We start from the raw sequence: 70,272 nt of genomic DNA on the forward strand, positions 1-70,272 counted from the left end.
TACACCAGCAATAGGGTATTTAACTGGGAAACAACAAGATTCTTAGTGTCAAATAAGTGTGCAGCAAGTAACTGCATTTCATCTGATCTGATATCTATCCTCCCTAGCCCACCTCCCCTGCCAGCCAGACTCTTCTTAGCCTAGTGGCTTCCTTATGCTTTCTTTAATAGGAGGAGCATATGTTTTTTATTGTCTTTAGTCTAGCATTAATAGAGGTAATTTGAAGTATTTCTGTTGCTATTTCAGACCTCTTTTTTGCCTTTTAAAACTTGAAGCAACTTTGAAAACAGTAGAGAAAACTAAAAATTTTGAGCTGCTTATAAACATGTCTGCTCCTTTCCTCAGTTTCCACATAATTGCTCATTGTCCTTAAATATTGCCTTTTAAACTTCATCACTATCTGTAAAAAAAATCCCCAAAGTCTGAAACAGGTCTGAGGTACTTTTTTCTTATTTTTCCTTTTCTGGGAAAGCTGAGGTTCTTGTAACCTTCATCTGTCATCTGGGCATCCTGCCTCTGGCCAAGATGGCAGGACAAATACCATTTACGCAGTTCTAGCAAGATCTGCTAGCAAAGGTGACAGAGAAGTGCAGTGCTTCTCTTGCTGCCTTGAATTCACCTCTTTGCATCACGGCCCGGTGATCCAGGCACTGCTGCCGAGGAGGAATCTCGCTCTTGCCAGTTCTGGTACCGATCTTCTGTAGAATTTTGATCTACATTGATCTACAGAAATAGGATCTGACATAAACTGTCTTCAGGCAACGTCTGTAAGCATAGTGGGCTGTGAAGTCAAGAGACGAGGGGAGATGCAGCCTGCTCAAGGTGGGAGCTGGGGTGTGACTTGCGTTCTGGTCCGGTTCTTACTGAGAGGACTCCCTTGGAGTGCAATTTGCTGAAATTTTCATCCTACTCACTGAAGACTACTGTGTGTACCATTCCAAGAGGTTTCTTGCTTTTAAACTCTTGTTTTGGAATTCACGTGTAAGCATAGAAGTTATTTTTCTTTTGGAGCAAATATCATGCTGTTATCCGTGCTGTGAGGTGAAATGATCAGAATTTTACTTGAGCAGTACTGCTTCAAATCTGAAGAAATGAGAAGTCAGAAATGAGTCTTCTTCACCTTGGAGATTCCAGCACCCCAGTTCTTAAAGGAGAAATCAAGATTCTAAATTTTTAATGCTTCATTTTAAGCAAATCTGCAGATTGATGTTAGAGGCGTTATTTCTGTTACTAGGATATGTTTTACAATAAAAGCATTTTTAGTTAACTTGAACTCATTTGAGAAGTAAGGAATGTTGATTGTTTGGTCTTTCTGGCAGCAGGACTTGAGTTTATATTTTTACCTGGTGTTTCAAAAGAGCCCTCTGAAAAGGTTTGGGGGGGGAGTAGGATTCTTCACTGAAAAATACATCAGTGATTGAGATTTAGCTGTGGGACTGTGCATGGACTCTGCTAAATGTGGCTAATGTTTTTCATACATGTAAAATTACTTAAGTTTATTTATTTGACAGATAGAGTGTGTAAGCCTCAGCTTTAGCCAGCATCTAAATACTTTGACAGCTTAATATTGTGAAGGCTAGTCTTGTAGGCTGTAACAGCTTGATTTGGCTTTCAGTCAGTGACAACCTGGAAAAGCAACTGCCTTAGCTGGGTAGGAAGCAATTCCCTTCCCTCCTTATTCATTGAAGATTACTTAGCAGGGACAAGTACTGTATGTACAGTACAGGGGATGTACTGAATTAGGATTTGCTAGTCATCCAGGGTTTTTTTAATTCTGTCATTCTTCTGCTCCTTAAAGTTGACTTTCCCATTTCCCCTTGCAATCAGGTATACCATTTAATGGCCTGTTCTTTAAACTCATAAGTTGGAGCAGAAATCCTAAATAACTACTAAAGGTTCTTATCACAAAGTAATTTCAGTATCAGTCTGGAATTCAGGATAACTGTTTGTGTGGGCATGCTCACATTCCTTAGGGTACTTGGAATGATGTTGGGTGAACTTTATACTCAACCTCATTAGTTTGGTTTGGTTTTTTTTTAATGCTCTGGAACAGTGACATTAAGAACTGTGGAACTTTTTTTTTTTGTTTTAAAGAGTAAATAGAAAGTGGAGAAGCTGTACAGCATTATGCTAAAGGATCTTGTTGTAACCTTCTGAGATTCAGGTGATGTGTGTCTCTGGTAAAGGTCTCTGAATGGTAGTGTTCAGTGGAGCCTGACTTGCAGTCAAAGGGAATGGTAGAAATCTCTACCCTGTTAGAGGCACCTGTTTATGTTACCATGTGTTAACCAGAAAAAGCAGAGAAATACACAGAAACTTCTTCTGACAGACCAGTGATGTTCTGAATAATGTGTAATTTATACATATGTGTTTTATAGGTAACTAAAACTTCTTTGGGGCCTATGATGCCAGTTCCTTCTGTTTCCATTTTATTCTTCAGCTCCCAGTGCAAAGAACAGTTCATTGTGTGTTCGAGGTGACTTTCTTCTGCAGTGTATTCCCAGTAATTAGAGGGTGCATATTTAAAAAGCATTTAGATCGATGAAACTGTGTGTCATTATGGTACAACATCACAAGACATGTTATTCTTGAATGTTTCAATTGTTTAAAGCTAAGACTTACTATTTTCAACACTTCTTTCCTTCAGAAATCTGCATGTGAAAATACTAATTTCTGCCTTAAGTTTTTTGAAGCATTATTTCATATACAAATTTTATACTTCACAGTCAAATACTGAAATTAAATGTGCAGCAAAATTTCTGGTCCTAGAGAGTAACGTATGTCATTAGGGGGCAGGGGAGAGATTATTAAAAAAAAAAAAAAAAGAAAAAAAAGAAATTAGGCAACCTAGAATCCCCATCTAATATCCCAGTATTTGAGTATCAGACTAGTTTTTCTCCTTTCTTTGATTACAGAAAAAAAAAAAAATTAATTCTCTTTTTTTAGCAGCTACAGATAGTATACTGGACCTTTTCAGTGAATTTGCCAAGGCTTACTAGCTCCTTGAGGTCACCTGTCCTTCTGAGAAAAGTGCTACATTTGCTAGCATAAATCTAGTCTGGACAAGTATGCTTCCTTCCTTTTTTCTCCTCTAGTACTTGTGTGGAAGATTGACTGTGCAGTCTCTGAGAGTATGTTGTGGTGCATTTTGTCTTGCAAGTAGTGCCTGTGAATGTAATAGTATCAGTACAGACTCTGATGCAAGGTGCTCTTCTTTGTCTTCATTTTGGTAAGGCAAGGGGATTTTCTTTATGGAAGCGTTCCAGGTCTTCATATGAAACCTGGTTTAAAAAAATAAGTAAATAATAATTCCTTATTAAACCCCCCATCTTGATTTTCAAAGAAATCTGTGGTACCTCTTTTAGGAGCAGCTCCCCATATTATCTCCTTCCTTTCCACTCTCATCTGCTCACTTCAGGGTGGTGAAGCTAGTACATGTGAAAGACAGCACTGCAGTAAAGCAACCCAGGTCCTCTGAAAGTACATGCTTCTTGTAATGAGAGCTGAAGAACTTTTTTGATAATATTTTTTGGGTTATTTTTGTTTTGTGAACAGACTGTCCAAAGTAAGATTAGTGATGAAGTAAGTGTTCATATGTTAGCAGGTGCAGTTCTAGAAAGAGGCTCTAGTCTGAGTCACACACCCCATTTTAGATAAAGCTTTCAGGGTGCTTCTCTGTCTTGCAGGGGAGGAGAATGTAATTTAGGGTCAGGCTGTCAACTGTGGCTTGGAATATATCTTTTCTGCAGGATCTGTTTGAGCCTGGGGTCCAGTTGTCCCAGGTTTAGGCAAACCATTTGCATCAGATATGTGAGTAGTTAAAGGAGCTGTGTGATGCAAAGGAGTGAAGTGTGGGGCAGCTGAGTCCCTGGAGAAGATGGGAGATTTCTGTGGCCTCCTCACAGTGTCAGCCTGCTGTTTTGGATGCAGGCAGGAGTAAAGCAGGAAATGCTCTGGCCTGCAACTGTGACTGTCACACCTTAGTGTTCCAATTTGTATTCCTTGAGATGAGAGCTTGCATGAGCACCGTTTCTAGTCCATGATGTTTAGGACACTGTGGTATGGACAGGTGTTCTCTTCAGATTGTTCACTTCTCTCCTTTGGTTCAGTGTGCCCCCATGTCTGTCAGCTCTTGCCCCAACAGGCACTGCAGTTGCTGTGAATCTCAGACAGTGTGGGCGGTGCACAGACTTTGCATAGGAGGAAGATTAATTTCTTATTGGAGATGCATAAGAATGAGTGATACAAATTTGGTATTCTAGCAATGTGGTTGAATGTGCAGAAAGGACACTGTGAGAATCCTCACTTTTTACCATGTGTTTGTCAGGTCCTAGTGCTGTTTTTCTGCATGTATTTAGATCTAATAAAATACTCGTGCGTTTCTCTGGGTCACAAAGTCCATTTGGCAGGCACTTTGTGGTGTTCCTTGTGCAAAACATATCTTTGTCTTGAAGAAAGATTGCTTCAAATAGGGTTTCCCACAGTCTCACAGAATGTGGGATTTTTCCATATGAGCAAGTACTCTGCAGAATTGTATTTCAGTTTTGAACCTGTTTACTGACATTTCACTTGGTAATGACAGTGTAATAGTACAGTAATAGGCAGTGGTGTGTATTAATAATAATAGTAATAGACAGTGGTGTCTGCAGCAGTGTATGCAGTCTTGGTATATCATAGTCTGCATGGTCTGCTGTGAGATTTTGTGGGTTTTATTGTCACATGGAGGTGAAAAAGCAGAATAAATTGTTTTGGAGAGCTGTTTTTCAGACTGCTGCTATTTCATTTTTCACTGTATTATTATGTGACATTTAAGTTAGTAGAATACAGTATTTACCTTCTGAAATCCCTTGTATGGATCATAAATCATAATGCGTAGGAAAGCAAGTTAGAAAATTGCATGTTTTTCCCTAAATAATTTTAATTTTTGTCAATATTGTGAATATAATTGACAGTGGTTGCAAAGGAGCTGAATTAGGACTGTGTCAGTAGTCATATATCAAAATTATGATCAAGTAAGCCCAGCTGGAAAGCCAGCATGGTGATCAACTCAATATTGTACAAGTTTGTTTGAAGAGTGTGGTTTTGGGTTTTTGAAGTTGATTTTTTCCCCTCTTTTTTTCATGTTTTCTTGGGGGGATCAGAATTTGTTTGTATGTGCATTCAGGTCAAAGTTAGTACCAACAAATTTTAAACTGTTTTTTTAAATGTTTCTCATGCATATGGTTCTTGAATTTACAATTTAAGTAGTAAAGCAGCTTATTGTTATGGGGAGGAAGAAAAAATTATTTAAGTGACTCTTGACTTTTTCCGAAATACACAATCTGGCAAGCAGAGTACCACAGTTGCAGTATATTCATACTAAGAATGTACTTCTTTGGTCTTGGATTTGTACTTATCAGGTCCAGTCATGAATAACAAGATGCCTGTTGTTATATAATATCTTGGTGCTATTTAGTATTTTTTGTCTGGTATCACTCTGATACTAAGTGGAAACCTTTAACAGAAGGGGAACTGAAAAATGTCCCTGTGAAGTCAGTGACTCAAAGCTGGTGACTCTGAAGGGTTACTCACTCCAGATAACTCCTTGCAGTCACTCGGGATCGAAAGAGTTTATTTTTATTAACACGTCACATTTTTTGTAGTTGAAAGGATTTATTTTATTGTTATTTTATTTTATTGTTGTTTATTTTATTGTTAAGGGTTTACAGTGTATAAATAGGAAGTATAGTTTTTAGTGGTCTGTACAGATTTCTCATTCAGGTAGTTTGTCCGACCTGCATACATGGATTTCTGCTGTTCTGTGCAGACTGGAAAATAGGTTTTGCATTTGCCCCTCAGTGTAAAAAGATGTTAATCCTCTGAACCTTAGCTGAAACCTCACAGACTTGAGAATTACACAAATTACTCTATTCAAATTCCAATTGTGTTTTTATATGGCTACTAATTCTCTTTTTCCTCAGTTAAATTTCTACTGTGATGTGATTATCTGCTTAAAACAATAAATGTGTATGTTTCTTTTTCCGTTTAGGTACGATGAGTGGATAAAGGCAGACAAGATAGTGAGACCAGCTGATAAAAATGTACCAAAAATTAAGCATCGAAAGAAAATAAAGGTAGTTTTTCTCCCTTTTCTCTCTTGTTGCTCCCAGTGTTGGTTTGATACATAGTTAAGTAATCCCTGCCTCCCTTCCTGACCTTTTGATTGGCCTGCAAATGCTTATCAGGTAAAGCAGCTTCGTAGCCTTTTAAACATTAACTCTTTTCATCATGGGTTTGGCTTTTCTCTTTGAGGTGAGGAGGGGAAGCTTCTCTTTCCTTCTTTCCTGAATTTTTAATTAAGTGTATGTAGTCATTTACAGAAATCAAATGAGAAGGATACAGATTATTGTCTGTGTTGGGAACCAGCTTGAGGGGGGTGAAATTTGAGATCTCTTGATTCTGCAGTGCAAATCTGTGGACTAGTCCATGTGCATAGGACTCTGTAATTTTATTGCCAAGATTTTTTTCAAAATTAATTCTTCCACAACTGATATTTAGGCTTAGATGATGACATATTTCTTGAACAGTGGGCTGCAAGGGAGCTTTTCCTTCTGCCACTGCTGAGCCTGGCATCCTGCAGTGCCACTTCTCGCACACTGGGTGTATTTGTTTTCCCATTTGTTTTAGTGTTGGCAAAGTCCCCGTCTTGAATAGAAAGGTCTTGTTATAGAGCGTAGCAAGTTTGTAGTCCTTAAAGCAAAGAGGAGAGTTTTCCTCTACAGAGTGAATGTTTAAGATAACTGTAAGCATTGTTTAATTGTAATCCATTATAAGATATGTGCTCCAATGAGAAGAGTTTTTGTATCTTTTTTTCACCTAGAATAAAACTGACAGAGAGAAGGAAGAGAAGTATTCTCCTAAACCTTGTAAACTGCGACGTTTGTCAAAACCCCCCTTTCACACCAGCACATCACCAGAGACTGGGTCCAAACTTGACAGCACTGAAGCCAAAAATACTGAACAAGCTTCAGTTAAATCAATAGAAATTACTTCTATCATTAATGGGCTACAAGGTATTGTACTTTAAAGCTTTTTCTAATTCTGTAAATGGCATTTAAACAATGTAGAATAACTGATGCAACCAAATGCTTGAGTCTGTCTGGCTAATTATAACAGAAATAACGTTGGACAAAAGCAGTGTTGGCAGTTTCTGTGAATTCACTGTGTTAATGGTCATTACATTTTGTGTTGCCATCCTTTTTTTTTTTTTTTGTTGCTGTTTGATATAGAGCAAAGCATATTTGCTTCCTATCTAATCTGTTAATTTGTAAAGTTTTAATTTTTGGTTTACTTAAGCTATTGGACCCGTTATTCATATCTGCACGTCTGTTGCTAGCACTGTGTTCCTCTGCCCACACATTTACAGCAGCATTTTAATACCTACTCGCTTCTCTTCATTCTTAGTTTACAGCATGCTTCCAGAGAAGGAAATCATACATGGTATAGGTAGTTTGGGTAACCACAAACTTTTGTGGAAGCTGTGTGAATTTAATAATCATTCCAACTTATTTGACACTGGCCACTGGGTTCCAAAACTGTTGGCAGAATAACAGTCAATATAATCTATAGTGCTTCTTTTCCTTAGGAAATGAGAAACAAAAAAAAAAAAAAAAAACCCAAACAATTAGCAATGACACTATTATTAGTATGATAATTAATCTTTAATTAACTTTACAAATCAAGGAATTACATATATCTATATATTTGAGCCAATTCCTGTTTCTCCTTGAATCTGTATCTTTTCACACTGAATGAGATTGCTGTTGATTCCTTTGGGATTATATATCTTTGTTCTTCTCTTGGTTTCTTTGTTGCTGACCCTGAATTTTCTTGCAGTTGTCCTACATTCTTCTTGTCCGTTTGTTTCCCTAAGTGTTTTTCTTTATTGCTTTCACTTCCTTTTTTCCAGGCTGGTCATCAGATTGGTTCATTGGTTTGTTAGACAGTATCCAATATGTGTGGTGTTATTCTGTCCTTGAGACTCTGGATTTTCCAGGGAAAAGGTGTCTGTGTTAGGAGCTTTGGAAAAAAGGCAGATAATGGTAGTATTTGTCACCCATAAGAAGTATGTAAAGGCATCTTTCAGTTACTGGTTTGGGTGCAGAAGTTAGTTTTTTATGGATTAACGCATGCTATGCTTTCTCTACCTGTTCAGAAATTCCTGGAGATGTACTGTATAACAGAGAATCTTCCTAGTTTCTAATCTAGACTTTTGAACTCTTCAGGAGGTACCATTTAAGAGCATTAAGACTGCTAGAGATCCCTGTAGCATGTCTTCATAGCTGTACAGTTTTCTTTAGTTTTTTTTTTTTTGGTTTTTGTTTTTCAATAATTCTTTGTAATCAGAATCAAGACAAACTTTTCTTGTTTTGTTTTTGTTTTGTTTGGATTTACTTTTAATTAGCTTCTGAAAGTTCTGATGATAGTGAGCAAGAAGATGACCAAAGTGCCCCGAATGCTCATGCTGATGGCAAGGAGGAATCTCAGCCCGACGCTGTAAGCCAAGATAAAAATGAACTCCGTCTAAAAGACCAGAGCGGTTCATCCCTCCCAGAAGAAACTAAAGCTCTTACAGATGCAGTGGTGCCCAAGTCTGTATCCAAGTCTCCTGAAAGATTGCGGAAAGAGATGGAAGAGTTATCTGAAGATAGTGACTCTGATGGAGAAGACGAAGCCACAAAGAAGAGAAAGGATGGAAAGAAGGAGATCGTGGATAAAACAGCAAAACCACAAGTGAAGCGTGGTAAACGAAGACACTGTGTTGCAGAGGAGTCCTTAAAGACCGTGTCACCTAATAGAAAGGATGAAAAGTCCAAAAACAAAGACTCCCTTAGTTTAGAAAACAGCAGTAACAGCTCCTCGGATGAAGATGAGGAAGACAAATCTAAACTGAAAATCACTCCAACGAAAAAGTACAATGGACTAGAGGAGAAAAGGAAATCTTTACGGACAAGTACTTTCTACTCCGGATTTTCTGAAGTGGGAGAGAAAAGAATAAAGCTTCTAAATAATTCTGATGAAAGACTTCAGAACACCAGAGCAAAGGATCGAAAAGATGTGTGGTCAAGTATCCAAGGCCAGTGGCCGAAGAAAACGCTGAAAGAGCTGTTCTCAGACTCTGATACTGAGGCTGCTGCTTCTCCTCCACACGCTGCTCCTGAGGATGCTGCGGCAGAGGAGCAGCTTCAGACTCTTGCAGAAGAAGGCATTTCTTTGCCTAACTGTGACCTTGAAAAATCTTTGCCAGCAAGTGTGGATGTAAAACCTGTTGAGGAAAAACCGACTGAAGTGGGTGAGAAGAAAGTTGAATTTCCAAGCAGTGGCAGCAATTCAGTGCTAAATACGCCTCCTACAACTCCTGAGTCACCTTCCTCTGTAACTGTGACAGAGTCCAGTAGACATCAGTCCAGTGTCACTGTCTCTGAGACACTGCCACCAAATCAAGAAGAGATACGAAGCATCAAAAGTGAAACAGATAGCACAATAGAGGTGGACAGTGTGGCAGGGGAGCTGCAAGACCTCCAGTCTGAGGGAAACATTTCTCCAACAGGTTTTGATGCCAGCGTCAGCTCCAGCAGTAGTAATCAACCAGAGCCAGAGCATGCTGAAAAAGGTAAAGGAAAGGGTAAACAGAGCTGTCTCCAACCACCTAGCCAGCTCTTACTTCTAACATTGCTGATGTGTTTTCATTCTGTTTTGATTATGGTGCAGGGAAATTAGTTGTTGCAGGAAGTAGTAGCCTGCTGTCCATTTCAGATATGTGGAAATGGCATAATCATCTCGTGAGTAAAATGTCATCTGCCAGCAAGTTTATTGGCTTTTCGTTTGAAATTGTGGTGGTTTCACTGAGGGACAAAGGATAAAAGAATGAAGTTTATACTGGATATGGTAAAAAAAGCCCAAAGCAAACTGTAATAGCTTGTGTAAGGAACATTTATTGTAGCAAGATGGAAGCATTTCCAGCACTGTCCTTAGAAGCAGGAGATGCTTTTCTTGCATAACATTTGATTCTCTGTAAGTTTTTTGTTTTGGGGGGAGAAAGCCCTCTTGCTGCTAGGGTGCTTAGGCAGTCATTTCTAATTTGTATTTTTCTAGAACATTAACTTCATAAGATTCAAGTCAAGCTGATAAAAGCATTGACCTTTTCAGCTATGTTTCACTTTCATATGTGATTTTTTTGGATTGAAGTTCCTTTCCTGAAGCCAGGAGAGAGTGGGGGATAATAAACACTTGTGCACATGATGTCGCTGTACTGCTGCCTGCTTTTTAACTTCTGGCAAGGCAATATCCAAAAGCTTTTTTCTGAAAGTCACTGGCTGTTTTGCAGTTAATCAAAAGTACAGCTACTTTCACTGTGTTGTAGTGGCTAAAAATTATGAACACAAAGGAAGAAAATACATTTTGTATACAAACCTGAGACAGAAGTGGGTTTCTTAGCTCAGTGGATTTTGGCTAGCAATTAGCTATTTTTTTTCAAAATGTCCTTAAAGTTGTGTTACCTTCAGTGTCCTGTTGAAAATGATCTTCTGCAAGTATGCAACAAAATGTGTTTCCTTAAAGGAGAGAGTTTGGAAGAGGTCAGTGTGTACCTCTTGATAACTACACCTCTATTGCTTTGCTAATTAAAGCTGTGTAGGTTTGCTGTGTAAGTTGCTTGGGGTTTTTTATGTTGCCACTTGAAAGAAGTTTTACACGATTGTAAAAGAGCATTTTTACACGCATTGGACTTTAAGTTCTTCTCTGATTTTGTCAACATGTTGCCTGTTTCAGAAAATTAGGTTCTTTAATTTAAATTGTTTTATTCAAGGGGTCATTTTTAGTCTATAAGTCACATGGTTGTGCAACAACATTTGAAGAAGTTCTAAAACACTCTCTTTTAGCAGGTGTACTAAAATCCTTCCATGTTCCTTTTCAACTTTTTCCCCTTGTAGTCACAAATGTCAGTAGTATTTTTCACTTGTTTGCCTTTCTCTTCTTGTTGTTTTTTGTTTTTTGGTTTTGTTTTTTTTTTAACATTATCTATGATTTTTTAACAACTTTAGTCAGTGTAATTGCTGATCATGGATTATGGCTTTGTTTTTTTTTCTCACAGCTTACAAGTACAGCAAACTTTTAAAAACATTTTTTATTTCCAGTAGGTCTTGATAACTTTTTCAATAAATGTATTCTTATTTAATTTACAGTATTAAAAAATAGTAAACCCATGTAGTTCAAGAGAAATTCTAGTGATGCATATGGGAAAGTAATTTGCAATCATTATACAAGTGCACTCTGTGCAAAGAAACTTCGTCTGCCTTCCATTGTCTTTCACCTCCTCTTGTCAATATAAGTAGAAAGCTGAGCTGCATTAAGGATAGGCAGGAACTGTTACATTGTTGTCTTCAAACTTAAGCTTTGAAGTGTTTTGGGGGAGGAGTGCAAGCATTTCTTTAATTTCGATTTCTTCTTTTTTTTTTTTTTTTCTTTTCCCAATTATAGTCTGTACAGGCCAAAAAAGACTTAAAGATGCTCAGGGAGGAGGCAGCTCCTCAAAAAAGCAGAAAAGAAGCCACAAAACATCCGTGACCAGCAAAAAGAAGAGTAAAACTAGTAAGTACAGCTTAGTGTGAAATAAAAGTAGCGTGTCATTTTTTCATCTGATTGTAGGAGGTGAATAAAAATAATGTTAATAAAAAATGCAGTAGGACAAAATGTTCTCATCAGGGAATTCTTACTACTGTTTAAATTAAGAAATTGCTCTACCTAAACACCAGAGTGTTTTCAAATGTCTTGTATTATTTCTGGGCCTATTTCTAAGAGCTCCTTAATATTTTGTAATTCAGGAAAACCAAGAAGAATGAGTATTTCACACATGGCAGAATTGGGACAGGTATCTCTGTATCATGACAGCTGCCTGCTTTAGAGGGGAGACTGGGACCTGAAGGAAACTATGCTCTGTATTTTCTTCAAGATGAGTTTTTGGAGGTTAATATCTCTACCCTGTAGCAAATATGAGAATAATTCCAGAAGATTATAGATTCTTGTTTTCTTCCTGTGCTGTCTGTTACATCTACAGTAAATAATGCAGCTTTTGCAGTTTTTTGTAGTTGCAGAAGCTAATTGGTATAGAAACCACAGTACTGGGTTTGGGAAGCCTAATAAAAGCAGAGGTGTGTTAGGGTCGTATGCACAGGTGTTTGGGAGACAGCACAATCAATTACTGATTCATTTCACTGTTAGTAAAAAAATAGCAGGAAGCAGCTAGGGACTGAAGCCTGGAGGATAACTGTAAAAAATGGATTTAAAGCAAGGATAAAAAGCATATGCCATGCCTTTTTTTCCTCTCTCTCCCCCAGCTTCCCTCCCCTCTTTCTATTAACAGCTTTACTAAAAGTCTGTACTTGCTAGTCTGGTATTTGCTTTCACCCCACCTGTCTTTCATGTTCATTGATCTCCTCTTTATATTTTCTCATCCCTTTTAATTCCATTTCACTGGTCTCTTCCTTTCATAATCCTTATTCCTACCCTCACCCCAAAAATTAAAGTAACAAAACAAACTGAATTTGCAGAACAAATACACCATTTTTAGCCTTGCCTTTATTCCTTGGATTTGGTGAATTTACCCCTTTTTCTCAACCTATGTCTTCATCAGGTTGTGAAACTTTAAAGCAATTACCACACAGTCCTTGGTGTGTGCTCTTTTTGTTAGACTTCAGGCACTACTGGATGTAATAAGGAAAATGAATAGATAAAATGTGATTCAGCTGAAAGCAAAAGAAAAAAAAGCTTTTGGCAAAATTCCACTGTGTCTGTTAACCTGCTTTTGTGGCAGCTTCAGCTCTTGCCTTTGCATTAAACCAATAGCAACAAGCAGCTGGCCAAGCTCTTTCACACTACATGTCTTGGGTATTCAGTTTCTCCTGTGTAGATCACCAGACCATAGAGGCCAAAAGGTTCAGGGCTTACTTTGTCATCACCTGGGGCAGTACAACTGAGGCATACATTTTTCTTAATAAATACAAATTCAATATGTTTTTAAAAACAGCTCTTAACAATTGAGGTTCTGCAGATTTCCTAGGCATTTTATTCCACTGCTTTGCTAGCCTTGTGTTAAATTACAGTTGCTTGTGCCTGCTTTCACCTCAGTTTTATTTTAGTAATGCTAAAAAACTTCAGCCTTTCAATCATTACTCATAAATCTTGTCTTTTAGATAGGTTATTTTGTTACTCTCCTTTGAGTGACTTGATTAAAAACCTGTGTTCAGTTCAGCCTGTTACTTTAAAGTTTTTTCAGCATAAGGTGAAGTTCTTCTGTTTTGAGTCAGCAAAATATCTTTTTCCAAAATTAAAAAATTGTATTATCATGTCTGAGAAATGTAGAGTATGTCACAGATGTTCATATTATTGATAGTGATTTTAGTAGAGGAAAATTAAAATAAAGGTGACATAAGGCTAAGAAAAGACTGTGTTTGCTCTGATTTCTGCTATACATGTCCTAAAAATATAGTCAAAAGTCTGTCTGTTAGCTCTAAAATGGGATAGAGGTTTATATATTGAATACTGCATTAGAAGTTGATGTCAGAAAGAGATAAACAGGAGACAGACCATTACAGTCAATCTTGTGAACTCTTAGAAAAAGTACAGCCCCATGAGCAGGCAGATGTGATTTATTTTGTCCCCATTATATACCTGCTTTATGCTTCAGTGATGCAAAGGGCATCAAGCCAAGCTGCTACACCAGAATGGATTCTGTTGTTTTAAAGTAAAGGATTTGGGTCAAATAAATTCCCATGTATGAAAATCGGCACAGAGGTTGCTGCTGACAGGCTTTAGTTAGGGCTGTGTTTCGTAACAGTGTCTTCTTTTTTCTTCAGCAAACAGCAGCGACAGTGATGAACTATCTGCTGGTGAAAGTGTGTCCAAGTCCCAGGCAGCAAAGTCGGTTTCTACTGGTATGAAATCTCACCAAACCAAATCACTCACAAGAACACAGTCTCCAGGAAAATGTGGTAAAAATGGAGAGAAGGAATCTGATCTCAAAGAACAGAATAATCGTTTGCCCAAAGTTTACAAGTGGAGTTTTCAAATGTGTAAGTATTTTCTTGAAAACACACCTAGTGTCATCTTGTGGCATAGTGCAAAAAGGCTTTTTGAATGTTCTGTATTTTGGCTTTCTTGTTTCCATCGTTTGCTGAAGGTTATGATAAATCCTCATTTAAAAAAAAAAAAAAAAAAAGTTTTTTCTTTTTTTTACAATTGCAGCAAAGGGAACTCCCTATGTCACACTCTTCCAGGACTGTTTTTAGATCTGGCTCCTGAGCTACCTTGCTGTTCTTGTTGTGCTGTGCATACCTGTCACTCTGGCATGAATATTATCTGCTCTGTGTGCTTCTTCTGTTGATAATTCCTTTATGTTTTACTCCTGATTCTCTAGTTCTTGTTCAGACACTTAGGTGATTGATTTGTAATTTTTTCCCCATCCATTTTGCATTATTGAACCAGCACGTTTGCTGTTTCTAGGATTAAGAACTTCCACTCTGTTTGTTTCAGTCAAGCTACTGGTCTAGCTAGGGGTGAGCAGTGTGGAAAGGATCCTGCCTAACCCTATCTGAAAAACTGTCTGCCTGCCTGTCTGAAAAACAGATCAATGGTTTATTAATTCTCTCATATTAGTGTAATTTACCAATTGAATCTGACTTTGCTGTTTTGGGTTTATTTTTGTTTATTTCCTCCCCCAACCCTGAATGTCTGTAGCATTAGTCTACTTTTAAATGTATTTTTCCCGGTAGTCCTTCACAGTCAGGTTACATTCTGGTGCTCTTAAAAAGTATGCAATGTAAATGGTCTTCATTGTCACTTACTGCCCTGCTGAGATTCATTGAACACTTTCCTGGTGCAACACATATGAAGGGCTTCTGTTGCTTCCTTTTTTTGTACCTTGGCTACACTCCACATGCTAAAGTTGCTTGGCAGGAGTTGGTCTGTGGAGTGCTCTTTGGCACATGTCCTGCTGTAGCTGAGTCAGACACTTGAGTTTTCCTCATTTTCCCATAGCCTAATACAGTTGTGACTTTTGGTCCTTTGGTGCTGCACTCATTACAGGTTGATGTGTAAGTGCATTTTGCACCTCACAATAGTTTAAATGATTCTTAAATGCTTTTGAATGGAGTGTCTCCTGTGTGGCTTCCCTGAACTGAACCAAGAGTTTCTCCTGCCTGTGCTGCCCACTGCTGCGTGCCATGTTGTGTGCTGTGTGCACTGCTGTGGAGAGCTCCCAGCTGGAAACAGCCAGAGGGGCAGCTCCTGTGCTGGCCATGTCCAGCACGGTCGTCCTGTATGGTTTTTCCTTATGGCACATGTGCCAGGGACTGCACCAGAGCCACCCCACAGCTGTGCACGTCCCTGTTATAACTTGCTTGTTTTGTACCAAGACAAGTCAGGCCAGGCTGACCTTCCTGGTGTCTGGGGCCAAACAGAACTCCAGAAGTTCTGAAAGCAACAGGCTCAAAGCTAGTTTTGGCCCTGATGCTTTCATCTGTTGTCTTAATGTTTTTTTATCCTTTTCCTCCTAATGGGGAAGGGAATGCATCTTTTTTCCTCTCCCAGCTCCTTAAAAAGTCCCCAGAAAGCATATGGTGGTATCTTGTAAAGAATAATAAAAAGTGAACAAATTTGGGGTGATAAACAGCAGCTGCTGCTGCTGTTGTTTCTTAGCTTTGCTGTCTGCTAGCTCAAAGCACATCGCTAAGATTGGAGTACCTTCCACTTCACTGACATCCAGAAGTGTTTGGAAATGCTTCAATACAATAATTAACAGAGATTGTTTAACTTGCAGCTGACTTGGAAAATCTGACTAGTGCCGAGCGCATAACAGTTCTCCAAGAAAAATTGCAAGAAATCAGGAAACATTACCTGTCCTTGAAATCTGAGGTGGCTTCCATTGACCGAAGAAGAAAGCGCTTAAAGAAAAAAGAGCGGGAAAGTAAGTGCTGGAAACGAAACTCTGCTTTTAGAGGGCTTACTTGCATATTCTATTAAGGTACTGGGTAATTTGCTGGGAGATGTGTGTCATTAGGAGTGTGGTTTTGTTTGGGTTTTGGGAGATGCTGTGTCAGGTATTTTATGACCATTAGAAGGATTAGATACCCAGTGACTGTGGAGAGGGAAGAGCATTACCAGGGTGTGCAATCTGTTTAATGCTCTTGAGGCATAACTACTTCATACAGGAAAAAATATACAGAAAATAAACTCTTCTAAGCAATGAACAAAGAGTATTAAAAACTTCTAATTTTTCTTCAAGTTACAGATAAATTTACTGTAGTGTTGCTTGTGGACCTAGTTAGTTATAACCCTTGGGATAAGGGTTTTTCTTCCATGACTTTAAGGGAGACCAGTTAAATTGAGTGTTTACTACACAAACCAGGCAGTAGAGACTGGTTTCTTTTCCATTGCAAGGCATTGGTTGCTGGAGTCAGTATGTACCAGTGCTTGCTGCTGAACAGGAAAACATGTTTATTGCTTGATTTATGAGTCTCTATAACATGTGTTTTCCTTTTCCTGTGCAGGTGCTGCTACTACATCATCTTCCTCCTCATCACCTTCCTCTAGTTCCATTACAGCTGCAGTTATGTTAACGTTAGCAGAACCATCTATGTCAAGTTCTTCACAGAATGGAATGTCAGTTGAGTGCAGGTGACAGCAGGACTTGCCAAAGCACTTTGCACTTAATGGCTGCTGAGGGCCACTCCTTTTTTTTTTCCTTTTTTTTTTTTTTTTATACTGCACAGTGGCACAAAATTCAGACAAGCACTATTTTGTATTTAAAGTTGTTTCTTGACAAGCTAACTTTGCACTTAAGTGCACTTTTATGAAGAAAAAGTACAACAAACTGCTTTTCCTCAAGCAATAATTGTTTCCAACTTGTCTGGGAATTGTAAGTCTAGTGACTCGAAGGCCTTCCACTGTGGCAAATGGAGGCTGTTCACTGCCTGTAGAGACAGGACAATAAGTACATAGTTGTTGGGGTGATCTAAATCAATGTGGTAAGGCTTACTGTATTCCCTGGTATTTTGTTAAAGCTGGAACATTTGATATTTTTCCATTTATTTATGACAAATATTGAAAATATTTTCATTTGTACAAGCTAATTGTTTTTTAACTGCTAAGTCACCTTATAGTGGCTTTAATTGTATACGTCAAGCACATCTATTCAAAACCTGCAGTTAGTAGGATGTCTGACATCAGTCCTGATAACCAAATATGAGGATTCCTTTTAAAAGAAAAAAAAAAAAAAGACTGACTAATGTTTACAGGTTTGAATTAGGCTTAAGTAGGTTACTCTGGGTTTTAAGAACCCGTTAATTGGAATGAAACTACTGTACTTTGCCATTTTTCTATAAAACAGTATTTTTTTTTAATTTTGATAAAATACATTATGAAAAAGAAAGAAAATGGCTAACAAACTGTATTAAATCTTAATGTATAAAGATTGTATTCAGCCAGTTTAAAGTGTATATTTATTCATAATGGATTATAACAGGTATATTTTTGTGTTTTCTTGTAAATGTTTCTTTTCCCCTTAAAGCAACAAATATTTCATTTGTAATGCTTATTTTATTACGAGCTTCTAGGAGAGGACTTCAAGAGGGAGTAAGGTGTGAGGTTATAATTTGTGGTTGCTGATACCAACACTGCCACAAAAGGGTAGTTGTTTTTAAAATAACTAGCTAGCCGAGTGGTAGATGTTTAATTTTTTAAATGCCTTGTACAAATTCCAAAACCAACTTCAAAATGTTTTCACTTGTATTGATTTTATGTTGAATGGATCCCAAGCTCTCTCCTGTTAATTCTATACCTTTGTAAGACATTTGTATATTGCGGAAGTGTTCATTCAAGCTATTTAATACCTGGCACTGTTAATACACAGTACTTTATTGTACAGATTGTTTTACTGTTTTAATTGTAGTTCTGTGTACTTCTTTTGCCTGGGGAAATAGGGGCTGGCATGTTTTTCTTTGTTTTCTGGCAATACAACATGTAAGAATTTGAAGCATTTTGTTTGTAGATGCTAGAGTGTCAGAATCCTTTTCATTTGACTTTTCTAAGAAAAGCATTTTCAGTCTTCGTAGTGTGCGCTTAAGGTTATAACTGATTTTATTGAAAATGGTTTCAAAGTATTCAGAATTGTACAGGACTGTAAAAATTTGTTGACAGACATTGAAGGAAAAGCTTATAGAAAAAAAGCTATAAAATATATATTAGGTTCTGCAGAAAATGGAGAGTTATGTAATATATTGTACAAATGTAAGCAAAGGCCTCTGAAATAAAATGCCATAGTTTGTGAATCCCTGATTTTGTTTCTAACAGTTTAATTAAGCAACTGTAGTGTGTTCATGAAAATTACATCAAGCTGCAGAATCAGTTTAGCAAATGATCTTTGGTGTCCTGTAATGGACATAGAAAGGTAAGATAGAGCACATGCATTTGCCTAATTTTCTTCTTAGTGATTAATTCAAATCCATCCTCTTTTTCAGCAGAAGGTGAAAGCATGGCCCATCATTAAGGCAGAGCCAGTTGAAACAAACTACCGGCTGTTACAAAATACTGTTACACCTGCAAAGTGACAGATTACTATTGAGACTGACAGTAACAACCCATGATAAATAAGCTTTGGAAACATTGACTGTGTTAAAAATTATGATGATCCAAGACTACAGGGGTGATTTTAATATTTCCAGTAAAGCTACTAAGAGGATATTTTCATCTGTTTAGTAGAATCAGAGTCATGGTAGTTCAGTTCTGCTTTTCAATTTCAGTAGGCATAAGGGGAATGGATGTAACTGGCAACTACACCTCAGCAAGCAAGATTCAAATTCAGCTCTTCATTCACTACTAGTTCTTGATCAGGTCTCAGTTTTAGTGCCAGCATATTTGCTTTGATGTGATAGTTACTGACTCTATGATCTAGGGGATTTGTTTTCCTTTTTGCAACAGGGATCATTGGTCAGCTCCCTGCTCCCAAGTTAAGTTTTTGCATAAATAGGATTTTTGATTTTCTGTGATACAGAGATTATTTAATTTTCATAATAGATCTGATGCAGTTCAGTGGCTACTCGGACATTTGTCTGAATGTGTTACATTGCACCTCTGCTGTGAAGTTTGTCTGTAAATGGTGCTCTCCAAATTCATGGAACCACTTGTCTCCCAGTAAGTAACAAAGGAAGATACCTGGCAAACTGTTAGCCAGGCAGTTTTATGCCATGTTCCAGTAGGTCACATCTGAGCTGCTTTTCAGAGTACATACTGTACACAGCTTTACACGTGGGTGCATTCCCTGCCTGGCACGTGCACTCTGCTTGCAGCTGAGGCAGTCTGCCGCTAGCAGTGCTTGCTGGGCTGTGCCTGGACTCCTGAGCGCCTGCTTGGACCACGATCCCAAAGGCAAAGCAAGGCAGACACCCCCTGCTGTGTTCTCTGCACCTTGCTGAGAGACAGACTCAGGCCTGTGTTTCCCACAATTAATCGTGTTGGGAATGGCTGAGGTCAGCATATGGTGAGGGAAAACATGCCTTATTTGAAGGCTCTGCAGTGCTCCCACCTCCCCTTATTTGCAGTCTGCACTGATTCCTGTCCATACTTATGACTGGGTAGTTCTCATCACACTGAAGTTTTCCTATTGGCACAGGGATTGAACTCTCTTCTCAGGCAGAGTTCCTGGAGGCTGTATGCCTCTTGCTGAGTTTCAGTGGCCACGAGTCTCTGAAAGGCACTGGATGATGGTTGAACCTGTTCTACCCCTCCTGTGTCACTAGAGTGCTGCCCTTCTGAGTGAAGGCAGACTGGAAAAGCCACTACAAGTCATGTAGCAGCCACCTGCCCCTTTTCAAGGATTTGTGTATTCTTTTGGGCTGACCCCATCCATGAGGGTCACTGCCTTTCTTGGCATCCAGCAGGCAAGGCAGGGATGATACCTGGTGCATTTGTCAACACCAAGACTTCTATTCAACAGCTGGGTTGCTCTCGGGTTTTCTCTGGTTGAGATGATCCCAAGGTATGTTGAAAGTCTCTTTTTCCCAACCCAGCCATCGAAGAAAGAGTAGAGAAGTCTTCGGCTCACATTCTCAAGGTTGTTTATTATATTTTATCTAAAACATTTTCTGTCCAGCCTGCCGAGGTCTGTTCAGCAGGTCAGCTCAAGGCACACTCTCCGCGTCTTGGGCTGGTGCTATCTTTTATACTAAAAACTACGTCTACTATGTTTACAATAATGTTCCAATACCTATGACCTATCTTAGACAGTGGCTTTCTATTCTAAACAAATCTGTGAATGCCAACATCATCCTGAATATGGATGCCAGGAAGAAAGAAGGAGGACAGGGCACACCCAAATCCCTCCATCTTAGAACACCTGACCCCCATGTACAGAATTCCAAACCCCCCTGTACAAGGTTCAAAACCCCCCTGTACAGTGCTCAAAATTTTTTCCCATCACCCTGTGATTACTACTACTACGCTATCTAAATTTTTGTGACTTTTAATTCTTCATACAAAGGTGGTAACTTGTTCCATGGGTCAAATTCAAAGCCACAGGGGTCTTTGGCTACATGCCAGGGTCTCCAACCCCCCTGCCAGGGCTTCAAAGCCCCCTGGCTGGGGCTTGGATCATTCAGGACCGTCAGGGGGATGTCCTGGGTTCGGACAGGTTGCTTGTTTAGCCTTTAGTTGGATGCTGGTGCCAACAGAGCTGCTTACAGTGGCAGCTCAAGAAGTGCATCAAACATGTAAGGAGACAGCCAAAGGGCTGTCAGCTTTGCTTCAGCTCCCCTTGGAACTGAGGGTGGTGGGAAATCAGTGACACAGCCTCTCCTCACTGAATCAATTAGCTTGGAAAAGACCTCTGAGATATCAAGTCCAATCTATGACCCACCATGTCAACTAGACCATGGTACTAAGGACCATGTCCAGTCTTTCCTTAAAGCCAGGCATGGTGACTCCACCACCCCCCTGGCAATCCGTTCCAATATCTAATCATCCTTTCTGTGAACAAATTCCTCCTCGTGTTCAACCTCAATCTCCCCTGGCACAGCTTCAGACCGTGTCCATCTGGTCCTGATGGATGTTTCCAGGGTGTCACTGCGCCCACGCGTGGCACGGTCCCGCCGTGGCCGGGAGCAGCTCCAGCCCGCGGCTGCGGGGGGCGGAGGAGGGAGCGGGGGCGGTGCCGGGAACACCCTCGGGAACACCTCCGGGAACACCTCCCGGGAACACCTCCCGGCCCGCGCATCGGAAGTGACGCGCTGAGCCGGTTCCCGCCGCTCTCGGTGCCCGCCATGCGGGGCCGCCGGGGCGGCGCGGGGCCGCGGCAGCGAGCGGCGGCCGAGGGGCAGCAGGAGGAGCAGCAGGAGGAGCAGCAGGAGGAGCAGCAGGAGCACTACGTGGTGGGGCAGGTGTCGGGCAGCCTCGCCGCGCCCGCTGCGCCCACCGCGCCCCTCGCTCGCCTCTTCCGCGCCGCGTCCCCGCCGGTGCTGGTGGCTGTGCCGCGGGTGAGCGAGCGAGCGCCGGGGCAGCGCTCCCGGCTGGCCGCGGCTGTGGGAGCCCAGCAGCGCCGCTGCCCGCGGCGGTGGGCTTCGGGCAGTGGCGCTCCAAATAGTTGTAGTATGCGAAGTAACTTCAGGGCGTTCCTGGAATTGTGTCCTTCAAGTCTGTTTCTCTTACCATTTGTTTAAAGGGAAAGAAGAAAAGGAAGCGTGCAGAAGAAGGGGAGAAAGCGTCAGAAGACCAGAGCTTATCCAACGTACAAGAACCTGCGGTAAAAGCAAAGAAGGCCAGAAAAAAGGAACATTCAGAGGCAGAGAAAAAACTGTCACAGAGGTGAGTGACACAATTTTATAGTAAAATTAAAGCATCTACATTAATTGCAACATGAGTTCGATGAAACAACGAAGTTCTCGTCTACTACTCGTCTTCAACTGGGTGTTTAAGATTATTTTTAAGATTGTGCAAATTTTCTGTAGTGTTCCCCTGAAGGAGGAAGTAGTGCAGGTTCTTGAAACACTAAGTCTATGAAGTGCAAATGCCCTGCTAGTGAGCCATCAGGTCCAGCGGCTGGAGATGAAGACACATGGATCTAGTTCTCTCTGGCTCGGGGAGATGCTTTCTAGCTGTCCTTGGCTTTATCCAGCCGAGGGGGTTTCAGCAGGAGCGAGGTGCCAGGCACAGAGCTGTCTGTGTCCTACTGCTCCTCTGCAGTGACACAGAACCTCTCTGTGACTCTGTCTGGTCACTTGAAGTGAGGTGCTTCAGAGCAGGCTGGAAGCTGCTTGCTCTGCCATGCACTTTGGATAATAAACTGAACTTCATTGTAGCACAAGGCTACTTTGGATAATAAACTGAACTTCATTGTAGCACAAGGCTAGCGCCTCGTCCTGTCCCTGGGCCCATGGAACCTGTTTGCTGTGTTTGTGTCTGTATCCTTCCGAGGCTCCTTCAGATCTGCTCGTTGTTCATGCTCTTACAGCAGGTTTGGATAGAGACTTGTTAGTGCATGGCAGTATTCCAGAGGTTTGTTCTGAGTCTCCTGCATACTGAGAAGGATTAAATCTGTTCTAAGTTCCAACATAACTCAAAGATGATTTTTTCCCTTCAATTTTAGAGGCTATCAAATGGTTTAATTGTGAAGTATTTCTATATTACTACTGGTAAATAGTGAATGCGATATCCTGGGGACAGCAAATCGTTTTTCATGTTACTGAATAGTCAGATACATTTTTTAATGCAGAATAAACAAAATAATGTTTGAAATTTTACAGTTGAACATGATGATTTCAAATGTAAGTTAAAGTATCTTAGAGGCTTCAGTTCTTTGACCCCAAATGCCCTGGCTTTTTTCCATGAATTGTAACCTGCCTGTTTATTTCTGGTCAGAGAGAACGCTTTGGAGCAGGCAGATGAAGAAGAGGATCAAAAATTGTTTCAAAACAAAGTGAAGCAAAAGAAAAAGGCTTCTCAAGCCATCAGCAAAAGTGTTGTTAATTCAGCTACGGGTGCTGCTGCAATACAGCAAAAGAGAAAAAGGGTGGCTGATAAAGCAGCAGACAGAAGAACGGTGTTTGTTGGAAACTTGCCTGTCAGCTGCACTGTTCAGGTACGTGGGTGGGTTCTGTCTGCTAGAGGAATGAAAGGAGTTGCATCAGTCCTCAGCTTGAGGTGATGTTTCCAGCTGGGAAGTCACACACACTTGTGATTGGAACTGCTTTTGGGAACGTAGGAAATGGTTCTTGTTCTCAGAAATCATTAGAGACAATCTCTGGTTTCCTGGAGTTCCTGCAGCAGTGGATGCAGCGACTCTTTCATGAGTAGAATTGGTCAGTTCCTTGTCAATGAAAAAATGACTGAATAATGAGAACTGCATTTACAAAGTTACTCTGCTTCTAATTTTGTGTGCAAAGAGTGCTTCAGATTGTTACATAAAACATGTTAAATTTATACTCTCTTTCATAAGAGGCACAACTTCAGTTTTCGCAGTCTGTAGAAGAAGCTGCTGCCACAAAAACCACTGAAATAGTTACAAATTACTTTCATTTTGTTAGTAGCCTGTTAAGGGACCTCCTATAAGTAAAAGGAAAACAGTGTAAGAACAGTATTACTTATAAATACTAAAAAATAATTCTCATTATCAGGTTGAAAAGTGTACTGAGTGTTTGCAATATCATCTGTTTAGGTACTGACATCTCTTTTTAAGAAGTATGGACAAATCCAGTCCATTCGCTTCCGGTCTCTGGTATGTTTTTCCCTTTAATGTTGTATAACAAAATTATTTGTTAATGTTGAAGGGCAGTAGTATTTGTAAGTCGTGTACCTTCATTAGTTCAGACGTGGTTTGGGGTATGTGGGTTTTGCTATTAAAAGAAGCTTGGAGATGTGACCCAGGGAGCACCACAGGTGCATTTGTCCTGAAGCAGCAGCTGATCCAGGATCAGAGCTTTATGATCTCTGAAAGTGGAATGCCTTTGTTATTGCTGGTTTGGCTGAGGTATTGCTCATCTGTTTTTAAATCATAGTAGCAAAGACACATTATTGTAAATCAGGGTACTCACTAAAATATTTGACAATAACTCTCTTGGAACTCAAGAAACATCTCAGACAAAGTCAAGGCAAGCTCTTTAACGCTGAGGGGTTTTTAGGCCATCTCTAGGTCCAGCCACTTCTGTCATTTGCTCACTGTACTGGCTATGTTGCTTTGAATGTGAATTCATTCTGCTTGAATTCATCTTTGTCTCACGGAGAAAACTCTTTGTGATAAGTTAACACTAGGCCCACCTAACTCAAGCTCTTTTTATCTTTAAGATTCCAGCAGAAGATACTGTATCCAAAAAGGTAGCAGCAATCAAGTAGGTTCCCCTTGTGAATTTTGTGTATTTTTCAAGGCCTAAACAATGTTTAAGTGTTGGTCATTAAAAGTTTGTCTGTATAAGGTCTTTTTCATGTATTTTGTGTTTCATTGTCTTTTGTCATTACCTTTGTGTGTATTAAGTTTTCTCAACAAGTAATAAAGAATTATGTGCCATGTATATTTTAATTTGTTACTTGAGGTTGCATTTCTTATATTTTAGGAAGGAGGGAGATGCTAAAAGTCTTTAATTTCTTTGGATGTGTTTATGAGCTGAGGAAGGTTGCTCAGGGTGCATATATGGGCTGAACAAGATGTACAGTGGGACGCCCTTGCATGTACAGGGACCCTGACCTGCAAGGGAAATGAAGTTGTTGGTGTGCACAGAACAAGCAGAGGCAGGAATGTGTTCAGCAGGAAGTGCCTGTGCACTGCGCAGCATTGAAGCAGTAACGGGTCCTTTTCCTGTTCCAGGCATAAGGTGCACCCGAATGCAAAGTCTGTCAACGCTTACGTGGTCTTTAAGGAAGAATGTGATGCCCAGAAGGCTCTGAAGGAGTAAGTCTCAGTTTTGTTCCTCGTACCCTGTTGAAGAGGTAGTTCACGTAGATTTATAGCTAAATTTAAACAACCTCCCCTCTTTTGCTTGAATCAGAATCAAGTGTTGTTCAAACTTAAAAGTAACTTTGCTTTTGGAATATGCTATGCAGTGACACTGGCAATTAAGTAATGCTTATTTCACTTTTAAAACCTTTCATTTTTGACCGCAAAAGGAATGGAACAGAAATTGCTAGTGGATTTCACATCAGAGTTGACACTGCATCTAAGACCAGTTCGGTAAGTAAAGTGTGTGGCTAGAAATTCCCATTTCTGGTTTGGTTTTGGGGGTTTTATTGTTTTTGTTTGGTTAGTTTGGTTTTTCTTTAACAACTAACTTACTGTCCTGTCTCTTGTTTCCTTTAGCATGACAACAAACGATCTGTATTCCTGGGAAATCTTTCATATGGTAAGTCTGAAATGGATTGTTATGCATCATTAATTTGCATTTTTGTAATGGTTGACATTAGGCTTTTTATTTCTTGGTATTAGGTGGATAAATACCTTTCACTGGAGGTAATTTTTATTTGTTAATTGTAACAACTAAAGAGGTTGTAAGTTTCTGTCCAGTTCTGCACCTTGATTGTTTCCTTTATTGTAGGTAGCACTGCAAGTACTTTTAGTTCTTGTTGTTGCTTCACATTTTTTGAATAAATATCACTAAGTTGCATAGGCCATGGCTCTCTAAACTGTTCAAGGATTACCAATTCCTATTGGTGAACCAATTCCAAGTGATGGACAGTGATGGCTTCTCCTTTTGATGCTTTCTGTGAACTACAGGCTGAGTGACTCTGTCCAGGCAGGGCTAAAAGTGGGATTTGATGATACCTGTGGGCCAGTTTCAACTCAGAATATTCTGTGATTTGCTGTGCTCTGAAATTACTTCAGCAGCTTGGGCCTTTCTCAGCACGTCTAGGTCCCACTGCTGTAGTTAAACCTGTACTGTTGAGTTCATCCCCTCCCCTCAGCAGAGAGATGTTTATGTCTACGTCAGGGCATTCCATGAAGTGTACCTATACAAAAAAAGAAAATAATCCGCACTTTTGCGATGGCACAGCACATTTGTCTGCCTAGGCATGGGATGGAGAAAGGCTCATACACCCAGCCATTATCAGAATCATTGCGTAGCAGCTGTGGTTGGAAACTGTGAATCCCTTCTCCCCCATTCAGCTAAAATTCATGGCTCAGTCAATGAACAGTTGAAGAACTGCCAGCTCAAGCTCATTATCATCAGCATTAATTCTTAGAAAGAAATTCTGGCATAAGGAGGAGCTACAAAAATGTATAGCAGAATTCTTAATTTCTACTGTGTTCCAAGCATAAGTGAAATAATTTGAAGAATGTATTTCAGTTTTCGCCTTAGTAGTTCTTTGTGATTTCTGTCATACTCTTCAGAGCTGGAGAAGCATTAACTGTCAGAGCAAATAGCCCTTCATAAAGTCTGCGTTGTCAGCTTGATGGGATTTTTCCAACCACTGATATTTGCCTGCCTATCCTTCTTCCGTATTGTTTGTGTCCTTGAATGGGTGAATGTGAAATAACTGGATGTGGGCCAGGCTTTCAAAGCCGTGTGTCTCCCTGAAGAGGCATCTGTTCCCTTGTGTTGCCCGCAGACATCCGCGATGACGCCGTGCGGGAGCACTTCCATGACTGCGGAGACGTGGTGGGAGTGCGAGTGGTGAGAGACAGGACGACGGGCCTGGGGAAGGGCTTCGGCTACGTCCTCTTCGAGGTGAGCCCTTGAGCTACGTGCTCCAGCACACGGGGAGCCCTTCCAAACCTGCACTGGGGTCTGCCCTTAGAGCATTCTTATTTTCAGTTCAGGAATTTCTTGAGGTTTGTGTGTATGTAGGCAGTGAAGTGGCAGCGTTGTTGTGTAAGGTGGAAGCAGCTGGGAAGACCGGTTCTGTGGAAGCAGATACAAAACAAAATATTTTCGGTGTTGTACACACTGGGGTGAAAGAAGTGACTTTACCTTAAAGACTTAAAGAGGGACAGATGAGTTAGTTTGGTATAACTTCAGTGTTCTCCCATTTCCTGTGTGTCAAATTGTGAGTGGAATTCTTTCCTGCAGCTGGTTTGCGTACTGGCTCTCCACTTCTGATTCAGTGCACCTTCCTTTCTCATGCCGGTCTCCAGCCTCATTTTCCCTCAGTTCATTTCCTGCAGCCCAGTGCCTTTTTTCCCAATTTTACCTTGTCTCTCTGTGCCTCAGACTTCTGTGTCCCATTGTAAGTGGTTTCATAGCCTGATCCAAGTGTCTGTGCCTCAGCGTGGGCTGTGTGGGGTGCTGGTGTTCCTGAGCAGAGATCTTGTGTCATTCCCTAAACAGAGCGGTTTGAGCGCTCTGCATTGTAAAATCCTGCTCTGCCAGTTTTAAAAAACAGGTAACTGTCTTCGTTTGAAAGCACTCAGCTGGAAGCAGTGCTGCTCCTAAAGTGGTTGTCTGGTTTTGTAGAACACGGATGCTGTACATCTTGCTCTGAAACTCAACAACTCCGTTCTGATGGGAAGAAAGATACGAGTGCAGCGCGTAACGGACAAGAAGAAAGAACAGAAAAGTCCAGACCAGTCTCGTGCTCCCAAGGACAGAGCTGATAAGAAGAAGAAAAAAGAAAAGAGCTGCTCTAATGATTCTTTTGTTGGTGAAAAAGCAAACCCGTTAAAGAAGAGCACAAAACCAAAAAGACTAAAAACTACTCCTAGGAGTAAATCTGGGAAAAACAAACAGTCCTTTGATAAAAAACAGTCCAGTAAAAATGCTGATTAGTGTTATGAAGATGGATATATATGAGTGTTTTTTATATGTGAGAGTGTCATAAATTTTGTTTGCTAATACAGCTGTTGTCCTTTGTGGTGTTTGCTCTGGGGCATTTGGCTTCTCCTAGAAGGCAGCAGGAGGTGCTGCATGATTTTATCCCTGTGTTCCAGGAATCTGTCTCCTGCTGAGGTCTTGCTGCAGAGGCTAACTGTGAATTCTTTTTTCTGGAGTTGCGTAGGATTACCCACAATGGCTATAGAAAAACATGACTCACATTCAGACTGGGTCTGTGATGAAATACAAATCATTACCTTGATTCGGGTGGCTTTTTTGATGTGCAGAGAAGGGCAATGGAGCTGGTGAAGGGTCTGGGAGCACAGGTCTTATGAGGAGCGGCTGGGGGAGCTGGGGATTCCAGCCTGGAGAAAAGGAGCTCCGGGATGGCTCTATCGCTCTGCGGCCACCTGGAAGGAGGCTGTAGCCAGGTAGGGGCTGGTCTCTTCTCCCAGGCAGCAAGGGACAGGATGACACAGGATGTAGCCTCAAGCTGTTCCAGGGGAGGTTTAGGTTGGATTTCAGGAGAAATTTCTTCACAGCGAGGGTGATCGGACATCGGGATGGGCTGTCCAGGGTGGTGGAGTCACCATCCCTGCAGGTGTTTAAGGGAAGCCCGGACGTGGCGCTGAGTGCCCGGTCTAGTTGACCTGGTGGTGTTGGATCAGAGCTGGCCGCGGTGCTCCGGGGCTCGTTCCCGGGATCCCGTTTCCCGCTCCCGGCCCCTCCCGGCGCTTGGCGCCAAACGCCGGCGCTGCGGCCACGCCCCTCCGCCCGCGCATGCGCCCGGCCTCGGCGCAGGCACTGCGGTAGGCGCCCCGTGCCGCCGCCGGCTGATGACGTGAGCGGAAGCGAGGAGGGGTCCTTTCCCTGTGCCCGCTCGCCCCAAGGTGCCTGCGGAGCTCGGCGCGGGCCGCGCGGCGGGAGCGGCGCGGGGCGGCGGCGGCGCCATGATGGTGGGCAGGACCAGCGCCATCGCCGCGGGGCTCTGCGGGGCGCTCTTCATCGGCTACTGCATCTACTTCGACCGCAAGAGGCGGAGCGACCCCAATTTCAAGAACCGGCTGCGGGAGCGTGAGTGTCTCGGGGCGCCCCCTCCCCTTTCCTCCCGTCCCGTCCCGCCGCCGCGCGCTTCCCTCCGTGATCCCCCCGTTTCTCTCCGTCGCTCACCCGCCCGGCCGGGGTGCGGGAAGGCAGCACGTGCTGTCGCCGCAGCGCCGCCCCCGGGCCCGGCCGGGACCCCCGCCCCCTCTGGGCCAGGCCCGGCGGCCCCCGCGGCTTTGCGGCCTCTCGCCCGCCCCTCGGCGGGAGCAGGGCCGGGCACAGCCGCAGAACCGCCAGAACTGGGAGATGCCTTCGAATTGCCAGCCATCCGCCCAGCACTGCCTCTGCCACCCCTGCAGCGCTAACCAGCATGGCCAGACACAGTTTCCTCTCGAGCAACCGCAGGGATCGCCACTCCAGCACCTCCCTCGGCAGCCAGTGCCTGCCCGCCCTCACGGTGGACGGGATTTTTTCTGATGTCTCATCTGAATCCCCCATGTCTCAGCTTAAGGCCATTTTGTCTGGTGCTCTCACTGCAGGCATGGCAGAAGAGAGTGACCCCGCCTCACTACAGCCTCCGTTCAGGAGGTTCTAGACAGGCTCATCCCATCGGAGAGCGTTTGCTGGAGGTGTTGGGGAGCCTGTGGTTTCCATCCATGCTTGGTTCAAATTCACCTCCCCCCCACCTTTTTTCTTGTCCAGACTTGCTCTCCTACAGCTTCAGCAGTGCTATTGTAGCCACCACATTTACGTGGTGACACTTTTTAAATTTTTTTTTGTGTTTGGTACACAAGCAAGTAAAACTGTGATTTCTTACAGTGAAGTTGTTGCTGTGGTGAGGCAGAGGTCGGTGGCAGCTCTCAGGTATTTCATCAGCTGCATTCTAAACCCTCCTGGCAGCCCTGCCACTGGCTTCCAGGATAAGAATGAATGCCAGAGAAAACTGTTGATTAATCCAAGATGTGGAGCTCTTCTCCCATGGCTCTTCATTATTTCACATCTTCAACATTTATTCAAATTTTTTAATAATCAGTGAGGGTTTAATGCAAATGTAGGCATGAGTACTGAAGGAACATGAATGAATCATGAGGTGATACTTTTTATACGGAGTTATTTCTGTCAGGATAATGTGTATATCATTCCTTTGGTAACTAATCTGAAGATAAGAAGTTATCATTAAGGTAAATTTTCCTGGCAAGTAAACATGACGTGATCAGCAGTTTCATGGATGGAAAAGTCAATAACCAGACTGATTGGAAATGAGTATTTACCTGATAGCATTAAAATGTAATTTAACAGATTTGGTTCTGCCTTCATGGACTGAATTTGCCTGGCCAGTGTTTTGCTTAGCGGTGCATTAATTCCGCTTTCCAGAATTTCCTCCACAGCAAATTATGTCTGTCAAATCTTTCAGCTTCAGGCCCTCGCTCCTGTGTAGGATTTTGGGCACATACCTCTTGTGTGTGTTCCAAGTCCTCTTTTCCCTGCAGTGCAAATCATTAATTGGGAAGCTTTAGTGCAGTTAACTGGTGTGTGCTTGATTTGCACAAGCATACTCGTTTTTTGGCAACATAATCAGCCATGGGGTGTTTTCATGATGCCAAACGTGCAGTAGGAGAAGCACCAAATTATGTAAGGTTTTTGCAGAAGCACCAAAAATTATTTTTGGATTCCAGGTTTCCATAATTGGAGTCTGTATCCAATCATGTTGTGAATAAACCTTAGAACTGCTCTGATTAAGAGTTGGCATTAACTTTGAAGTGGAAGACAAATGTGTTTTGGTTTGGTAGGAGGTCACAGTTGTCATTTGGGGGTCTTCATTGTAGGACTTGAAGTCATTGCAGGTGATGCACTGGCCTGCATTTAGTTGTAAGGCTTTGTTTAATTTGGTTTGGTTGTTTTTGGTAGTGTAACAGATTATTTAGTATGGATGCTTCAGCGGTGGTGCCAGGGATCTGGGTATGTAATACCCAGATTTTTACTGTTGGGTGGACAGGAAGGCTTGGGATGCAAAATACTTGACCAGGAAAGGTTCAGTGCAGCAGCCAGCTGCAGTTCTTTATGTAAAGGTGCTCCATATGTTGTGCAATAGTGGGCTATGGGATGGAAAGCTTGCAGAAATCACCTTTACAGCACATCTTTTCCAGCAACCTTCTTGGGGTAAGATCCTTTTTCAGCCTCTGTGATGCAGTGTCACCAGAATTTGGGAAGGACAAGAAACCTAACTTGTCAATGAATTGCCTGTTGTATTGCAAAGGCCTGTCATAAAAATGAGGTGGCCAGATTTAGGTTTCTGGGAAAAAGATTTCTTGGAAGTTTCTGGAAGGCTTATGGAACTACTGGACTTGGATTTTCCACATGTTTTAATTTTACTTAGCAGGTTTTGTGGGTGGACTTTTTTGTTGGGTTATTTTTTTAGGTCTTTGCTAGTTTGGGGGGCATGTCCATATTTGGTCTTGGGACCAAAAGGTAGCAAAGCTATAAACATCTGTAGCTGCTGAGCTTCCCAGGCTGTATTTTATCAATAAAATAATTCAGGTATGTCTACTTGAATGACTAAAACAGAAGTGCTCTGCTTTAAAATATAGACACACGTCTCTATTCAGAGACAGCCAGAATTTCTGACCACACTGAATTTTGCCCAAGAGCACCTTCTGCCTGGACAGCAGAGTGAAAGGAGGGCAGTAGGCAGACTTCACTGATGGGAGCTGAAAATGCACATGGCTTTTTGGGTTTTCTGCTCCTTTGGGGGACTGGTTGGGAAGGTGCTGGGGCTGCTCAGGGGCCTTTGCAACCCGTGCCAGCAGGACAGGTCATCCCTTGGTTCTCTTCTGGAGCTTGTACCCTTGTACAAGACCTGCACTGTGACAGCTGCAGTGTAGCTTTGTGCTTTGGATGCATGCACTGCATTTCTGTGGTAATAAACATGCAGTCTACAAAAGATTGCCTTTCCCTTTTCAAAATGGGATTATCTCTTTAGAATAGAAGGAAGGGTTTCATTTTCATGGAGGTCCCTGAGGGAAAACAAACTCAGGGGGGCCTTTTTTTGTTTGTTTGTTTTTTGATGTTTTTTACCCCTCAAAGCCATTGCTTTTTTGCTTGTCATACTACAAATGTGACTTCTGGTTGTTATTTCCAAGATGCTTTGAAAGTAGTATTTCTTCCCAACCAGTATGGGAAGAATTCATAAATATCCTTTAGAGTTACTTGGATTTTTTTCTTGTTTTAGCTAGTGAACTTTCAAAGAGTCTGTAAGAAAGTATTAAGAGAGAAGAAAAGTTCTTCTTTTAAGAGCATAGTAGTCAGGTTTGAAAGATTTCATAGATAATTTTTCAGATTTAAAAATCTTTGTGATTCTTTATATTCCTTCACTATTTTCAGGTTAAAGTATATGATTTCAATCTGTGTTCAGTGCTCAAAAGCTTTCATTAGTTCCAGTTACCAGCCTGTCTTTTGTTTTGTTCTTTATTTCAGAATGCTTAACCTGGTGAATGATACCTTTTATCATATTTTAAGAAGCAGGTATCATAGTCATGCCAAGAAAACAGTTTTCTCCTCACATGTTGTACAAATGTTAAGCTCTTACTCCCTGTATTTCTTTCTGGTGTTTTTGCTGAATGCACTACAGCTACAGTGTGGCTTGTTTTGATAGTAAAACATTTAAAATATTAATTTTTTTTAATTTAATCTTTATGATTTTATCTATTATCAAAACTTGTTTGTTTATTAGTGCAACTTAAAGTTTTATGCAAATTAATGCTTCTGAAAAGTTGGAGTGAGCTAATTGAACCGCTGATTTTCAAGATAAATTCTTTAATATTGAAAACCTCCAAAATTATTAAATTGTAATAGACTACAGTTCTATCCAGCATGTTTTTCCATCTATAGTGTAAATTAACATACACAGATCAGTTAGTTGTAGAAATCTAGGTGCTAATTGTTTTTAAGATGGTGTATTAATGTAAAAGTTCCATCTAGTTAGAATGTGGACTCCCTTGCTATAAAGAACACAATCTTCTCAGTAAATGCCACGTGTTAGGTGACTGTCTTCACCATGTGGATAATTGAAAATTTTTAATTACCATGTAAAACTGCTAATCATATTTGGAAGTATTTCCAGCTTGTAAAATTGTATCAAAAGAAAAATCAGGGCTGTGTGACAGTTGTTTTTTGTCAGTACAGGAGTTTTCTGAGCAGACACTGAAGCCAAAGAGTAGAAGGACAGTTTAGCCATAGGCTGTGTTCAGAGGTTTTAGTGGTGTAACTATTTCAGTTGATGAACTGACGATTTACATAAATGATTATTCCAAGGAAATTGCCAGTATAATTTGTATAATTATTCTTTCTTGTATGAAGAACTGCTACTATAAAGATATCTTTATACCTGCCTAGCTGAATTAAAAGCAACTTTAATTTTAATTCCATTAGTTTTGCTGAAGTGGTACAACTTCATGTAGCAGACCAACTTTTTGCCTTTCGGTAGGCAGTTAAATCTGTAAATGTTTGTTCCATCTGTAAATGTTTGCTTTCCTCAGGTTTCAGAAATGTATGCTTTAGTATTGCTCCTGCTGAGGGATAGTGAGACACTGCCACTTATTAACTAGTTCCCAAGTCTTTGCTATAAAGGAGCTGAGAAAGTGCACTGTGTGTATCTGCTGTGGCCTGCTGAAGTTCCCCTTCCTTGGTGGTGCACCGTGCAGTTCAAAACTAGATAGTTTGACTTACAGACAATTCTTCTGTGGCTCATTGTTAGAAGTCATGTGGATAATTCCTGTATTACTCTAATTCTCTTTGCTTGTGCTGTGCTGCTGTGCTGCCCTGCACAGCTGGTTTTTGCTGTAGCCCTCAGGAGAAGAATTCCCATTTTGGGCTGCTGCTACTGCCAGCCCTCATTAGACCTCTAAATGATGCTCTGTTGCACTGAGTGGGTTGCAGTCTTCTGTTCAATCTTTAGTATTTGGAATACATTACCAGTTTCTTCTTTTGAAAAGGACTTGGATTTGTTCATGGTTTCAGACTATAAGCTGAAGGGCTTTTTAATTACAAATTGAAAATAAAAGATGTTTTTATTCTTACAGGAAGGAAGAAACAGAAGCTTGCCAAAGAGAGAGCAGGACTTTCCAAGGTAATACTGTGTTCAATAATGTAGTGCTGTTTTGAAAGATGTTTCACTTGTATTATTTGTAAGATTTGTTTAAGGATTTGTTTTACAAACAAATTTGCAGGATTACAAACAGTTCTGTAAATATGCAGTCTTTAGGTTTTTTTAATGCTTGGAAATAATTGTATGGTTGTTCCTTTTTTTGTGTCAGAGTAGTTACATAAGAAAGTACAACATTCACTGTGTGATTTGATGGTGTTTTCTCTCTTTGTAATATGAACAAGGACTTTTCACACATAAAATTATTGATGGGATACACTTATAACTGAACTTGATAGGTTGTTTTGCAATAAGTATTTTATTTCCTTTTCAATATTACCAATGGACCCAGAAAGAAAATACAAGATTTCTCTTAAACAATTGCAAAAAACACAGTTGTTATAAACATAATGCACCTTAGAATTTATATTTGCTCCTAAATGGTGTACTTAATAAACTGAGTAGAGGTATTTCAGGCTCTCTCTACAGATTTGTGGTGTAGTGTTATAAGACCTGAATCTGATTTTCAAAAATGTTCTGAGTACATTTAACTTAGTGGTGACACTTGTTTTTTTGCCAGTGTCAGTGTAACAATAGGGTTTTGTGCATGTTTAGTTTCAGCTGAGAATATTTTCTGCTGACTTTTTCTTAGCTGGTGTTTAAGGGCTGATTTAACTTTTACTCTGTGTGTTTATAGTTGCCTGATCTGAAAGATGCTGAAGCAGTTCAGAAGTTTTTTCTTGAGGAGATTCAGCTTGGAGAGGAATTACTAGCTCAAGGTAATATTTTTTTTTCCAAAGGGTAAGTTGTAAAGTAATTTTTCTCTACCTTTGTTAGAAGATGATTTTTATACACCAAGAAATTCTGGGGAGTCATATTCATCTAAGAAAATCTGCTTATTTGTTTCTAACCTTATGTGTTCAGAAAGTCGATCAAGGAAGGAGAAGAGCTTCGTGTGGATTGATTCACCGTAATTTAATCCACTCTTGGTGTATGTTTCATGTAAATGTGTTAGAGTGTGGAAGATGGTTGATTTCAAAACATGTAATTTGTCATACAGGTGAATATGAAAAAGGTGTTGATCACTTGACCAATGCCATTGCTGTGTGTGGGCAGCCGCAGCAGCTACTACAAGTTCTACAGCAGACTCTTCCACCACCAGTGTTTCAAATGCTTCTAACTAAGCTCCCTACAATAAGCCAGGTATGTGAAACATTCCCTGTTGGTCTGGTTTGGAAAAAATTTATATACTTACTTTATCCACTGCACTAGTCTTGAGTATCAGGTTTTGTAATCTGTTAGTTTTTTTATATGTTCAGTTAGATTAAAAGAAACTTTTTTTTTCACCTGAGTTGTTAAAAAGTGAATAGGAAAATCATCATGTAGCATTAATAGGGCCCAGGATAAAACAGAAATACAAAACTTCTCTTGTGTATAGGGTATGCTAAGCTCTTGAAGTAGAGGCATGTGACCACAGCTCTGGTACTGTAAGTGGATCCAGTGTTTCCCAAATACAAGTTGGGGGGATTGGAAAAACAGTAATTTTGTTGCACTGGGTCTTGAGAGGGATTTTTAAAATTTATGTTTCTACAAGTGTGTGTAAGTGCTATGGAAGCTCATCAAAATGAATCTGTTGCTTTTGCTACCTTTTTGCTTCTGGGGACAGCTTTAGACACAAGATGTTAACTAGCACCAGAGCCCATGACAATTTTGGAAGCTTGGGAGTTTCCCTGATGATAAAACATTACTAGCTCTGTGTATAAAATGCCCTCCTGTTTCAGTCTGAGTACAGAGTGGGTGATGTTGTTAATGTGCCTGCAGGTGAGTCTGTGAAATAAATTATATGTTTTATGTTCTTGGAAGTACAAGGGGACTCCCTACAGTGCCCCTGACATAAAGCAGAGACTCAGTGCTGGGTATCAGTTGGCTCTTCTTACAGCTCAGGCATGGTTACATTTTAGGTAAAGGTCCATGTACTCAGTGGTAACACTGGCAAGTGTCAGGTATGCAAGATGTAAGAGTTGGGGAAATGATTGAACAAAAATGTTTCCTAAGAGAACAGTGCCAGAAACCACACAGAAGTCATCATTTGAGGTTGATAGAATATTGTTTATCTGACTTTGGCTTCATTACTGTTTGTAATTTCTGTGGAACTGATTTCAAAACTTTATTCAAATAGATTGCCATTTTTAACTTTAATCAGTTTGTTCAGTAATTACACTGCTTAATGTTCAGTGTAAAATTACATTGCTTGATAATCAATTGCCTGCTGTCAATTTTATGTAATTGTGAATGAGTTTTTCTCCTTCTTACAGAGAATTGTAAATGCACAGTGCTTGGCTGAAGATGATGTTGAATGAGGTCACACCACAACGGGGGGAAAAAAGTTTTCTTACCCCAGAAGATGAGCATCAGTAGGGGGATAAAGGGGCAAACATAGTAGTTAATGGACTGTGTACCACATCGGGTTCTACCAGAGTTAAAATTAACTTTGTGTAGGTGGGTTTCGCAGGATTTTATTTATTATCCCAGTGAAAAGTGTATTTTGATAAGAATTCATTTTATAAATACACTGTGTTGAGTTATCAAAGTATCACTAACTTCATTATTATTAAAATACGCAGTTGTAATGTTGTACATATACAGACATAAAACTACGACCTATTAAAAACCCAATGCTCATTTTTGAAAAGACGAAGTTATGGCAATAAAGATTTATCTGCACTTGTGTGTCCCTATAGTACTACTTTAAAATTCAGAATATTTGGGTGTCAGAGCAAACAATCTAAAAATGACGACATTAAAATTTATTTTTAATGTTACGGCTGGTCTTCCAATATTTTTCATGAAGTTTGAAACTTTGTGTAATTTCCTGAGAAAATAAATAGATGATCATTTAAACAGTAACATATCACCTTAAAAGGAGATGCAGATCACAATGGTAAGAGATGACTGGCTGCAGAAAGAATGACGAATCCATTTCTGTCAGGAACAAAAATATGTAAAATGATCAATTTGAAATTGCTGGCAAACTTGAAAGCTCTGTTAACACAGGCGTCTGAAACAAAGCTGTTTGGAATAGAACCTGGGCACATTTTAAGAGCACTAAGGTTGGGGTTTTTTGGAAAGCTTAAAATGTTGCAGGATAGACAATTGACATTTCAGTCTGTAGTCTTCAAGACCACGGCAAATGGTTGTTAACAGTCTTTTAAAGGCATTTGCCTTGAAAAAAATTACACTGATAAGGTAAGACAATTATATCCCATGGGTAAATAGCAAAAGCTAATGGAATTAGATGTACAATTTCAGTATGGTGTGGTGAATTTTCCTTTGCCAATAAAAGGAAGACAGCTAATATACAGCAGGCTCAAGTGAGTAGGAGAAGGGTACTTATGAAAGGAAGTTTTTAATGGGTAGGATTTTCTAAATGTCAAAACAGACTGGCTTCTGCTGTTCTCTGGGTTTGTGCTGTCAGCACTCAGGTGGCAGAAGAAACAATTAAAAACATAGCTTTATCATTTGGCACAGTGACTGATTTTTAACTTGAGGAGAATGCTTTGAGGTGTCTTTCAGACCAGCTGACAGTACTAATGATACTGCTAGAGTAAGGTATTAGGTGGCATAATCTTGTAGAAGTGAGATACATTGAGAGCACTCTAGCCAACTCTGTCTCATTTCAGCCTGGTATAAGTTTTTTCAAAGGCAGATTCTCTTCAGTGGTTCAGGAAGTGCCTCACAGGATTTTTGAGAGGTTAAGTAGATAGTTGATGATGATCTAGCAGTCAGTACCTGGGTTTGGGAATAGAAATGGCTCTTACTGAGTCATTCTGCTGAGATGGTTTGCTATGGAATAGGAAACCCTTGAAAATATTCAAAAGATTTGAGGTGCTGTTGAAATTTTCTGTAATGTGATAAATACTGAAGTTAGTGGCTGGTATCAACAAACATCTTAAACAACTGGATGTAGTTTAATCTTTGTGCTTGAATTGTTCAGGAAGCATAGGGTAAAAGTAAAATGTAGCAGCCATATTCTTCTGGGGACAATGGCCAGCGTGCTCTTTTCCTTTTAATTTATTTTACAGGGACAAAGTTATTTTGCACTTAATAAAAATACAGTGAAATTACAGAAGGTTCTGATTTTAATGAGGCTTTTTGAAGGAGTTATCTTCTAACTTAAAAGTACAAAGTAGGAATTTGTAGGTTATGCTGACAGAACTGTTAGCATACTTACCTTCTGTTTTGCTGGTAACTTCAGCCTATCTTTTTAGTTCAGCTTTTAACATTGTTTTAAGGTGAATAAATCTTCCATTCTGCCTGTTTGAAAAACAAACCCAAACAGCACAAGACAAAAGTAACACCCTTGTGTCAAACCTGAGCATTTTTCTCCACTCTTTGGTATAACGATGACAATTTGAATTCACATTTTAGCTTACAGCAAAGCTCTCCTGAACAGTGTTTCAGCAAACCTGGGTGTCAATTCTGATTTTGATGGAAGGCTTGGTGACAGTCTGATTATATCTATAAATGGTATTTGCTGTAATAAGCATCATAGGCACACATATTGCTCTAATGCTTTTCACTTTCTTGAGCCTGCAAAGTTAGATGCAAACAAAATTGAAGACAGCATAGGTTTAAATGTAGCCTTAAATGCACATTTGTTCTCATATCTGATAACCCAGAAGTACCTAGTTAGTAAGAGCTAGAGCAAGCTCTGATACCTATTTTGAGTGCCTTGGACTAATAGAGTGGAATGCTGAATCAACTCTTTTAACAAGACTTGAATTTTTTTCTTCTCCCCAAATGTCCCAGTGAAGCTAACATTGTACAATTGTGAAGACTTGGAAGATATTGTCTAGAATGCAAATTTGCTGTTGCTCCAAGAGCAGCAGGCTGACAGAGGTGTAGCTAGGCACGCACAGTCCACAGATGTTTCAGACTCAAGCAAAGACACTGCTTTCAGACACCAGCAAAGTGCAAGTTATCAGAAACTTGGTGGTAATGATGGATGTTTCTGCATCAGCAGTAGTAATGCCATTGCATTAGCTGTGCATAGTGCTGTACATTTCATTTGTGCAAATGAAAAAAGTGTGGAAGTAATCCACAATTCCAGTTGTGGATTTGCTGCTATGGAGTTCACAGCTGCTGGAGAATAAATCTGTAATCTTACTTTACTGCAGGTTTAACTACTAGTCCTTCTCCTAGAAAGAACCATCTTCCCCTCTGTGCTTCTCCAAGAAAAAGGCACTTGTTTTCAGCACTAAAAGGATTTCTTATAAAGAAACTGAGAGGTCTGTTAGTTTTATGTTGGGAAGTCCTCTCTCTGTTACGAGTTTCTTAGGCAGCTTTTATAGAAAAACCCCACCCAGCTAGTTTCATTATCATGCAGGACTACCTTTGATGTCTCACATTTAAGTTTTCTAGATAATGGAATCAAATCCAAAACCAGAGTGGTCAGGCACACACTGAATCATCTGGCACTAATTTCCTTTCCCTGGGGGCTGACACAATATTATTGTTGCCCTTAACATGAAAAATGGAGAAGTCCCAGCCCTGCTGTGTAGGAGGTCAGCTAGCCATCATCAAAGTAAAGCTCCAGCTATTTATGCACTCAGAAGAATCTTTCTAAAGTTTCATTTGTACATCTGTTGATGGTGTGTTTAAAGTCCCTTAGGCTGAACAGTGGCCCTACATGACTGTTGTGTTACAGTTAACATGAGTTAAACATCAAGGGAATCTTTGAAGTGGTCACTAAGTGCTTTTAGTGATTGTTTCAAAGGCATGTTGTGCTGCACACCCATGCTTCTGTGTTTTTTAATGTATGGACATAAAAAGGGCTGATGTAAAAAGAAAAAAAAAATTCTTCAAGGTTTCTGTTGTACCCAAGTTTTGGTTTGGTTTTTAGTTTGTGTGTTTACACTGACCAGCATGCTTACAGTATTCTCTAAGCCTGTTGCAAAGAGCTGAAACTTGTGCTTAATTCATGAGGACTGGGCTAGCTTTCATCAGAGGCCCTCCGGAAACTGAACTAGTCTGGGTTAACAGGACTTGTTTTCTGCATTTGTACCAAACTTGAACTTCCCAAAGAAAATGTGGATGTCTAATGCTGTTCCCACAGGGCAGAGTTTGCCAGATCCAGTGTATGAATGTGTGAGTGAAGCTGTAGAAAACAGGTGGCCCTTCTGTGTTATTTTTTTGGACCAAACTGTCCAACATGCTGGCACTAGATAATGGGCAACTTTTTCGAAGTACAATGGCTTCCATGTGTTCTTGAAAAGAAAATCCAGGTTCTCTCTTATTTCCCTGCAGTAGGGGCTAGTTTTAAAGAATATTTACTGACATCTTTTGATAAGCTCACTATCCTGCTTTCCAATCATTCCTGTAACTTAATAGTCCTTAACTCTTAAAGGCCTCTGTGCTATAAGCTTTTGACTCCAGGCACACATTTCCTCTTCCTGCTTCAGAAAGGTTAGGTCTGTCTTTAGCAGGTTCACAGATGGATGTTCTGCAGTGCTCACCCACAATTTCATTATTTCCCTTGGACCCTCAGATATCCTCAACTCATCTTTGGGATGAGAGGGTAGACACCCATGGTGGGAAAGTTGCTTAACAGTGAGTGTTGCAGCTGGCACAGTGTTGCTGCAGCCTGTGGATCTCTTGGGATGGTCCATGCTGCAAGGCAGCTGTGAGTGGCTTTTGTGTATGAAATTTCTAGTGTGCATGGAGGCAGAAAACAGATTAAGTCAGACCAGACGGTTCTGCCTCTTTGCATGTTGGACCCTTACAGCTAAAAACTGATTTGGTCACACAGTCATTTACTTGAGCAGGTCTTAATCTAAACAGCAGAGGGCAGTATTGCACACACATTTTGTGCAAGCTCACCCTGCAAAATCCTAATTTTCAGACTCTTCCTGTCTGGTGAGGTGATGCAATGCAGCATTTTGTCCAGACAGATTTGGTACGGTGTATAAGACAGGCTCAGTGGAGCAGCAGTGGAATGTGTTTCTACTGATAATACCTAATTTTGGCTTTTTAAATCCTGTGTGTTTAAATTGTGATGTCATGATTAGGAGGATTTCCCTCTTTCTCTCCATCCCTCAATACAAACTAGGTAAATAGATAAGCCAGCTGCATTGTACAACTTAAATTCTGCAACAAAATGCAACCACATCTGATTGCCAGGCATGCAAGACAAGTTTTCCCCTGCCCAGCTGTGATTATTCTGGGTGAGCTTTGCTGGCTGGAGTGAAAGGAATGCATCTTTCATGGTTAGCTGCAGGAGGGGTAGCAGTGAAATCTGCATCTTGAGACTTTACCTGGAGTTGGACTCTGCCTGTGATGGGCCATGTGAGGAGAGCCAGCCAAAAAAATAAAGACACAAGATATTATGGGTTGGTGACAGGATGCATTTTCAATGCTGGTTGAATTTCAGCTGGTGTTGACCAAATATACTCACCCTGTAGCGATCCTGCAGCTGACCTGAAGTGAGCTGATCTCATACTTTGTCTCTCTCATGCCTTGGAGGCAGCTGTTTGCATTGTAGTGGCACCCTGACTCAAAACTGAATCTTTGCTCCTAAATCTCAAAAGTGTTTTTTCTCTGCTTCCTGGTCTTTGTTTGTGGGGGGTAAAGTGTATGTATGCTATACAAGTAAATGGAAATTTTCCACCCTTGCAGCTGTCAATCAGCATTTTTCCAAACATTCAATGTGTTAGTAAGAAATTCTTCAAAGTCTGCTCAACACATGACAACATCTAGAGAAAGCTGTTTAATAAAAGATATTGTGTGAAAATCATGCTTCTTCTCTTTCAGTAGCCCACTATGGCCATGTTACACCCTATAACATGGCTTGGAAGATACAGAAATTTGCTGTAAAAACCAGTATTTGCCTGTTTTGGCATGTATGTAAAAGAGCATTTCCCTGGAGCTCTGAAACTTTAGCTGGTTAGCATCTCTTGTTGTATTTAATATTATTTAACGAGAAATAATGTACATTCAGCTTTGATGATTAAAATTACAATGATTATTGCATGAATTTGTGAGTTATAATGCAGTGACTAATTAAATGGAGAAATGAAGAAAAGGGATTCTTGAGCAAGCATGTTCTTGGAGAAACTCTCCCTTGTTGTTTTTAATTGATAGTACACACCTAATCAATTCATAGCAGTATTTCATTACTGGTGGGAAGAGTCTGGTTCTGATGAAGATTTACTTTCACCACACATTGACCTGGTAGAATACGGCCTGGTCCTGTAAGTTACCGTGAGGAAGACTGCCAGCTCCCAGCACTGAGGAGGTGGAAGTTTTTGCCTGTATAAAGAAGGGAAGCCCCATCTGACCCCAGGTTACAGCCTCCATATTTATTGACTTCAGAGTGTTTACTATAATGACACCTGAATTTGTATAACCATGAGGCGTTGCTATTTGGTTTATGTTTCATTTGTTTTTATCTCTCCACTTAAAGGTTTGAGCTTTAACATCAGGTTCCTTGGCTTGTTAGAAGTTGTCTGAAACAACTAAGAACCCTTTTTTACTTCTTTGTAGGGATGTTATTTATTGGCCATTGGCACTGGCAGAATTCTTAGCATGAAATTATTATTACTTCTGTATCAGCACAGATGTGTGTGGCACTCTGAAGAATCTGTCAAGATGAAGTCTCTGTTTCTGCAAACTCACAGCCTGCAGTCCTGATCCCATAATTTACCCTTCATGGTCCTTTCCTCATGGAAACCTAAGCAGTCAAGAGCAGGACATTGGGACAGTGACACAGGAAGGGAGAGGTAAGGTTTAGGATAGTATGGTTGTTTTGGTAGTAATTGGGCAGGTGTTTTATCTGAATTTTGTTTGAAGCTCTGAAGCTTGCTTCTTTTCTACATCACATTAATTTTAGACTAGTTGGCTAATCAGTGCTAGTTACTAGTGTAATCAGGGAAAATTAGACTTCAACCAACCATAGATCTGCTTATAAATAATTAAACCTATCAAAAGAAAGAAGTATTAAAGGCTCTATAATGGAATAGATTTGAGACACAACTTCCCCCCCAACTGAAAGCAATAACGAGCTATCGAGCACTGGGTTAATTGCTCTGCTGGCAGTCCTGCAGTTTAAATACCTTCTGCACTGAAAATGTAAGAAGCAATCTTTCAGAAATCTATCTTGCTGTTGGACAGCAACTTTAAAGGGAACTCTGTTCTGTCAAAACATTGTAATCAGCCCAAACTGTAGTGCCCAAAATTCAGTGATACCATGATGCAAATAGGAAAGCTGGGTCATAGTATTAAAGCAGGCATAAATAAGCGAAACAGCCTAGAAGGCAATGCAGTGAGTCAGTGTCCATCTTAGATGCTGGATTGCAAATGTGAATGCTTGACAACCTGATAAAACAGTTGCAAACTGGAGAGGTACTTTACAGAGAGAAAGCTGTAGCCCAGTTTTGGACAGCTGCCCCATCCTTAAAAACAATGCAGCCTTCTAAAACATGCTTTTGACCCTCCAAGTCTTGGTGGTTAGAGCAGTTCTGTTGGCTCTATCATCCTTTTTCTAATTTGGAGCTGGTTTCCAGAAAGCAGAGGAGGACATGCCTGGCAGGTTACGTGGCAGGTTAGTTAACCATATGTTCAGGAAGTCAGATGATGAGACTGGTGTGCCCTGCCACCCTCAAGAACCAATGGACTGTCTGGTTCTTAGTGGGAGCTTGAGCACTAAGCTTGAGCACCACTTGGGCACCTTGGCTTCTCTGGGCAACTATGAAAGTTAAGTGCTCATAAGTTATGTTGATTTTCTAAAGGGAACACATCCCCTGAGATGGAATGTATTGATACTGGGGCAGTGTTCTCCCCATGGTTTTGGTCATAAAATGGGAAGCAAGGAAAAAAAGATGACTCCTTTGTAGAATCCGTCTCTTATTTTGATTGTTTCCAGAATGGTGTTAGGACCAGTTGGGATCAGTGTTTTCTCTGCTGCATTGCCCTTGAAGATCTTCAGCAGGCCTGACAATATTTGTCATTAGACTTTAGATCTTTTCAAAGATAGGTATCTCCTACCTTGGGCAGCACACGTTCAAGAAAAACAGTGATCTCACCCTGATTTTAAAGAAAAAAAGAAACAGATTGCACTCTGACAGAACCAGCAATGGCTCAGACTCAGGAATCTTCATGGCCTGTCCTTTTTTAAAATCTGAGTATTCAAATTCTGCCTGCCCAGCTCCTGATGATGTTGCAGGTGATGTGGGTCTCAGGGAGTGACACCACAAACTTTGTAATTAATTGATGCATAAGTGGTTTTGTAAATTCAAAGTATTTGTAGGTCCTCATAGTATATGTAGTCACCAAAGAATTTGTAGAGACTATCACTGGGTTTTTGAAAACATGCTGCTGAAAGAGTAGTTCTCTGGAGCAGTATTGATTATCTTCATTTGGGGGAACTTAAATTTTCCTTTTTTTCTTGGAAGACCACATTATTTTTTGCTAATATCAAAGAATATCATACTTTGTGACATGCCTGCAGATGCAGTCTAGCTGTGCTATTGTGAAGCTTCACTGGAATCAGGGACCAAAGACACAGAGTCAATTATTAGCTAGACACATTATCCTTTGCCCCAGAGCCAATACAGTCTGCTGCTAATCACCTTTCAATGCCTGTAAGGTGTGAGACTGCTCATTTATTTCAGTGGGAAGAACAGATGCCATGAAGCAGAGCTTTGTGGGCAGTCTTGGATACCTGATGCAAGGCTTATTTCATTGTTTCCCAAAATGATGGTGTCTTCTGGCAGAGTTTAGGCACCGGAAGTGTTTTTGTTTTCTGGGTAAATGTAAGTCGGCTGTAGCCAGTATCTTTCAATTTAACAGCTTTTAGTGAATGTCATGATTCTCATACACCAAAGCTCTTTTTATTTTTTAACTTGCTGTGTGAAGATCATACAAAAGAATTTGTACACAGCCCTTTGCTGGGCATCTTCTGAAGACCGAGTGCCTGCCTTTTGCTGTCTAAAGGGCTTAGCACTTGGGCTTTTCTTTTTTAAAGGGTTTAAAGGTTAACATATGTATTCTTTTCAGAATACAAATGCAGATGTACATAGTGGAGTCAAATTTTCAGGGTTGGCACTGCAGATAGCATCAGGGCACACAGCTGTTTGGTCCAACATGACTGGAAGCAGGGCATCAGGTCCAGAATCAGACCTGTCTCCATGGGACAAGGTAGTGCTGACTGTTTCTGCCAGCCCATCATTTTGCCACAGGCATCCATATGATAACTGCAGAAGATGGTGAAGCTGTGGTAGCTTTGTGTGCAGCAGCAGTAGCAGCAGCAGTAGCAGCAGCAGTGGAAGGGCAGAGAATCTGTTTGGGCCTCAGTGTAAAAACCAGCTTTTCCTAGCAAAGCCAAGTTCATCTTAAACTTATTTACAGTGGATTTTTTCCCTTTTCCCCTTGCCTTCCTACACCTGTCGTTTATAGATCAAGCAGTTTTGCAGGTTTCAAGCTTGGCTGTAAATCACGAGAAGGAAAGGGGGTCCCATGTCCAGGTGTGCTGGCCAGCGGGGGCACCGGTGCAGGAGGCTCGGGGAGCCGGCGGAGCCCCGCTGCTTCGTCTTCCATGGCCCGTGTCGCTAGATGGCAATGTGGCACTCCTGCAGCTGCGGCTCCTGAAAAAGGGCTTGCTTTCCCTGTATTTATCTCTGCCAAACTGATGATTGCACCCACCACCTCGGCAAGAGAACAGAACAAAATCATTTCATAGAACATTACAGCTGTTGTGCCTTTTTCTTTTCTTTTTTCCTTTCTTTCCACCACAGTTCTTTGTCCCACAGCAGGGTGCAGAGGTTTAAAAACCTTCTTTCTTAATCACTTTCCTTCTAAAAACAGAGAAAACACAGCCTCTTGGGAGAAATTAGCTGTGAGAAAAGCATTTCTCAAACAATTGCCAGGAAATATTGTCTTGACCGATATTCCTGATGTAACACTGTCGTTCTCGGTACTGTTATTCTAACATACTCGACTGAAAAAACAGCAGGATGCAGATCTGTAATGCATGATCTGCAGCTTACCACCTACCTTACCTTTTTATAGGTACAAACTGCTTTCAGTTTGTATCCTCCCCCCACCCCCTGGAACTATTCTGTTTTGGAGAGTGAAGAATTATTTGTGACTCTCCTCTTGTGACTAGTGTATCAGGCCAAGACTGTGACAAGGCATGGCTGAAAATTAAGGTTATGCCTCTGCTGCCTGGGTTCCTGATTGAAATTCAGTGTTGTGTGCTGCAGAGGGGATCAGGCTCCACGCTTACAGCGACCCCTCCTAGCCTTAAAGCCTGGCAGCCTGAAAATACGTGAGGTTGGTGAAGCCTGAATTTAACTGGGAGCAGCTGGAGAGCAGGTATGCATGAAGAAGGCAGCAGAAATACACTGAGACCAGGGTCTTGACCCTGAAAGCCCTCTCCCCATTTTTGTATTCATCAAGATGGACCAAGCTGTAGGGTGGGGAGAGGCTGGAGGAATGGTGGTAAACTTGAAGTGCTACAAGCCAGCATTAGCAGTGGCTAGGAACTGCTAGCAGCTATCCAGAGAGCTGTGTGTACACACATGCGTGCCCACTGGCATGCACAGCCATAGCTGTTTGTATTGTGTGGTTCAAATTTTGTCCTTCCTTACATAAATTCATGGAGATTTGAGAAGCGAGCCTTGCTCTATGGGACAGGGTGTGAACTGAAGCACCTTCTGGAAGACAGACAGCAGTGTAATCCTTTCATTCAACCATGTCTGCAGCTGCTTTTTATAAACTTGGCATAAATACATACTCAGTGAAGCCAGGCCTGTGTAGCTGGAAAATATTTTCCACCATCCAAAAAAACCAGAAGATTGGAAAAAGAGCCCAGAAATTGTGCATAACATGGAATGGCCTCGCTTGTGGTTTTTTTCCATGACTTCCTCAGCTCATTTTTCTGCTGCCAATTTTAGAAGCCCATAAGTCATACTTGTTAAACTTTCTCAGTTAAAATGTAACTCTAAGAACAAAGTCATATGATATGTTGCAGTCAAATAATCCTTCCAGAGCCTCTGACTGGAGAAAAGCTATCCCGATCTGGCCAGCTCGCCAGCCCACACGGGCTCCTGTCCCACGAGAGGCAGGGCTGAGGGGCAGGTTCACAGCCCGGGGCTCAGCTGTGCTGCCCGCATGGGTGATGGCTTCCCAGTGGACTTCAGCAATGTCTCCCTGCTTTTGCCGGTCCGGTCAGGCAAAAATTTCAGCTCCTCCTCTAGGAGGACTTCAAGCAAGAGGCTGAGCAGAGGAGGCAGCGAGGGGAGGCAGCACAGAGGGTTTGGCGGTGGAGGAAGGTGCTGCTGCGGTCAGGGTGAAGGAGCTGAGGGCTGAGAAAACAGCAGGTTGCCAAAAGCGAAAGTGAATTTGCTGGAGGGTTTGAAGAAAGGACATCCTCATTCTCATTCACTGCCTTCTTAAGTGTTGAATCAATATGGAAGTACGTTCATGCCAGGAGCAATACGTTTGCCAGTTTTGCTCTATTTTATAGGGTGATTTTGCTTATACCACGCCACAGATGACTGTTTTGAAGTGCCATCCCTTGTCCAGGGTCTGCTCTGAGCCCTTGCAAAGACCAGGTTCCCAGTCACTGCTGGGAGGATCATTCTAAATTTACCCTTGGCAGTAGCCAAGAGTGGGATCTGGCAGACGGCCGTGGTGCTCCAGCCCGCCTGCGCTGGCAGTCCCAGCCTGGGCCCCTGTGACCTGCTGCTGCCTTGGGAAGCAGGGAGTCCCGGTGTCCCGAGGGTTGCCTTGGGCAGCCCCTGTGCCTGTGCATGGCTGGCAGGGTGTGAGGGACTGGAGCAGGCAGAGGAGCGAATGGAACTGTGAGGGGCTTCCAATGCTCCGACTTCCAGCCCTGCCTCCCCCTTCTGCTGAGGGCAGAGCAGCATGAAAAATCCCCCTCTGGGAAAAAAAAAATTAAAAAAGAAAGAAAAGAAAATGCTTATGTATCCCCCCCTTAACCATCAAAACATCAGCTTTTGAGTTTGGTTGTGGCCCTCGATGGAAATTGGGAGAGTGTCTGGAGGAAGCAGAGGGAATCACGCTGCTGCGCAGCGGCTGCCGGGAGCGGTGGGCCCCAGAGACCGCCTTTCTGCGGCAGGGCGGAACGCCCTCGCGAAGCCTGTGTGGTCTTCACGGGAAGGGAGGAACTGAGCAAACCCACTGGAAACCGGCAAGGGTGTTGTAATGTTTTTTGGACAGCCTGTTTCAAAAAACAGCGACTGCCTCTCTCTCACTCTCACTCTCCCTCTCCACACCCCGCCCCCCCTCCCCTGGCAGCCGCTTCCCGTGCCATGACATTGAGGGAGGTGGTGGTGACTGATGTAACCGCGGCCAGGGAGAGTCTCTTGCCCAATGTGCAGAGGCTGGACGATGGCCAGAGAAATTTGCTAAGGCTGGGTTTTCTCACAACGGGCTCCCTGTGTCTGTGCACATACCTGTAATTGGGCCAGGTGCTTGGCACGGCTGCCTCCCCAGCCGAGTACACGAGGTGGCAGAGCTACTCAAGCCGGGAGGAGGAGGAGAAGGAGAAAAGGAAGAAAATGTTGTTCTTTTCCCACATGAATGCAGACCCAATAACATACCTAGGCACTCATTGTGTCACCATGTTGTAATTAATAACACTGTTCGCTGAGGCCAGCTGTTCTTTGTGCTCATGGCTGGAGCGTGGGGGAGATCGTGAGGGGAGGCCTAGCAGTTTTTCTGCTGGATCACCACCTTTAAGTTATTGTGACAGACCTTTAAAAGGATGTCTTTGTATGAACTGGAATATAATGCTCAGCTGGGCTCTTAAATTCTGGCTCTATTGAGAAAAGAGATCCGTTCATATCGATTGTCATTTTGTATGCAGTTCAGGCACCGACTTGTAGAAAATCTGGGCCAAGAGAGATATCATTAGGTATTTATGGGGGTTTGGTTGGCTCAGCAGTCAGTTTTTCCATTGTCATGCCGTGACAGTAGTGCATTACATACACCCTCAGGAGACATCCTTCTGCTACCACAACAATAAAGGACCTTTTTTTCTTTTTCTGACTCATCTTCAGCTTGAAAAAAAAATGCCAACCACCACCAGTAAATATAATTAGCAACATGCAGATACACTTTAGGTAGCTTTCAGAGCCCATTGGGATAGTTCCTGTTAAAATACAGTCTCATTGTTGCTTACCCATGCTTGCACCTCCAGCTGCATTCCTGATTAGACTTAGATGTTTTAACACAGCCTGGTGATGTTGTAGGCTGATGAGCCATTTCTAGTTTGGACAAAGAGGAGGAATATGTTTAATGCTGGGATCATCTTTCATGCACACGCAGGAGCTTTGGCCAGACTCACCAGGCAGGGGAGTACAAATGGCTGTGCTGTGCCGGATGTGAGGTCTGCTTAGCTCTTTATCCTGCCTCTGACGGGCCAGCAGCAGATGCTGCGGGAAGGAGGACAAGAAGCAGAGCAAGTCTAGACTGATTCTGCCCCGGTGTGCCCTCTTGGCTCCCTGCATAGCTATTCCCATTCACCAAAGCACAGGGAAAGAGGAAACTACTTCCTTAGGCCTATTCCCCAGCCTCTTCGGGTCCCTGCTGTGCGGTGGCCCTTGTTTGCTTTGCTTCCCAGATGTGGTTTTGGGTGGGATGGATTCACTTTGGATCCACTTGGTCACATGGGGATTTCTGGGTTAAATGTGTCCTGGCCCCCTCAGTATTTCCCTTATGTAAGCATGATGGAGCTGGGAGCAGGTGGCATGCAGCTGGGCTCTGCTGTCTGCCAGGTGGGTGAAGTCTGTGCCTTCCCAGTTAGGGGCTGCTGCCTGTCCCATTTGTGCCACTGGAGCACCGCAAAGCCGGGACCCAGTCTTTGGATCCATGTTTCACCTTGGGATGAGGGCTGGCACCGATCACATGACTCTGAGCACGCCAACTGGGAGATTATATGGCTTTGATTATTTATTTATTTATTTCAGCCTGTGACAAAGATGGGGGAGTATTTGTATGGAGCCACTCCTCCCAGAAATTGCTGTTTATATTTCAGTCTCCTGAGCAGAGTCATATCTGAAGTGCTCATAGTCCAGCAGTGGTATGTGGGCTCTGCTGGCATGTCCTCACATAACCTGGCATTCACGCTGCTGGACACAGTGTGGGCTGGCTGTTTGCTCATCCCAAGCGCAAATGAGCAGAAGTTTTCCTTTGTATTCCTGATTGCTGAGCTCAGAGGGGTGGAGGAGAGGAAGAGCAAGCTTCCCTCTGAAAAGTGGCCCAGGGTTGAGTAGGGCCAAACCTGGGGTTACATTGAGAAAAATGAGATAGTGTGGGAGGGGTGGTGGCCCTATAGCCACAGATAATATTGCAGAGCTCACCAGTGTAGCATGTGTTCAGCAGTCACTTGTAACACTGCTGTGTGTGTAAGCAAGTGAGTACCTGCTGCCATGTGATCAAAACGAGAGATGCTTTTAGAAACAGGCGAGGGTGGTGTGAAAAAACAAGTCAGCTGAAGCCTCCTTAGCTTGTAGGACACCTGTAGGCTAGTAGGCACAAGTGAAACTTTGCACAGAAACTCCTCAAATATCAAGCTGGTGTTTACTTCCATTATCTCTACCGAATTCCACCTGTGTAAGCCACTTATTTCTTTGGGATCCCATCAATTCAAGATGCTGGTTGTAAACACACCTTAGCTCTGGGGGAAGGGCAGAGCCAGCTCAGACAAGTTGGAGGGAAAATGGTTTCCCAAAGCAAGCAAGGGTCTTGGCCCCTATGGCAGGTTAGAGGTCAATACAATGAATTAGCCAAGAAGAATGTAAAGCCTAGGGCTTTAAAACAGCACTTGACTAGGTGGCTAGCAAACTAATGGTACATGGGGAAATAGGATTTTGTATTCTTGAGCCAAGGGAAGTTTGGTGAATCCTGTCCCCATATGTCATCAGTTGCTAAAACAAGTCTTCTGGAAATGCTGAAGTCTGTCTCTTCCCTCTCCTTGCCCTATAGCAATGTAAGTAGCATAACTTCATCTGAGTTTTGTGATACATGAGTAATCCTGCCTCCAAGGCTGTCTGGGACTTCTGCACCACATCCTCGCTCCAGCTTGTAACTCAGTACAGTATTTTACAATGTCTGGGATAGAGATAATTTCTTCTGTGTAGTGTGCTGTGGTATGTTCATTGGGCACAGTGCTGTCTATGAGGTGAGAAAAGGGGCAAGACTCCTCTTGGGCCATTGATATTGGGCATTTTCTAGTTTAGCACTTCCTAATTCTTCAGTAAGTCCCCTGATCAGCTAATGACTGAGGTCAGGCCTGTTGGCCCTTGGTCAGCAAACTAAAACCTGGGGTTTTTGTCCTGAGTTGAGTTTGTAAACAAGGTGTAGACCCAAACTTTTAAGCTGTCATGGCAAAGGCTAGAAAATAGGAAGAAACCAATGCCAGCTCAAGTGAAGTATATGCTGTGAGTGGTGCTCTCATTTCCAGCAGGGAGGACTTTGACATTCTAAACCAGCAGCTCAGCCATGGCAGTGCAGCAGAAACTCTCCAGAGAAAGATTACTGTGGAAACTTGCCTTGGTGGTACCTCCTGGTCAGGGCCCAGCAGCTGTGGGACTGCAGGGAAGGTTTATGTGGTGCTTGCTCCTGTGTTTGGTGAAGGATCTACAGGCTCCAAGCTGCCCTCATGTTTGTGAGCTCCTTAATCGGTCTTCAGTGGTCACTGGGGGAGAGGAAAAACAGCTTTCCAGCCATGTCAAGCTGCTTTTTTTTTTTTTTTTTTTTTTTTCAGTGAAGGAAGACCTAGACATTAGTGGTTCTCAGAGATGCTAAGTGAGACAGGTTTGGTCTTGGGAACACCTGTGCAAAGATGGGGTACTCCCAAGGATGTAACTGTGTGAAACTGGTGTAAATGAGGCCAGGATGATGGGGTTCTGTTCTCCAAATATGAATCTTATACTGAGGTCAGTGGGAGGCAAAGGTGTGTCATCCTTTGTGTGGATGGGGGTTTTTACCACTGCTTGAGCACAATGGAGATCCTTGGGGAAGCATTTATGAGTGAGTTGACTACCTGCATCTTGCCTGATTTATATCTCTCTGGCTTGTGCTGATGAACAGCCAGACATTGTCAGCTTTCTTGGCATGTAGATCACTGCTGCCATGTGGTTAAAATGTGCAGAATGTCTTTCAGAAAGAAGGAATGGGGTTAGAAGAGGAAGCTGCTGTGTGAGACTTAGTTTGCTTTTTTGAATCGTGCTGGGCTTGGTTTGGTAATTCCCACTCTCTAGGCCCGGAGTTTCAGTGGTTTCACATTTCAGCCCAGCACAGCATCAGTAAGTCCATTCTTCCAGGAAGGTCAGACTTACTTTCAATCCATCCCTCCCCTTCTCCCTGGGAGACTAAGGCAGCAACAAGGGTTCAGGGTGCAGTCTGAGCAGTAGGAAGCATTTTTGCTTCCTGTCAGTTTCTTGTCCTTCTGCAAGCTGTCAGGGACATCTGTCTCCTTTCCCCATGTAACCGCTGAAGTGTCCAGCTGCCCCTATGAGGGCTCAGCTGCATGTACCTCAAATGGAAGCCAAGGCCAGTTTTGAGTGCTTGCAATCTCCCAGGTCTGGCCCTTGTCATAGTTTTCCCTCTGGCCTCACCAGCTCAGGAGGAGTCCCATTGAATCATGATATATTTGAAAGATGTGCTTTTATTGACAGTGCCGAAGGAGAATTTGTTGTGGCAGATGACAGTGCATTTGTGTCTTAAAGATGAGGTACTGAAGGACAGTTACTGAAATGAATAAATAAATGTAGGAAAATAAAATTCAGGAAAGAAAACAGCTCAAGAGGAAAGTTACAGACTTAGCCATCAGCCTGGTTTCATTCATTTTGGGCTGGCTGACAGTCACAAGTTCAGAATTCAGTGACATTCAAACCTGTCTCTACAGGTGAAGGGACACAAAATGGGATCTAATTTGTTCTTCACGGGGCATCACTTTCTGGTGTTCTTTTTTATTATTTTTATTTGGCAAGAAAGTACAGGTAATTTATGTCAATGTCATCAAAGAGACATTCTTGTTACTCATAACTGTGACCTTGTATCCAGCTGAAAGAGTTATAGCGGGTAACCAGTGAGATGCTCAGCTTACATCCAGGGCAGATTTTCCAAGCAGCAGCTATGCTGGCAGGGCTACCTGCCATGCTGTCCAACCACATTGGTGCCAAGTGATTCTGGGAAAATGTGGGCAGTGATGCCATAGACCACTAACAGTGGAGGTGGATTCCTGGAAGAAGCCTTCTGAGAGCAGCAGCCCCTGGTGCAGCATGCTGCAGGATGCACTACTTTAGGGACAACTGAAATGTGGGAGAAGGGGTCACACAGTCACACTGGCACGCTGCAGTGTCCTGTCTGCACAGCAGGCAGCAACCTCAGTGAAATGGTCACGGAAAATGGGCTGCTTGGCCAGGAGGAAACAGCTTAGACATCACAGCTTTCATTCAGAATTAGCTGTGAGCTGGCCAGAAGCTGGCCAGGAATAAATTGTGTTTGGGGTTTGTTCTGCCAGCTGCGTTACCAACAAGGCAAAAATTGTCTGAGGAACAAGGCTCAGGTTCACACGCTTAAACCATACCTGTCATAAGGTTGCTAAACTTTTCCCTAGGGCTGGTACTACGCTATTTATTGTATTGGCATGCTGTCTTTTCTGTTCAACTGCTGCATGATTGTACTGTAGCACATGCTGTTGACAAGGACTAAAGCTCAAATCAGGCTGTGTAAAGAGGTAACTGTGGCCTTGATCTCTCCATGATGAAACCAGAGTAAATTACTGGATGCTGAATGAGTTATTCCCTGTTTATTTCAGTTTAAGCAAGCTTAGAATCTGGTCTTCAGATCAGGTTATTTCTCTAATTCAACTGGTCATATTTATAAATTCATGTAATGGTCAAAATGATCCAATAAATGCCAGCACACAATCCTACCACCTGCAAAACATTGAATGTGTATATTGGCACTTTTCTTGTTTGCTGACTGCAGGACAAATAGGTTCCATATTGGGACATCCAAGTTTGTTTCAGCAGCTGGATGCATGACAAAGCCATGTTATAATCTGGGTACTGATTACGGCTTAGCAACATGTTGGCTCAGCATGTGGTGAATTTGGATGAGTAGATAGATCAACTTTTTAGTGACCTATGGCTTGATTTCAGCATGGAGAAGGTTGTCAGCATATTTGTGCTAATTAAGGAAACGGCATGGGAAACTCCTTTCCACTGCAGATACAGCCAGAGCTCAGGAAGTGTCCTTGCTCCTCAATATTTTTTGAAACAGCCAGTTTGTCTTGAGGCAGAGAAACAGCTTTGTGTCTTAACTGTATTTCTAAGCTGCAATGAAGCTTGTTTGGTTCTTGCCCAAGTCTTCTGTTTTAACCTGCTTCTGGAGGATGGATTGAATGGTTAGGTCACAAACATTTTAGGAGAGTGTTTCAGCTGTATTTGGGGCCAGTAGTGCAGGCTTAGATTCTCTGCCTTGATGGGGTTTATTTGTAATGTTGACAGTAACTGAGCACCAAGAAATAAACACATGTTTGTGCTCACGCTTTGCCAGCACAACTTTCTTCCTGCTGAAAATAATACTTTTGCCCAACACTAACTCTTTTCTTTCCTTCAGACACTGTTCTGGATATGTTATGCTACTCTTAACACATTCCCATGTTTGTGTTCCCGGGAAGGGAGGCTGAAATGTTGCCAACTCTATTAAGTTCTTTCTGTTACACTGAGTCAGCTGCTGTGATTTTACCTTTGCTCTTGGTCAAAGTATACACTCTATTACCTTTTTGTTCTTTTTTTTAAACATAAGAAATAGCATTACAAGGGTTTGTTCCGTGTGCCTACATTTCCTCCTACTTCAGTAACAAAAGCAGCACATTACTTTTGTTGTTAATAAGACAGGTACACCTAGAAGACCTTGATATTTGGGCTGTGGATTCCCAAGGGATTCACAGCTCAAACACAAAGGGCGAATAGAAATGGGAGAAATAAGTGCCTTTATTTGCATTTATGAATAGGGAACTGAAGTAACCACAATTAAAGAGGCACTTAATTCTTTCTTAGTGAAAGGCCAAAGGAAGAAATCTTCAGTGAGGCTGTAAGTAGACTCAGGACCAGCAGATCTCTGTTGTGCAGATGGCTCTGGACTCAGTTCTGCTTACAGGCCCCAACAATGCTCAGTCAAGCAACACGTGCCCGCCCGCCTGAGCTCTGGCCAGCAGCCCAGTCCTTCACTAGGTCAGCACGGTGCTCCTGTTCCCAGTGCAAGGTGCTCCCAGAGCTTCTGGCCTTCTGCCCTCTCTACTTTAGTAACAAATCTTGCTGAATTGACCCCTGCAGCAAAAGGTTGCAGTGGCTGCTTGTATTGAGCATTGAAGGCCTCCAGAATGGCAGCTTCCATAACTGGGGGTCTTGGCAGACCTTCCCCACGTGCCAGTCCGTGGGAAGAGTTTTGCAGCTCTTACAAGTTGAAGGTGGAGTCAGCTGTAACCTGACTTACCTTCCTTGGCATTTTGAAGTCTGGTGAAACATAATGCATAATGACACTTATTCTGCCTTTGCAAGTAGGAGACTGCCTTTAAGCCAAAGTGTCTCATCGGCAAACCTCACCTCAATGCAGAGTGCTTATTCAGATGTAACCACGAAAATGAGGGCTGGCTAAATAATGCCTCTGACTGAAAGGATCCACTGAAGCTCATTATAATGACCTTAATGACTTCCAATTCAGCTGTGTGTGTGATATCAGAGTGCAAAGGTAATTATGGAAGTGCTAAATACTGTTATTATTTGATATTAGTGACAGGGTGGAGGTGAGACCTGGTGAACCCTGCTCTCATCTGGCCTAGAGAGGAATGAGGGTTGCCCCTTCCCTCCACTCCCTCTCAAGGCCTGCAGTAGAACTGTGCAGGCAGGGTGGAGCCAGGACTCTGCTCCCTCTTCCAGCTGCAGCAACCTGACTATTATTTTGCCTTCATGGTGTCAGGAGTTGGCTTCTTTCCATGTGCAGCAAACTGAGAGAAAGGAAATATGTCTCCATACCACCCTTCTTGCCTCCATCTTGTCAGCAAAGGAAGCAAACATGCCTTCTCTCTCTCCTACACTACTTTTGCTGGTCTTTCCCTCAGTTTACTCTGTCTTTCCAGTGGCCCTCTGCTACTACCTGATGTTGCTGGATTTTCCCATCATTTTTATTTCTTTACTGTGTGATCTGGGAGGGGCTTCAGCATCACAAGTGCTCCTTGGCTTGTATGGGATTTCTCCTTACTCCATGCTGGCAGCTCAGACTCTGAGGACTAGGAGGGGGGTGTTCAAGCCTGGCTTTGTAGGGACGGCAGAGCAGATGACCTCCTGAGGTCCCTGTCAGCTTCAGTAATTCTGTGTTTTGGAGGACTTGTCTTGCTGTTGACATAGCTCTAGCCCGTGAAAGTACTAACCCCTTGACCTATGAGGAGTTTTTAAGGAAACTGATAACTTACATGGTTAACAATTAGCTACCAGACTTTTGTGCCCAACAGACTACGTGATCTGTGGAACCCTGTGTGCTAGCAGGGTCTGCATGGAAAGCTGCACCCAGCCTTGCCGGCCCTCCCGGGCCACGGGTGAAACGGTGAGAGCACATTCAATTAGCTCTGTTCACTGACCACGCCAGCCTGCGCCAGGAGAAACCTGTGCTGTGGCAGTGAGTCAGACTCAGATGGTTACTTGACCCAAAGGAAGGCTTGATGATACACTGAGCCTGGGACACACCAGCAGTGATTATATGATGATTCACTGCCTGTGCTCTGCCATTCAAAACATCCTCTGTGTTGCACAGGCAGGGCCATTCACAGAGGCTGCAATGAGGAAGTGATGTTTGCACCTTTAGCTGCCACCTTCTCACTGAACCTTTCAGCAGCTGCCTGCGGTGTGGCGCTGGTCTCCCTCTGGGCAGGCTGGTACTAGGAAAATGTGCTGGCAGGGGCAGTTCCCTGATGTGCCAGGTGACTGCAGCTGGGCATTTCCTGCCAGTAATGCCCAACCTCACCCTCAGAAGGTTTGGCCAAAGTGTAGTGCAGCCAGGCATCCCAGTGTCCCTCCAACACCATCCTCTGCAGTGTGAAAGCACATCACTGGACTTTAATGCTAAACTGAAGGGCAGGTGGGAACTCAAAGCCCTTTAATACTCTGCATTCCAGCCCATAATTTGCACATCATTATTCAAAACTCTCGTAAATTCTTTGCAGAGCTGTTCCCATTTCCATTTTCCCTGCTGTCAGAAATGTGCACCTCACACAGCCCAGACTGCTTCTGTGTTTCTTTTATAGAGGGGCACATAGTCTGCTGTCTACACTTCCCTTCTTCCTGTTCCACCCACCTTTTTTGTCTTTCACTCTTCCTCTCCTCTCCTCCAGATCCTCTCCTGACAGATGCGTGCACTCATATGGTTTTACAAAAATGGTCTGAGTGTACTCACTACGTCTATCTCATTCTGCTAAATGCTTCCAAAAGTGCTGATACTACTGCATGCACAGCAGGGAAGTCCTCAGAGCTTGGGAAGCACCATTTTTTCCTGACCCAGGAACTGATACTGCTTGTGACAATTTGCTGGCCACTGGTAAGATCTGAGGCACAGAAAGTTTGCTCATGTTGGCTGAGACTCACAAACGTGTTGGGGCTAATAACGTGCATGGTTTGCATTGTGCTTTCCCTGAAGCTAAGTTAGCAACATATGAGGCATTACTCAGAGCTCCTAAACCTCGTGTTTTGCCAGTGACAAAGTTGCAAACAGTATGACAACCCTGACATTTTCTCTGTAGTGTAAAGGCCAAGGTCCAGCAGTTGTGATCCACCCTTAGTCTTACAGTTAGTTCTGCCTGGACTTTTGTCAAATTTTAGTCTTCAGCTGTCATGCATTCCTGCCAGCTCTCCTACATTTCTAAATAACCAAGTGAACTCTCTTTGGAAAAGAATCTATACATTTAATTTAGTCCTTTCTTCCTGTGAATGAACTGTCTTCAAGTTGTTTTTCAAATGTATTTTACATGCAATAGTATTATTTGTGTCCCATCTAAGTGTTAGCTGGCCAGGGCTTCTCTGTGTGTTCTTGAATGTGACTGTGGTTTTAAGTACCCTCCTCTGGTTATTCATAGCACGCATTTAATCATTTAACAAACATGGTATTAGTTCTGCTCTCTAAGTGGATGACTAATACTCTTATAAATAGGAGGAATGTGATCTGAAAGGTCACGTGAATGTTCCCAGTGTGAACATATCCCCAAACTATGAGACTTCTCATTCCAGGATCATGCTTGCAAAAAAAGGAAACGCTCATTATTAGGAAGAAGGAAAAGGGTTCAAACCCTTTCAGGCAATTTCTCTGCTTTAACTCAAACAATTTGCAATTGTTTGTAGAGTTTTGCATTGCAAAAGGTTTTTGCAATGTTTTCTTTTCTCTGCAATCTCTCCTGACCTGCTTGGGAACATACAAATTAGGGCAGTCCTGATCTCTGTCCTATGCCAGTGCCCTCCCTTGGAAAACAACAAGACCTGGATGTTTCTTAAGAAAATATAAAAACCATATTTTTACTTTCTTCCTAATCTCTTTCACATATCTTTGGAAAGCAAGACAGTGCATAACACTGGATTCCAAAGGAGATGAGAGTGCACAGTACAGGTTTCTGCACTGCCTGTAAACTGTCAGCTTTCCTCAGCTCAGTTCTGTGATGAGATGTTGTGCCACCCAGGCAGGGGTGGAGGAATGAGAGGTGCTTGCTAATGCAACCTCCCAAGAGGTCATGTTTCTCTGATGAAAAATGCAGGAGAGAAAATGCAGGAGATAGCTATGCAGGCACCTTCATATTTTCATTTTTATCAAACGAAAACAGAATCACTGACTGCTGCTGCTCTCCTGTCCCTGCAAAGTTTGGTTTATATTCCCAGGAATACAGTGCTAAGGAAGGAAGGATTGGTGGCCTCAGGTCATCCAGCTTCATTTCATGATTGTGCCAGACTTGCTGAGAGTATGTCTGTAGCAAATGCTTATCCCAGGCTTGAGCCCACTCTAAGTTCAAGCACTGCCTGTTTGGGCAATTAAAGTCCTTGGCTGGTCTGCGGCACCCCCTTGGTCAAGTCTGAGGCCCTCCTTGGCTGGAGCAGTGAGGGAAGACTGGACATCAGGCTGGGGCTGGGGCTGGGACTGGGGCAGGAGAGCCTTGCAGAGGCCACATGCCAGGGTTTGGGCTGCTGCTGCTGCCATTATGATGCCAGCCAGTGAGGCACCTTTTCTGCTTGCCTGTGGCGTGAAGTCAAAATGAAGCCCTTCCAGTGGAGAAACAGGCAACCATGGCATCATCTTTCCCCCGATTACAAGTCAGGCATGCCCAGGTGCTCACCTGGTGGGATTTGTTAGAGTGGAATGTAGCAGGGTGAGATGCTCCTGGGGACAGGCTCAGCTCCCAGCTGGGACATGGCACTGGCTGCATCAGCTCTGCTCTGCTCAGCCTCTTCAGTGTCAGATGTGATGGTTTAAAGCAGCTGTAGCCAAAGGTAGTTTGACATCGCACTGAAAAAAAATGGAGGAGAGGACCAGCACAGCTGGCTCAGAGGTGTGTCCTGATCAGCAAAGGCAAGGACACTGTCTCTGGCAAAAGCCCGAGGCACAGCCTTGTGTGGCATGGGCCATGTCTGTGCTGATAAACCAGGCAGCAGCTGTGTTTTCCTTTGTGGCTGGGTAACAGTCTGGCCCTGGTGTGACAGATGTTTAAACCCTCTTCCCCTCCAAAGCCAACTGGTCACATACAAACTACCTATTGGGAGCAATCCTGGGCCATGCTAATTCCTGGACTATGCTTGGGAACAGTTTGGTACAGCACTGTTTGGCCTGGGCCAAAACTGTACCCAGGACCACACCAAGAACTTGGGGGTGGATGGTTGAGCTCCCCTACTCGTGCCCTGATTCACTGGCTTGATTTTCTGCTCTAGATGCTGCCAGTCTAGCTGGTGTCAGGCAAGTTACCTAATGCATGACATAAGAAGGAAAAGACTTCCAGCTTAATTTTTAGCCGTTGTCACTCCATTCCTCCTCTCACATGGGAGTAAGAGTGCATCCTTACCTTACCAAGGGAGACCGACACATTTGGATACATTGGGAAAGGGAGGTGTGGTGAAAGTCTAAATTCAGGACAGTGGTTTATAGAAATTTGATTCACCGAAGAGTTGGGTGTGTGGTAGGCATGCCATGAAGATGGTATTCCCCATTCACAGATGTATTGTAATTTTGTCCATGATTCGTATACGGTTACAGAAATGCATTAGCATTAAAGTATCTGGTCTAAAAGCAGTCAGCTGTGTCCTAAATTCTCCTCCTGCCAGCCTTTGTCTTGACTTTAGGTTGCAGATTAGAAAGGACATCTGAGGATCTGGGTCCCCCCAAAGCATGCTATACATAGTCAAGGAGTCCTAGAGGTTTGATAGACTGTGCATGATGTTTCTTTCTAAACACACAAGATTTCCTGGCTTCAGCAGTCTCAGTCTTGATTTCAGTGGAAGATAGTTGGCATAAATGATGCTTGCTGGAAAGTACATATGCAGTTCTTATAAAGCAGTGTGCATGTCTGCATGTGCCTGTACTAAAATCACAGGGCAAAGGTGACTGCTGTATATTATTTACCTGCTGGCTAAGATATATATGCCTGCCTTAGGGACTCCTGCCTCTTGTCTCTCAGATTTTGTTCCTAGGAAACATTTCGGTTTGAAGAACTGTGTTTGAGGGTGCTCTACTATGTCTAGCGGGGCTGAGTTTAAACTGAAATAATTTAAACTGAAATCAAATGTTCCATATAGGTTACTTTAGGTGTGCCAATATTTGTTTGCTCATGGGTGCATCTGAATTTCTCTTCTCTCTTGGTCAGCAGCAGAAACATTTTTCTTATTGATGTCAAGTAGGTGGTAGTGGTGGGGGCAGGCCTTGTTTGTGGCTAGTGGCCAGCTGACAATGATAAAAACACAGAAGAAGATGGGAAGAAAGGAATGGATAGTGTAATTACACCTGATAAGGATCAGCATGACACTACATGTGATATATACTCATTAGAAACCTACACACATAAACACATAAAACATTCAAGACATAGAATCAGGTTCTTCCACACAGCAGCTATAATTACATCAAGAAACTAAAAAGGATTTTTTTAATACTGTGGTGCTGGCACTCAGAGCCTCCCCTCTGACTGTCTGGGAGCAGACTGTGTTAAGTGTGAGCAGAATAAATGGTCCTTTTGTAGGCAGCATGGCAGACACCTGTGCAGTACCTCACTGCTGCCCGGGTGCCAGGCATCATGACTAGACAAAAGCAGACCTAATTACAGCAGACCTTGAGCAAGATCCTCGGAGGTGACTGTTGGAAAAATGCACCTACATGTTCCAGGTAGATCTTTTTTCACTGCTGTTCAAATCTTGCTCTCTGTACTTGGACAAAGGCAGACCTGGTTTTGCACATTGCGGGGGAGCTGCACTTCCGAAGAACAGCCATTTTGCAAAGGAGAAAGGAGAGCTCTATTCCTGAGCTGCTACCTCTCTCCTGAGGTCGGAGAAAACCAGAAAGCAAGCCCCCAAAGCTTTTTCCTTTTCCACTGAGGCACAACAGAACAAAACAGAATTTCTGAGTTGGAAGGGACCCACAGGAATCATTGAGTAACTCCTAAGTGAATGGCCCATATAGAGGACTGAACCTACAACCTTGGCATTATTAGCACCATGTTATAACCAGGTCTCAGGATTTCCTATGCAGCAGTAACAGCACAGGCTTTCAGGATTCTTACAAGAGTGAATTCAGATGCCAGAGAGTGGAATTTCTAAATGCATTTCTCTTCCTACACCATTTCTTTTTCATCTCCATAAATCTGTGTCAGTTTTTAAAGAACCTATTTTGGTGGGAGGAAAAGGGGACAGAACAAGTGATGAGCTATTCAGAGCTAAAAGAAGAGATTCATGCTGCCAGAGGTAATACTGTAGAAAAATGTGTCAGTGTAGCAGATGATAGTTCTCCTCTCCTAATGCCTCTCCCGAAGCATCAAGGTGTGTGTGATTCAGAGGCAGTCTATGAACTGCATGTTGAAATGGTTGCCATGGCAGTGACTGAGTATAAGTTAGACAGCGTGATTAGCCAGAGTTGGCCTAAATAGCTAAAGGGAAAGAAAAAAAGGCCAAGGACTTTCTGTTATTTCCAGTACAGATCCATCAGCATTAGACTGTGCTAGGAAGAGGAAGCAGGGCTGATGGAAAGGACCTTGCAGGAGCACGCTCCACACCCCAGCCCCAGCAGCACAAGCTGCCAGGGGACCTTCTTCCCCTTACAGTGTGCCAGTGCTGCAGCTGCAGTGCCAAGCAGCCCTGCCAGTGTCGATTCAATGAAATGATGCTTGTCCAGAGTCTGAGGTGAGGCCAGGGCTCTGCTCGGCCTTCGTGACCCAGAGAGCACAATCATACTGCTCTCCTGGCTGATGTGGGGCACAGCAACATTTTAAATGTGGGAGACTGGCCAGCAGAGAGGTTGCAAGGCTTGCCCTGAGAGACACAGAGGGCTGCTAACCTGGGTGGGGTGTTCATTGTTCAAAATCCTTGTCCCTAGAGCCACTCCAGTTCTTCTAGCCCACTAACCCACATCTGCTTGATGCGCTCCTGTGAAAGGTATCCTGTCTTCATTTGGAGCCTGTGAATTGGCCTTTTTTGTTAATTCATTGCAGTAGCTCATTAAAAAAATAATAACCTTATATCTAATTTAAATGTGCATGATATTAGCATTCAGCCTGTGCTACATGCTGTGTTATTCTCTGCTATATTAAAAAAAAAATTACTTCCTGAGATCCTGTGGGATTTTGTAGGGAAGATTTCTTATGCACTAGAGTTACTTTCAAGCTTGTTTTTGAAGAAGTCAAGATTCATAATTCTTTCTCTCAAAGGATTTTCTTTTAGCTCTTCTCAGGGAGTAGTGGAAGAGCAGAAGACCAACATAAAGAGTCTCAATAGCAGGTCTGGATAGAGAAACATCTCTAGGAGCTGTGAGTGCCACATTAGGGGGCCAGATGCCCAGTGTAAAATCAATAGCAGGCATTTTACAAGCTGAAAGGTAGGTGTTTGCAGGAGCAGAGCCTGTTAGCCTGATTCTCTTTTCTTATAGCTTTCTAAAATAGGGAAGTTTAATTTGCATTAGCCTGAAGGGCTTCTGCTCTTAGTCCTTTGAGTGAGATAAGATATGAATCTACTTAGGCCACTCATAATATATGATCACTTACCAAGGATATTTTTCTCCCCTGATGTCCAAAGGGATGTGTAGGTTCCTCTGTTAAGATGAGCACAAACCAGCAGTACTTGCTGTGGTTAACAGGCATCTGTTTTACCTGGCGGAGCTGGGATGAGAGATCAGATCACATGGCCTGCAATTTAGGAGGAAGAAAAGAAAAACCCACAAGACATCTATTTGCCCTGCAATCAAATTGGCTTTTGCTGTTATTTGCAGAAGTCTCTTCCATTTTTTGCATCTCTTAAATCCTTGTCATCCAGGTTTGAGAGCTAGGACTATCTTCTTTGGCACCAAGTCAATTATATGTTTTTTAGCACCAGCAGCCATTCATATTTTACATTACTGTTCCTCTCTGTTCCTTTCAAGCAATAATCGTAAATATCAGCTTTCATTCCTAGAGCGCCTTTCATCCCAGGGGCTCCCAAAGTACTTTCCAAGCTTAACAAGCTTATTGTAGAGTACTCCTTTAGAAAGGTTGAAACTTGCTTCCCATTAAAGCCTGATTTTGGGAAGGAAAACACTGAATCATAATGACTTCAATACATGAGGGAGCCCTTGCAGCTGTTATTTACTACACGTGTTCCCTTACCAAAAAAGATTGCTTCTTGCTCCTCCATCCCCTTGTCTCCATAGCTTAATCCAGCAGTGCTCAGTTACTTGGGAGAGCAGAGTGCAAGTAGGAGAAATGGTCATCACCTGTGATCTGAGGAAATGCTTTTTCTTCTGGAATCTATAGCTGCCCTCAACAGTTTCTGACAACTTCATTTCCATCCAGTCTATTTTCTCTTTATCGGGGCAAATGTCCTAGAGCAGAGTTGAATGCCCTGTGGTTTTAGCCAGAGAGGTCACCATCCACAGCTGGGCTATGCTACAGATCATGTGACAAACTATGGACCTCTTCAGGACAGAGTCAGCTGGCCTAATTCAAGTCACATTCCCCTGCAATCAAAGCAAAGCCAGTGTCTTTGCACTGAAATTAATCACAACCTTTGAAATGGTCCTTTATTTGGCTCATCTCTGTGAGCAATAATGCCAGAAGAAAAAATTGTTACTGGTAATTTCTGAGCTGAAGAATTTGTTTCCTAATGAATCATGTGATTAATTTTAGAGCAGCCTAAATCTGACCAGTGTCAATTTGTTTTCTCTTCTTTCAGGAGGACTCAGTATGGTGGGACCTGTCCATCTCATGGTGGACAGAACTTTTTGCCATGCTGCCATGTGGGAAACTGGTCCCTCCTCTGCTTGGCTGAGAGAGGCTGGGGTCAGGCACACAGTCTCTTTGCTTTTCTAAGGACATACCAAGAACTTGTGGTAGATAGAAGTGGGAACAAAGTCCTATCTGATTCAGTGCTTCATCCGCACAAACATAGTTTATCAATATAGATAGCCTTAGATGAAAGATACATCAAAGCATATTTTTGGCTGCTGCTTTCAGAAGTAGTACTAAATCTCCTGGGGGAATGCAAGCAGTGAGATATGATCCAAGTATCAAAATCCCCATCTTCTTACTCTCTCTCCTCCTCTCTCACATGGGTGGGGTTCACAGGAAAGCCCTTCCTTGAGGTTATGTCATTTATTCTCATCAGTAGATTTTGGTTACTAAATGCATTTTTGCTCTTTTCCAACAAAAAACAGTGCCTGTTTCAACTAACTGGCAAAGGATACAACAAGAATAATGAACCAGCAGTTACTGTTTACATTGGCCGCCTTGTATAAATGCTGATATTAGCATTTCTGAAAGGATTCATTCATCACTAAAAAAAGGTTTGTACCTGTGAATAAGAGCTTGCCTGGGAGGGCCTGTGTGCTTCCTCTCCTCTTTTGACAAACCCTACAAAAATGAAGAGATGGTTTTGCAATGGATATTAATGCATACCTATTATTTCATAGGATGACAATAAGCCATTGAATATATTCCATGCAGCAGTAAATGAATGAAAGTAGCAGTAAATTTAAAGAAAAATAGAAAAGTAGTATTTATTTTCATGTGTCAGGTTTATTTATTTATTTAGTGACCTGAATAGATATATATTTAAAGTCTCTCTCTTGGGTTTTTTAAACTAAAATTCTGTGGTGCAGCCTCAAGCCCAGTGGTTAGATCTTGTGTCATGGAAAATCAGATAGACCTGCACTAGAAAGAACAATGGCTGCTGAAACCATCCTGCCAGTTCCAGACTATGACCTCTTCTGGGGCTCTCAGTGAAATAAACACTTTGAGAAGTACCCTTAAGCCTTCCTTACCTCCTGCTGTTTGTCACACTTGCTGCAATTTGCCTTAAATTAGTTGATTTCACACCAAGGTTCATGGTGCTGTTTTGTTTATAAAAGAGGTTGGTACATTCTGCACTGGCCCTGCCATGAGGCACAGAGATGGAACAGGGCCCCAGCACAGCCAGCAGCCAGCATTTGTTCCATCCTCACGCTGCAGGTCACGGGTCTTTTAGCAATCACGGACATGTAACAGTGTTTCTGTGGCAGGGAGAAGTGTCCAGACTCTGTGGGATGATTATATTTTCACTAGGTTTCCTTGGGATTCTGTAGAATGAAGATCAAACTCCTCTTCAGGTATGTTATTATGTTAAAACCTCTAGTATGACATTTTTCTTTTAACCTTTAGACTGCTTCACTTTTAGGCTGGAAGCAGATGAGGGCTAGGATGCTCCCTGGGCACTCACACAGCTCCTGGCATGGCACAGCTTCAGTTCTGGCAGGAGACAGGCCATTGCTACAATTTAAATGCCTTAAAAGAAAAAAATGAAAAGTCTGGATGGTAACCTGCTTGCATATGGACCTTTCATGACAAAGGTGATGCTTTGTGAGCACAGGGTTTGTAAAGCAAAGGAAGAAACCAAATGTGAATGGAATGAGAGAACAAGGACCAGCCACTTCTGTCTTTGGGAGGTTCTATGCAAGGGCCACAAGTCTCTGAAACTCTTCTAGTGGAGTTTCTACTCAACCCTTCAAATTGTGGGCAGGGGAAGCTGGGCCAATGACTGATGAGGAACCAGGAGGGTCATTCCCCCCACAGGGCTGTGGTTTCAGCATGCAGCTCTGTTGCACACAGGGAGCAGAAATAATGCTAGGAATTTCTAACAGGGCAAGTAGTACGTAACAGGCCAGTGATGCACAAAAGTGATTACATCATAAGTGGCTGGAGAAGGGGTGCCTGCTCTGCAACAGGCAAACACTTCTCTGCACAGAACCAGAAAAATTTCCCTTCAGTCTGGGATTGCCAGCAGTCTCAAATGTAATCCTCATGGTATTTCTTCCAAAGATGAAACAAGGGTATTATGGACACTGCCACTGAGGCAGGTAGTCTTTAAATATAGCTGCAAATTGCTGGGTTTAATGCTAACAAACCCTAATGCTGAGGAAGACAAAACAGGTCGCAGCACTGATACAGCGTAATATAATGTGATGGCTGATATAAATGTGAGTCATTCTAGCCAGAGGCTTTAGTATAGGAAGTCGGATAAAAGATATGAAAACAAATCTGATTTTTTTTCCTTCCTGGTGAAGGTCACTGCCAGGAATAGCATGGGAAATAATTAATGCAGGAAGAAATGTTCCACTTCAATTTAGAAGTATTGTCTTGCTTTACAGTTTCATTCTCCTCTTTGGACTCCCATAACAAACACCGGCAAACACACAGGGTCTTTCTCCATGGAGTCACTGGCGGATATCCCACCCAGTGGGCAGGGACTGCCTGTGCAGTGCTCACCGAGTCTGTCAATGGGTGTCCCCCTCACTGGCAATCCACCCCAGCACTGCGCTCAATGGGCCGGTGAGGCTGAATGGGCTCTGCGTGATGGCAGCCAATTTTTCTGGTTGGCAGGGAGGCGCAGTGCCAAGGCTGTGTGTGAGAGCCTGCTGCTGGGAGAGTTTCACCTCTTTGCCTCTGCTCCTGAGCCCTGGGGAGGTGGGTTATCTTTCCTATCTTATCCTGCACCATCAGTCCCTGTGCTTCATGGGGGAGGACATGGAGGACTCAGTGACCTTTGCACTTGCAGTGGCACGGGCTGTTCTCTGCTCATCCCACAGAGACCTGGCAGGCTCTGGGCTGCTCGTTTTCTCCCCGTGAACAGCACTGCATTTACAAATGTGCAAGGACATGGGGAAGCCATGCAGCTGTGCCTGTGGGTGCAGTGTACATACAACACTCCCTGGGGCAGGAGTGATCCACAATGCAGCCCATCTGCTGCACAGGAATGCTGTACTGCAGTTTAATTCCCTTTCCTCAAAGTACTCTTTGAGTGGGGACAGGTGAGGAGAGGAGTGAGTGCCTCTGCTTCATGTCACCACTCTGCAGGATGGAAACTGGGCAGCTCCAGGGGCTGAGGGGCTGCTGCTCCCCATGGGACTGCTTTGTTTTCTTCCAGGTGGCCGTAGCAGGGAGAAGTGCTGGTTGGAATCCCTGAGCTTTGCAATGCTGACTAAAATCTCCTGCATCTGACTCTTGTCCCTTCCGCCACAAAGGACTGGTCATGTTTTCCATTCTTGGCTCCATGTGGCTGCTCTGAACATCCCAGGTTATCTCTGCACCAACCAGCTGCCTTTCCTACTGCTTGGCTCACCAGACCTTCATCTATGCTCAGTGCCCATGCCAGGGTCACTAAGGCAGTTAGTTTTAGGCTGTTTTAAGATACCTCTGTTTTCGGAGGACTTTTTATTTGGGAGCCCAGGAGGTAAGAGTTCAGATCTCCCTCCTTCAGCCATGACTCTGCAGTGGACTTTCAGGGTAGGAGCACTGCAGAAGTCCTGAGTAGCCCGGAACTCCCAGATAGCGCAGGAAAAACCTATTATGGGAAAGCTGCTAATAGCAGAAGTAAGCTCTTAGCCACATTTTCCACTGGTGTTACAGACTCTGGAGAATCAGCTTGTTTCGGCCAGGTTTCCAAACTGCTTTTTGGTGTTTATCCAAAGACTTGGGGCCACACATTCTCTTATGGGGGCTTTTCACAGCTGCTTCTCCTTGAAATGATTGCAAGGGGTGCTGAGTTGGGTGGGATGACCTATTGCTCTCAGGTTTATTTCTTTGGAGCATCTCTGTCAAGAAAGACTGTAAGACATAATAATTAAAATACTTTTAGATCACCATAATCTTGTCAAAATTCTTATTGTGATCCCTGTGAATGTTACATTTGTGAGCTCATTTACCACAGCTTTTATTCACTTTTTTTTATTCACTGAAAAAAGAAGTTATGTAATTCAAGTTTTTCCTTTTCCCTTCTCCTTTTGCACTTAAATTTACTGTATTTGGAGATAGACTGTGCCAATTGTTAGCAGCTGGTGTGGTGCATCAGGAAGCAGAATCACAGAAGTGGCTGTTTGGTGCTGAGCACTTGCTGTGTCAGGGGATTTACATCAGACTGCCTCAGCTCTGGTTCCCAGGGACTGGATGCTCATTAAAGGTTGGAGTGCAGGAGTTGTGCTCCTGGAGTCCATCTCCTCATTTCCTTTCACTCAAAGGGAATCCAGATAAAAAAATGTTCCCTGACATAAATCAAAACACAAACAAGTGGGAGAAACATGCTATTTGCCTCATAAACTCACTCATGACATGAACAAAATCCAGGACGTAGAAAGACTTGTCAAAAACCCAGGGTCAAGAGACCAAGGCCAAGACTCATCACTTTACCTTGAGGTCCCACATGGTTCAAATGCATGGCAAATGGTTTGGTTCTTTGGCTGGTGATATAGCTGTTTATCTTGGCTGAGCAGCTTTCTTATTCTTTCTTGGATATATCTGCTAATCTATTCTTCTCTCCTCGTACACTTCCCCAACCCTCCCTTTTGCCAAACCCTCACTAAACGTATACATATATATCTGTGTGTGCGTAGGCAGTTGTGTCTGCTGCTGGGATTTCCTCCCAAACAATACCTGTTGTGCTGGCCACAGCATTTCTCTTGGTTCCCATGCTCAGAACAGTTTGAATTTCCTGCTGGCTCAGCAGCAAGACTTTCAGGGCTTTTTATACTTATTCTTCTTTGGGAGCCAAGTGGAGGAGCGCAGTTTGCCTGTGAATAGTGAGCTGGCTGGGCAGGCAGCAGGAAGCTTGCATACTAAACCGTGTGAACTTTGAGGAGGGAAAGAAGGGGGCTGGGGGCTGGCTGCTGGCTGGGCTTCACAAGGCATTTGTTGCAGCCCTCTGCCTTATAAACTCATCATCTCAACACAGGGATGCTCTTTGCCAAAGGAGCAATATCTGTAGAACTGGGGTACAAAGAAATTAGAGAGATGAAAATGGAGTTATAGAGAAAACAGGAGGAGGGATTGGAATGTGGAGAAGAGTGAGGAGGCTTGGTTTTTCATTATTCACATGAAAACTTGTGCATGGGTTTCCCTTTACAGAGCGTTACCACTACACCTCCTGTAGCACTGCAGGGCTCATGAGCCCTCTTGTTCACGCCCTTGCTGCCCCAGCAGTGGCCACACCATTGTGTAAGGGCAGCTCTTCTATATTGCTCAGACTAAATCAAAAGCACAGAAATGAAAACACCCTTCTCTCTTGCCCCCTGTACCCCACCTCCACTCCTGTCAGCAAAGATTAATAAATAAGTAGGTTCCCAGTTGCAAGGATGAGGAATCGTGGTTTGGCTATGAAAGAGGGGCTTGAAGAGCAGCACTGTGAAACACCAGCACCAGCTTGTAAGTCACAGGTGAAACCATCCCTGAAACAGGGGAGAGGTGTCACACTAAATCCAAAAAGTTGGGCCCTTGCTCCCCTACCCAGCTCAGCATCTGTCTGTGTCTAGCTCCCAGTTGAGCACTGAGCAATGCAACACATGTGTTTGGCATCTGCTTCCTCGTGATGCCCCCCTCAGAATGAGCAACCTGCTCTGGAGGTCTGTGAGTGCTGGGAAAGTGGGAAGATACAGCTCCAGGTCCTAGAGTGGGCTCCTGGAGAGCCAGTGGAGATCCTGGAGAGAATCACTCATCAAGCTCATTTAGATCCCAGA

At 42.6% G+C, this 70,272-nt stretch overlaps 3 protein-coding genes and 1 non-coding gene across 8 annotated transcripts in view; all 4 read left to right on the forward strand.

Moving 5' to 3' along the window:
* Positions 1–18,369, forward strand: part of ARID4B (AT-rich interaction domain 4B) — an 88,196-nt gene extending 69,827 nt beyond the window's left edge. For all 5 annotated transcript variants that reach the window (XM_041485478.1, XM_041485481.1, XM_041485480.1 and 2 more), the window contains 7 exons: positions 6,029–6,113; positions 6,860–7,052; positions 8,444–9,652; positions 11,518–11,628; positions 13,893–14,108; positions 15,854–16,000; positions 16,584–18,369. In XM_041485478.1, coding sequence (XP_041341412.1) covers positions 6,029–6,113; positions 6,860–7,052; positions 8,444–9,652; positions 11,518–11,628; positions 13,893–14,108; positions 15,854–16,000; positions 16,584–16,714 — 2,092 coding nt within the window. In that variant the 3' untranslated portion in view covers positions 16,715–18,369. The remainder of the gene's footprint in view (positions 1–6,028; positions 6,114–6,859; positions 7,053–8,443; positions 9,653–11,517; positions 11,629–13,892; positions 14,109–15,853; positions 16,001–16,583) is intronic.
* A 2,956-nt stretch (positions 18,370–21,325) lies between these two features.
* Positions 21,326–27,841, forward strand: RBM34 (RNA binding motif protein 34). The gene is made up of 10 exons (XM_041485505.1): positions 21,326–21,560; positions 21,746–21,888; positions 22,942–23,161; positions 23,738–23,797; positions 24,364–24,407; positions 24,881–24,964; positions 25,180–25,243; positions 25,370–25,412; positions 26,617–26,735; positions 27,462–27,841. Exons 1-10 carry the CDS (start codon positions 21,348–21,350, stop codon positions 27,771–27,773), a joined length of 1,302 nt encoding a protein of 433 aa, XP_041341439.1. The 5' UTR covers positions 21,326–21,347; the 3' UTR covers positions 27,774–27,841.
* An 818-nt stretch (positions 27,842–28,659) lies between these two features.
* Positions 28,660–36,726, forward strand: TOMM20 (translocase of outer mitochondrial membrane 20). The gene is made up of 5 exons (XM_041485476.1): positions 28,660–28,892; positions 33,941–33,987; positions 34,700–34,781; positions 35,063–35,205; positions 36,318–36,726. Exons 1-5 carry the CDS (start codon positions 28,769–28,771, stop codon positions 36,360–36,362), a joined length of 441 nt encoding a protein of 146 aa, XP_041341410.1. The 5' UTR covers positions 28,660–28,768; the 3' UTR covers positions 36,363–36,726.
* On the forward strand, positions 29,739–29,873 carry LOC121363306. Its single transcript, XR_005956680.1, has one exon. It is a non-coding gene; the product is annotated as a small nucleolar RNA SNORA14 (small nucleolar RNA).
* Positions 36,727–70,272: the final 33,546 nt, after the last annotated feature.

This window comes from Pyrgilauda ruficollis, unplaced genomic scaffold, assembly GCF_017590135.1.
Source record: "Pyrgilauda ruficollis isolate IOZ18807 unplaced genomic scaffold, ASM1759013v1 scaffold70, whole genome shotgun sequence".
NCBI lineage: Eukaryota > Metazoa > Chordata > Aves > Passeriformes > Passeridae > Pyrgilauda > Pyrgilauda ruficollis.

Coding starts and splice junctions, on each gene's coding strand:
- RBM34 (XM_041485505.1), top strand. CDS start 21,348: ATGCGGGGCCGCCGGGGCGGCGCGGGGCCGCGGCAGCGAGCGGCGGCC. Junction 21,561..21,745: donor TGCTGGTGGCTGTGCCGCGG/GTGAGCGAGCGA, acceptor ATTTGTTTAAAG/GGAAAGAAGAAAAGGAAGCG. Junction 24,408..24,880: donor AAAAAGGTAGCAGCAATCAA/GTAGGTTCCCCT, acceptor TTCCTGTTCCAG/GCATAAGGTGCACCCGAATG.
- TOMM20 (XM_041485476.1), top strand. CDS start 28,769: ATGATGGTGGGCAGGACCAGCGCCATCGCCGCGGGGCTCTGCGGGGCG. Junction 28,893..33,940: donor CAAGAACCGGCTGCGGGAGC/GTGAGTGTCTCG, acceptor TTATTCTTACAG/GAAGGAAGAAACAGAAGCTT. Junction 35,206..36,317: donor AGCTCCCTACAATAAGCCAG/GTATGTGAAACA, acceptor TCCTTCTTACAG/AGAATTGTAAATGCACAGTG.